This window comes from Pongo pygmaeus, chromosome 1 (genome assembly GCF_028885625.2).
Source record: "Pongo pygmaeus isolate AG05252 chromosome 1, NHGRI_mPonPyg2-v2.0_pri, whole genome shotgun sequence".
Lineage (NCBI taxonomy): Eukaryota > Metazoa > Chordata > Mammalia > Primates > Hominidae > Pongo > Pongo pygmaeus.
The window spans coordinates 174,156,410-174,228,498 of NC_072373.2; the positions used below are offsets into that span (position 1 = coordinate 174,156,410).

The window sequence follows — 72,089 nt, forward strand, 5'->3', positions numbered from 1 at the left end:
GTGCTGGGATTACAGGCGTGAGCCACTGTGCCTGGCCGACTACCTACCATATGTGAAAAACTTGGCTAGGTGCTGGGACTTTTGGAAAGTTGTAATCCTTATCCGACAGCTGATCGTCTAAAGGGATGATAGTCACATATATTAGAGATGGTAATATAATGTAAAAAATACTGAAACTGAACTCTCGATTCCCTCTTCTCCTAATGCTCTCCATCTTGGTAAATGGCATTGCTAGTTGCTCCATTGCTTAGGCAAAATACTTGAAGTGATCTTTCACTCTCTTTCACACTTTGCATCCATCCATGAACAAATCCTGTTATGCTCTATCTTCAAAATATATTCCGAATCTGACCACTTCCCACCACTCCACTACTACCACTGTCAAGCCACCATCATTTCTCTCCTCAACTATTGAAGCCATTTGTAACTGGTCTTTATGTTTCTATATTTGCCACCTTAAATTCTTAGTAGACCAGCAGAGGGATTCTGTAAAAGAGAAGTCGGGTGATTAATTCTCCACTCAAGCTCCTCCAGTGACTTCCATAAACATGTAGAATAAACTCAAAGTCCTTCCTGTGTCCATCTTAGTCTGTACATTGGTCTCTTCTGTGCCTTTGTGTCCTCCCATTCTTTGCCTTGCTCATTCCATTCCAGACACACTCAGTTACTTGCTGCTACTTGAATATATCAAGCATGTTCCCTTATAGATTTGGCATTTGGGGTTCTCTTTGCTTGGAATAATCACTCCTCCAGTCTTTTCCAGGAGTTCACTCAGATCTTCTCCAAGTGTCATCTAATCAGGAGGCCTTCCTTGGCCACTCTATAGAGAGTGTCCTTGCCCTTGCTTTTATCCTGTTCATTTGTTTTCTCTGTCATTGGAATGTAAATGCCATAAGGTCAGGTCTTTGTTTTGTTGATGTGGTGTTTACATGCTCCCGTTTTCCTGGTTTAATCACTATGCTACTTTTCTAGGTAACAATTTCATATCTCCACTTCCCTTCTCAAATTCTTCTCTCTTCTCCCTCCCCATCATTTCCTTCATGAACTTGCTTCCCATTTCATGGAGAAAGTAAAACTTCTACACATTTTCACCATAGTATCTATTAACCTATCATACTCTGCTTCTATTCCTTTAATATAGATGGATATCCACAATTTTATCAAAGGTCTGCCTCTCTTTTTGTGCACAGATCCATCTCCTTACACCTTTTCAAGGATTTGCCTGCAGCAATTGCATTCTCTCCTGAATTATTAATATATTCCCCCTTTCTACTGTATCTTCTCCATCAGGAAATAAGCACGACATATTTCATCTTCAAAAAGAATCATTTTACCCCACATACCCCTGTAGCTACTACTCCATTTCTCTGCTCCCTACATAGCAAAACTATATACTTGTTCTTTACTTTCTCTTTTTGGAAAAGCAATTTGAAAGTGAAACCAAGATATTCAGTTTTAGTGGACCTTGAGTGAGGTCAGGAAATTGCATTATATGTTTTTAAGACTCCCTTGGTGAGTGTGCTCAGGATTGAAAACTATTAATTTAAGATTTTGTGTTAGGAAATATTACTAACTGAAGAGGACCATAAATGAAAATGAAATTCTCCAATTTTACTGGAAGCCAGTATTATAAACATTTGATTTATAAGACATAGGTAATCTACCAGGAACACAGTCCTGATGGAAAAACGGGTGTCCCTTTGAATTAGTTCCTTGTTTATCTTACTGTTATGGAAATCTTGGACTAGTAACAGGAAATCTTAACGTTGTCTCTATAGGCAAAGGATTGCATTTTCCAGCCTTATTGATGTGGGAAGCAGGCAGTAGATGAGGTGAGAGGAAGAGGTGGGAAGGGTGTAGGGAAATTGTGATTTCTCTATTCAAGATGACTGTATTTTCCAGATATAGATGTGTAAGGTCTATATATAACCTTGTATGCCCTCCTTAGTATTTAACACCTTGCCTTTTATGTGGCAGTTGTTAGCAAATAATGTATTGAATAAATAAAAATAGAAAGCTGTCATCTCCTTTTTTGTAATTCCAGAAGCTCTCAGGAAATTCATAATGACTAGCCAAAGATGCCTAAAAATAACAAATCTGATGCTTTAGTTCTTTAGTAAATTCATTCACTCACTCAAAAAATAATTTTTATGTGCTAGGCCCCGGGATTTAGCAGATTTGTGGATGCAGATTTGGTGCTACTCATACAAGTTTTAATCTAGCATGATTTTAACCCATGCAAACAATCTGATGCCACCAGTTTCTGACTATGTGGTTTTGTACAGATCATTTCCAAGGTCTGTGCTTCAGCATCTCCATGTATGAGATGGGAAGATAGAGAATATTTTAATGGATTGCTATGAGTATTAAATGAGAAAATCATATAAGAATATTGTTTACCCACTATAAAACCTAGCATAAGTTTTACCTATTGCAACAGTTTATACTCTACACTTTTTAATAGTAAATTGGAAAAAGAACAAATGTAAAGGGTAAAGCTGAATTGTTTTGCTGTTGCTAGTTGTTACCTTTTTATTTTCAGAGAGGCCTTTTCAGGTTTAAAGCTGACTGCTATTAATGAAAAGCCTGCTTCCTTCTTCAACATTCAAGTGCAAGGGTAATAACCTGCTACAGATCAAGTTGACCTTGCTGTGCTTGTGATGTTGTGGGATAGCATGCTGGTTGTGGGGCTCTCACAACCTCAAGCACTCTGCTGGATGTGAATGGTTCTCATACAAAACAAGTTGGCAATCCAACATCGTCTTTAATCACAGGCTTTCTTTAGGTTAGGCCAGGCCTCTTCTTTGGTGTGTGGCTCCCATTGGCAAGCCACTTGATGAAATTTCCCCAGAAAATCAGAACCATTATGAACTGCTACCAAAAGGGATCATGCTTTTATACAACCACTCTTGTGTTGCCTTCAAAGAGGCTGATAACTTCATGAATCAAAAACCTTAGCAATCACCCAGGACTGTGGTTCCCAAAGGCCAGTCCTCAGCTCAGGTTTCGTCATGATGGCATTTTCATTGATTTCATCAGCTGAATATATTTTAAAGAATTGTCCTTTATTCTGTTCTTTCATAAAATGACAAATCCACATTGAAAAATTGCATGGTTGTCTTTTCATGCACACACGCAATCTCTGAAATCACAAATTCTAGAAACTAGTTTTACAGATGGGGAAAATGAAACAGAGAGGTGATATGAATTCCCCAAAATGACATAGTCCATTATTTAAAGTATAGGAGTAAATCCCTGATCTACTGATTAATAGTTTAGTGCCAAGTAAGGAAACAGAACCACATATAATGAGAAAAGTAATTTTCACGTTAGAAAATTTCCAGCTTCCAGAGATATTTTGCTATTGCAGAGCCAGTGTGCACCATCATTGGCTTGTATTTTGGCAGAGGGAAAGTTTATACCATCACGGCCCATGCATTTTTCATTTACTCACCTCTTTCCAAAAAAAAAAAAACATATTGCCAGGAAAGACCTCATAGCATATTGGGCAGGCAGTCATGAATAAGGTTGGTACTTGAGATATGTTAGGACTTGGGCTTAAATTCCGGCTTTGTTATTGGCAATGTCACTTAATGTCTTGAATCAGTCTCATTATCTGTAAAGTCTCTTTTTCTCTGCTAAGCTTCATACAAGGACAAAAAGGAATATACAGATAAAATTGCTTTATAAGTTGCATAATGTTCTACAGATTGAAAAAGTCATTATTGATGGCAAAAGTTAAAAGTCGCAACCTTTTATCTGTTAATAGGCCTAACTCTTAAGGGTGGTAGAGAATAGAGATTTTTGAAGTTGTGTGTGAATGTATGTTGGCGGCAGAAAAAAAAGAGACTGCACTTGCCTGAACCTCAGAGCAAGTGTCTCTTTATTTATTTATTTATTTGACAGAGTCTCGCTCTGTCACCTAGGCTGGAGTGCGGTAGCATGATCTCAGCTTACTGCAACCTCTGCCTCCTGGGTTCAAGCGATTCTACTGCCTCAGCCTCTCTAGTAGCTGGGATTACAAGCACCTGCCACCATGCTTGGCTAGTTTTTGTATTTTTAGTAAAGAAGGGGTTTCACCATGTTGGCAAGGCTGGTCTTGAACTCCTGGCCTCAAGTGATCCACCTGCCTCGGCCTCCCAAAGTGCTGAGATTACAGGCATGAGCCACCATGCTCAGCTTGTACCTCTTTAAATTTTGCATTCTAGGCAACTCTCTTCCCTCATTCTTGTCCCAACCCTGAGCGTTATCTTGATAAGGTGGCTCTCTTTACCTGAGGGTGAATCTCAGAAAGGGATTTAGTTAAGAACTGTCGGTTGCCGTTTCTAGCAGTTGAGGGAATGGGTTAGTCCTGGAAGAAGGAATCTGGGCAGCATGCTACAGTATCCACTAAACCTCTGTGGAAATGTTTGGCAGTCTTTAACAAAGCTAAGATACACTTAACTTATGATCCTATAAGTCTATTCTTAGGTATATTTCCAAGAGAAATGGAAACCAAATTGTTCATAAAAATACCTGCACAAGAATATCCAGAGCTGCCCCAAACTGGAAACAACCCTTTTGCCCAGCAAAAGGTAAATGGAGAAACAAATATATTCAAACATTTTAACGCTGCTCAATAATACTTGAATTTCATGGGTAGAGCTCTCAAACACTATGCTAAGCCCCAAAAAACTGGGTAAAAAAATACCCAGAATTCTGTATGATTCAATATGAGGTGCTAAATAAGCAAAACTAATTTATGATTGAAAACAAATTTTGGGATGACTATCTCTGACATGGAAGATTGTCTGGTAAAGGGCATGAGAAAGCTTTCTGGGCACAGGAATGCTCTATATTTCTTTAGAAGTGTCGATTACACAGATGTACACATTTGTCAAAAGTCATCATACTCTTAATATTATACATTTTACTACATGTAAATCTAACTTAAAAAAACCCATTTTTGTCTAATTGGGAAGATGCAAATTTTTAAAGCTTAGATTTGGCTAAGAGGTTAGGATTCAGATTAAAAGGATTTTATAGCATTTCTCACACATATTAGAACATATTAGTGATACTGCCCAACCAGGGAAATAGAGAAAGTTACTTTCTTTCCATTCATTAACCTGTTTTCAGGTTAGTAAGTATTAAAGACTGCCTCTGTATGGCACCTGATCTCCTAAAGTACAATTTTTACAAATTTGGAAACTAAACTTTGAGCAATTATAGATAGCCATAGAAATTCAAAGTCTGCTCAGAGTAATTAAGGCTTTGATATCAAAAAAGGACTTCTTGGTGTGATGAAGCGCCATAGAACATGGACAATGTATATAAAGAGAGCCAGAACAGGCTAGATGATAGACTTTTTTTTTTTGGCTCTAAGTCCGTTTTCTTTTCTTTTCTTTACTTTTCTGAGACAGGGTCTCACTCTGTTGCCCAGGCTGGAGTGCAGTGGAATGATCACAGCTCACTGCAGCCCCACCTCCTAGGATCAATCAGTTCTCCTACCTCAGCCTCCCAAGTAGCTGGGACCACAGGTGTATGCCACCACACCCAGCAATTTTTTTTTTTTTTTGTATTTTTTGTAGAGATGGAGTTTTGCCATGTTGCTTAGGCTTGCTAATTTCTTAAACCAATTCAACTGTCAATATCATTTGTAGGATGGTTATATATAATTGTTTTTAAATTAGCCACATAGAAAATAATAAGTACTTCTATTCCATAGTGTGGTTTGGCCACTCCGAAAAAGTCAATTTTAAGAAATATTACCAGGAACGTCACTGGTGAGTAAACTATCTTTGATTATTCTTAAAAAGGTAGCAGACAAAATCACACAAAAATCTTCTCTTACAGAATGTTATTTAATAAGATTTATTTCTGTCTGAATTCATTTGTTTGTATTGCCTTGAGTTTTAAAGAATTTTAATTTAATAAAGTAAAAACGAACCAAAATGATAATATTATATAAAATTTCCCAAATTTCACTAAATTCTCATCCCACAAATCACCCCATTTTATTTCCTGTTGTTAGTGTCACTGAGAATTCTTCTCAAAGTAACCATGACTATTTGTATTTTCTATGGCTAAATTGGGCAGCAGGAGGGAGAGGGAGATGGTTTGTCTAAAAGCTTTCTACAAAAATGTGCTCCAGCTTTAACAAGCATAGGAGTTCTCATTGGAGAGTGGTCAGCTGCATTTGAAAAAGTAACTCCTTTGTAATTTTTTTGTTAATTTTGTCAGAAAAGTTGATTTTCTTTCCATTCGTTAATTTATTCCAACTTTTTATGCTTAAAATATTTATTGAGCACCTACTATGGGCCTCTATAATACATGGTATGCATTTTACACCATATTGTATATGATATTGTATTTGCTGATACGGTATAAAGAAAAATAAGTCATCATTGACTGAATTCAAGGCACTTGCATTCTATGGGGAGAATAAATTTGAACACAGCAAATCAACACAATATTAATTTACTTTAACACATTACTGTTAGGGTTACTTTGAAAAATGATGTTAGAGCAGAAAGAACAAAATCTGAATTTTGATGAGAGTAGGGAAATGTCCTAATTTAAAGATTCATACCTATATCATTCATTCTTTCATTTCAACCCCCCAGTTAATTAGCAGCATGGATTATGTGTTAGGTTTTACCCTTCTCCTTCAACCTCCATCTTCTTTTCTTGCAGCTCTCTTGGGTATTTCTGAAAAACAGAAAATGCACTTAACCAAAAGATTGTGCTACTAAGTTTAATTAACTTGAAACACTTTTGTTTTTATGTTTGTCCCGTAGAGCTGGCAAAGTCTTCTTTATGAATGTCATGAAATCTCAGATTTAGCTGGAGTCCTCCACCTGATATTTGGAGATGACACTGAGGAGCATATTTCCATCAGTTTTTATCTATGCACAGTGATTCTCCTGACAGAGATCAAGCCCATCGTTTCTGGTGCTTCATCTTCTGTTTTTAAGGAATCCACTTTCTCTATCAGTAGCTGCTGGTCTGCCTTTTAGTGCCTGAGTGTGACTGAAATTCTCAGATTTCATACTGTGAGACTTTCCCTTACTTAACCAGGAGAGAAAAGTTTATTTCTTTAAGCTCTCAGTTTTCATTGTTCTTTCTTTCTCTTGGATTTCTCCCAGTTTCTTCCTTTACTGCCAGACATAGGGTTATTACTTGCCTCCAGTGGAGGCATTTCTCACCCCAATCTGCTGATTTATTGTCCCTTCAATTTTTTTCCATAGCACATTCGATAAAATTAATAATTGCAATCAATCAGGCTCAGGCTATGTGCCAGGAATTGGCCAGTTGTTTTTATAGACAATATATTTAATCCTAACAATGATCCTGCAAAGTAGCATATTATTACCTATGTCTAATGGTAAGAAAGCTGAGACTCAGAGAGGTTAGGTAACTTGTTACAAAGTGAGCAAACAGATAACCAAGACTGGAACCCAGATCTCTTGACTCCAAATGTTAGATTTTTCCCAGTCTACCATTTTGCTTTGTCTTGAAGCATAGTGCCAGGAACTTGTTAGGTATTTAATAGGTGTTTGTCAAATTAATGTATAACTACATATGTGGAATCTCCTATATACCTTTTTTCTATAGTGAAATTCTAAAAGTATCTGTAATTGGTAGCTGGTAATGGTCTTGCTCACTAGCTATAAACAGCTAGAAACAATGAGTAATATATATGATACATCTGTTTTCACACATTGGATGATACAGGATCATGTTCCACGAGAGAAGGTAAACAAATGGGGTGAGCCCTATAATCAACTCAATTTTCAGTCTAGGAGCACTTTCTGGAATGTGGCATAGGGAGGGGAAACCCAAGCAAAGCTTGAAAGTTTCACTGAGTTGAGAAAACAAAGAGAGGAGTTTGGGAAGGCCTAAGTGACTTGAACTGCAAGGTAGAGTATCAGAGAAAAGGGAGATAAGCCCAGAAAGAGATCCAGAAATATACATAGGAGTCCCTGTGAGCCTTTGGCTGGATATTATCCGGTGCATGCATAGAATGGGACTCTCTGAGGTCAAGTGAAGAACAAGTATCTGGCAAAGAATTCCTAATGAGGGAGTGTAAGCCAAATAATTCCTAGAGCCAACAAAGGGCTGGGAGTTCTGACCAATCAGAATACAGAAATCTTGTTGACCCTCTAGGGCATTCTGCAGAGATTCAAGAAGGTTCATGCCATGGTAGCAGAGTAAAGGACAGTCTAAATCTAGACTTACTCTAACAAGGTTTAAAAACAATATGTGAAAGCAAAAGCTGATTCACAAGCAACTTAAATGTTGAACAAAACAAGCTGTCACATTCTTTAAAGGAAGACAGCAAAATCTAGATATTTAATAATGTAAAACTTACAATGTCCAGCATCCAATAAAAAATACTAGATATGCAAAGAAACAGAAAAATGTCACCCATATCTGGAATAATAATCAGTCAGTAGAAATGAATCCAAAAGTTATAGAGATGATGTAATTAGATGACAAGAACTCTAAAATTGCTATTATAAATATTTCGAAGTATCTAAAGAATAATATAAACACAATGAGTCAAGAAATAACCAAATGGAAATTCTAGAGATGAAAAATGAAGTATCTGAAATACAATATTCATCTGATGGACTTAACAACAGAACAAAAGATTAGCAAACTTGCAACTAACCAACTGAAGACATGTAGATAAAAGAGGCATAAGACAAAAAATAAACAGAGCCTCAATTACCTTGAGAAAATATGAAATAGTATAATATGTATATAATTAGAGACCCAGAAAAAGGAGGGAAGAAAAATTATTTAAGAAATAATTGCCATTTTTTTCCCCAAGGATCTCAACAGGACAAACACAAAGAAAATATCAAGGTGCATCATAGACAAATTATTGAAAATCAGCAATAAGGAGAAAACCTTAAAAACAGCAAGATAAAAAGATGCATTATGTGTAAAATTAAAAAAGAAAACAATGATTGCTGAGTTCTCATCATACCAATGCACAAAAGACAACAGAACAATATCTTTAATGTGTGAAAAGTAAGAAAAAAATGTCAAACTAAATTTTACATTCAGGAAAAATATTCTTTGAAAATAGAAGACAATGAGATTTCTGATTTGTGGTTATCACTCCATTCTCATAATAAGAAAAAATCTGAAAAAACTGGAAATCCACAACTCTTCTTAAAATTGAGGTAACAGGGCAAGCCACTACCTTGAATCTTAGAGACAGGAGGATACAAAGAATTCAGCTTAAAGAAAGAAGGAAGCCTTGGAGGAGAAGCCTGGTGCTGGAGCCTGTACCACTTTCCACAACATCAACTGTGCTACTGTATAATAACGGGGCATTATAGCCAAAAGAACTGTAAGCCTCAGACCCTATTTAAGGAAGAGTCTCCAGGGAAATCTAAAAATAACAGGGAAGACTAAAACAAGGACACCCAGAGAAAATGTTAGCCTCTGATATGTACAGCTATAGCAACTGGCAAACACAATGTAACTCCTAGCCAGATCAACATTAAACCTCACACAAAAGGTCTATTTACTTCATTTCCTTCTAATTGATACATCCTCTCAGGCTGTCAACAAGAAACTAAAGATGTGAAAATGCAAAAACTCTGTCTGAAGAGAGAAAGCATGCATTAGACTCAGACTGGCAGAAATTTTGAATGATCAAACCAGATATTTAAAATAACTATGATTAAAATGCTAGCAGAATGGAAAAAGTAAACAACCTGCACAAATGGAAGGCAAAACAAAGACATTTTCAAATAAGCAAAAGGTGATAGAATGTGTCATCCACAGACCTGCACTATAAAAAACAGTAGAAGAAGTTCTTCAGTATGAAAATGAATGATACAAGATGGAAACTGAGATCTACAAAATGAAACATCATTGGAAATAGTAAATACATGGGTAAGTATAAAACATTTTTTTCTCATTTAAAAAGAGTATCTTTAAGGGCAAATTAATTATTTAAATAAAAATAATAACTGCATTGTACAGTTAATAACATATGCAGAGGTGAAATATATGATGAGGATCACAAACTAAGGCAGGCAGAAATGATAGTTTACTCTTTTAAGTTTCTTACATTATATATTATTTGATATTTGATGAATATTATTTGATGGTAGTCTGTGTTAAAAGAGGCATACTGTAAATCCTAACGAAACTACAAAATAAATAAAACTAAATGTTATTGTTAATAAACCACTAGAAAAGATAAAATGTAACACAGATCCTGCATAATTCATCCAAACAAAATCAGAAAAAGTAGAAAAAAGAAACCACAAAACCAGGTGGGATAAACGGAAAACTAACAAGATAGTAGATGGAAACAAAACTTATTGGTAAAATGGTAAAAATATATCCGTATTCTAAAAGAAAATAACCTAAGTGAAATTGCCAACATTTTATAAAACCATTTATTCACTGAACATCAAAAATGGAGAGCTCTTATCCAAGTCTAAATTGATTTAAATTGAGGATGCTGTCCATCATAGTCTTCTCATTTTCCAGGGTTAGTTCTGGATGGTACTGCTGCCTCCAAGCAGCATCAAGATTTAGGAGGGCTAACAGTGATCGGACATAACAATAGGTGAGCTTTGGGTCTCTTTACTGGAGTACTGGCCAAGGGCAAAGGAATGTAGATAAATATTAACTATGTAATAAATGATCCATTATAGAAACAAAAACCAAAGCAGCTATATCCATGTTCTATCTTGCATTTTATGTATATATGTGTGTGTATATATATATAACATAAACAAATTATTTTTTTCTTTTTCCCTTACTCTTAATATTTTATATGAGCAGTGTTGGTGGTAGTTGCCTTTTTAATTTAGTTTTTTTAGGTCATAGAATATCTAGGTAGAATTGTGAATCATGGAAGTGGTGGCTGACAGGGCTTTATGCTTCTCAGTTTTTGAAAATGATGAGAGAATTTTTGTATGAGGAAGAGGTACATCACGTTGTGCAGGGCCATGATTCTGTTATCAATGGAAGTTAAATATGGCTAAAAGGGTGAGAAAGAATCTGAGTAACTAAAGGGCTAGACTGCACCAACTGCTGACTGCTGTCAGCTCCTTTCCAAGTTTTCCATGCTCTGTTCTGTATCACAGGGGCTAGGCTTCTGCAAACTACACTTCCCAGACTTCCTTGATGGTGGGCTTCCCTTTCTATTTCACCGGTGGGAGGTAACAGCAGCAGATTGCAAAGCAGAGCTAGAATTGGGGCAGGGAGACAGATAGAGAGGAAGGTCATTGCTCTTCTCTTTATGCTTTTGCTGTTGCCACTGGCAGAACTGAGTGGTATGTACTCCAGCCACCTTCAGTAGATCTGGCCGCAGTAGATCTGGTGGGTGATTGCTAGTGATGGCCAGAGGTCATGGGCTTCAGTGATATCAGTAAGTCGGGCAGTTGTGATTACAGCAGCATAAGCAGTAGCTGCTGTATGACCCCGCAGCAGCAGAGTTGGCAGTTAGCATTCCTAGGCTCTGCTAACACCACGGCTCTGCTAACACCAGCCCTACGGGTGGTAGCAGCTTCCTGAAGTTACTAATCTCTGGGATTATTTACAACCCCCTTTTGGCTTCCTTTGCTTTCAAATGCTTTTGGAACCAAGTGCCTGCATCAAATCCTCCCTCTCAACCCTTGTTTGAAATAACTAGTGTAGTTTTCATTTTCCTGATCAGACTCTCCCTGATTTAGGGGACAGGAGAGATTTAAGCAAATATAAGCTCCTTCTAAAGGGTTTCCTAATATCTCCACTGCAGGATAGGCCAACTCGTGAGGTACTTACCACACCCCTGTCTCTTTGGGCATGTCAGGTCCAGCTACCCCCAACTCTCAGGTCTTTGAGTATGTTCAAACAGACAACACGTGCCTAGGATTCAAATTGAAGCTGGGACATGTTCAGTAGGTATTAAGGTGGTTTATATTAACCTTAAATGTCCCTTTTAGTTGTAATATTTTCGAATAGTGGTTTCCATCCTGTGGATCATTGTGGGATGTTAGAGATTTTTTTTGGAAGGGATTCATAAATCCATGTGGGCACAAGAATTTGTATACTGGAAAAAACGTAGTTTCTCGAAATATTATCTTTTGTAAAACAAGTGTATGAATATAGTTTTAGGATTAGTAAAATATAAATTTATGAAATACAAATTTATGTATATAAATGAATACACAGCTGTTTTTGGTAATTGCAATTTGAAAAATCAACATAGACTAATAATATTATTTTTTCTTCTTGTGATGGGGGTAAATACAAAAATTATTTTATTTTTAAAAAGAAGCACTTTTACCTGAAAGGGTTGTAAACCATTATACTAGAGCTCTGACTTTCAAATATGGCATAGTTTCAAATTCAAGTGACTCATTTTAAAAGTTCTAAAGCCTGCAGTGTTTGGAGGACAATTTTCTGGAACCAATCTTTGCTTAACAAGAGTTTACTTTTTTAAACTATGATATTACTAAGTAACTCGGATTTAATATACTTAGGTCATTTAGGAATTCCATCACAAACGGGCTTTTATTGGCAAGATAATTAATTTTATGGACATGCATAGTTTTTGTTTCCTCCTTAACAGAAAATTTTAATTATATCTTAAGAATCCAGGGAGCAAATTTTGAGAATAGCAGTAAAATACGACTTTAAGGTGAGCTTAAGTTATAGTCCCTGGTTTTCTTCCAGCTGTCAACACAAGTGCTGCCATTTTAGGATGTTAGATTAACTAACATGATTACTTCTGCCATAAAAATTACTAGTGACAATGCATCGTGGTTGAAAGAAGGGAACCTAACATTTATTGGTGGCCTCCTAAGAGCAGGATGCCAAACCAGGTTATATATATGAAACTTAACAGAAGCTCCAAAATTGCAATAATTTGTCCAGGAACATGTAGTTAATAGCTAGCCAAGGCAGAATTTAAATAGATATTTGTTTGGTTAAGAGCTAGATTTGAAACCAAATGCCTGGGTTTGACCTCAATTCCTCCAATAATGATCTATATGACCTTGGTCTAGTCATTACCTCTAGCTTCAGCTTCCTTATCTGTAAAATGGGAACAGTTACACTGCCTCTATCATAGGGTGGTTTCAGAATTCAATGTGACGGCCAGGCGCGGTGGCTCACACCTGTAATCCCAGCACTTTGGGAGGCCGAGGCGGGAGGATCACAAGGTCAGGAGATCGAGACCATCCTGGCTAACATGGTGAAACCCCGTCTCTACTAAAAATACAAAAAATTAGCCAGGCGTGGTGGCTGGCGCCCGCAGTCCCAGCTACTCTGGGGGCTGAGACAGGAGAATGGCATGAACCCGGGAGGCAGAGCTTGCAGTGAGCCCAGATTGCGCCACTGCACTCCAGCCTGGGCGACAGAGTGAGACTCCGTCTCAAAAACAAAAACACAGAATTCAATGTGACAATGCACATTAGGCACAAAGCATATTGACTGACACATAGTAACTACTCTAAATGTTAGCTCTTACTATTTTTATAATGCTCCCATTTTCCTTAAAATTAGAGTTAGTAAAATTGATGTTTAGACCTAAGTCTATCACTAACAACTAAAGTTGTGTGAGTTTCAAAAAGTCACTTTAACCTCTAAACTTCAGTTTTTTAATCTGTAAAATGGAGATAATTAATAATTATTTTCCAGCCTCTTTTGAAGGATATTATACAAGAATTAAATGAGATTAAGGAGGCAAAAAAATAAAATGCTTTGTGCACAATTGTGAGTTTATAAATATATAAATATACATTATACTAAATATATAGTTGTTTTTGAGAGGTTCACCTTGGCTTAGAGTTTATCTGATTTAAGAATAAGGTGTTGCCTCATTTAAGGTTTTGATTTATTTACATATTTTCATATATAATTTTAAATGTCTTCAGGAAAGGGTGTGCATGCTCTGTTTGAAACCCATTGCCGGTTTCAATATTTCTTCCTCTTCCCAGAGAAAGGCTCAATTTAGCAGCAGAGCAAACTGGACGTTTTCTCACCATTTGTTTCACCAGAGAAAGGAAGGGACAGCAACTTGGAGTCTGGAGCTGACGCAGAGGATGTTTCTTGATATCTTCAAATTGAACCTGTCTCACTTGACAGATTTATGCTGCCAGAGTGGTTCTTCTAGTAAGAAGCCCCTTGTCATCAGACACTGCATTTCACTTGGTGATTTTCCAGACTCCTCAAATCTTTTATGGAAAGAGGTAGATCATGGATATAAATATAAAAAATAAAAATAGCAACTTGCCTTTCAATTGAGTACAACAATTTATTCAGCATAGTAAAAATGAATTAAATTTGTGGAAGTTATCCCATTAGATTATCTTTTAAATGATTAATATAAAGCCAGAAGATGTACTTCAATTCCAAAGGCATAACCTGTTAATCTCAAAATTCTACAATTTCTCTTTATCTCTCCTTTTTTCTTGACCCCTTGGGTTCATTCACCGTCCTTGCTTTTCCAGGCTGCTGCCATTCTTCTAAATACACTTTCTCTAGTCTTCTAGCACCTTCACATTCCAGTGTCCACCTTGTTGCCTTGTTGCCAGAGAGACCTTTTTCAGATACACATCTGAGTATGTTATTCTCTTTCAATTTCTCCCCATTACCGTCAACCACAAAGTGCACACCTTTTGCATAACAGTGCTCACAAGAAATACTAGCTTCCTACATCCTTTCATTGCCTAACCTGGCTCTTAAAGCCTCCACAGTCTGTTTTCCATCTGCTCTTATATTTTTATTTTCTTCTGCCCTTTTCCACTTTACAAGTTCCCAGCTATCCAGGACATCTTTATGTTCCCCAAGGATGAGTTAAACGTTCATATTTCCATGCCTTTTTTCATTTTTTTCCTCTCTCTTCCCGGACTAGAAAGTTTGTATTCATCTTTTTAGAATCAGCCACCTTGTGCTGCATCCTTTGTGAAGACTTATTTGCCAGTCCCTGACAACCCCCCTTTCCCGCCTGTAGATTCAGCTCCCCTACCTCTGCGCTTTCATAGCATCTAGTATTTACACATCTCTAAGAGTACACTTGGATATTAGCCTGTAGCATTTGCGCACATGGCTGTCTCTCTCAATGGACTGTGAGCTCCTTGAGGGTAGAGACTGCCTGTCTTATTTTATTTTTTGAGTCATTAGTGACAAATATAGTGCCTGGTACAGGGTGCTAGTAGACTGTAATGGCTCAACAGTTAAACTACAGATTCAAAAAGACCTGAGTGGGAAGTCCAATGTTAGTACTTACCAGCTAAGTAATATTGGGAAAGTCACCTGATTCCTCTTGATTTTAACTTTTTTCATCTGTAAAATGCAGACAATAACAAAATACCTATCTTATAAGGCTGTTGCAAAAATTAAATGAGTTAGTATGTGTAGACCTTTCCTTTTTTTTTTTTTTTTTTTTTTTAGACGGAGTCTCGCTCTGTTGCCCAGGCCGGAGTGCAGGGGCGCGATCTTGGCTCACTGCAGGCTCCGCGCCCCGGGTTCATGCCATTCTCCGGCCTCAGCCTCTCGAGTAGCTGGGACTACAGGTGCCCGCCACCTCGCCTGGCTAATTTTTTTTTGTATTTTTAGTACAGACGGGGTTTCTAGGCTGGTCTCGATCTCCTGACCTCGTGATCCTCCCGCCTCGGCCTCCCAAAGTGCCGGGATTACAAGCGTGAGCCACTGCACCCAGCCCTGGTATGTGTAGAACCTTCAAAGCAATGTCTGGCATAGTAACTCTGTACTTTGTATTGGCTTTTGTTTATTATTATTATTATTGTTGTTGTTATCTCTTACAATTGTTGGGAAGATTACATAAGATTGCTCATACATGGGAAATGTTTAGCATGGCAACTGGCTTGGAGTACATGTTCAATATAGTTTAGATGTTTTAATCATTATTTTATTATTAAGAATTGTTGAAGAGATGATCTTCCTGTTTTCTTGTCTGTTGCCCTTTAGACACCATCTCTGGAAGTTCCACTAACTTCAAAACTCACTACATCCAAAATTTATCTCACAATATTCCCCTAAAACCTGTTCATGTAAAAATGCTCGGCAGAGCAGCTACATAAATATTTTCTTCCTCTCGTCCTGTCCCCTTCCCTCTCTTCTTCCTCCTTCTCCATCCCTTTCTGCTTTTCTCCCTAATTATCCCATCACCTTTATCTTGGTGTTCTAAAATTACTTTAATCTCTTGCCTCTCCTTCCCCTCAACACAATATTTCACTGATTCCCATGATATTTTTGAAAGGTGTCTGGGTTGCATGTATTTCTGTGTCATTCTTATGGCCCTTTCTTTGCAGAGTTTCACCTGCCACCTGGATCGTTTCCTATTTTTCTGCAGCCACTTCAGGGCGGGGACCCAGTATCACGAAGCTGCAAGGTAAAAAGGATCAAACCTTAACTGCCTGCATGTGCTCACAGGAACATAACTGAGTGAGGCTCACCAGCAACCAGGAAGTGAGCTGAGCCTAACATAGGGGAGAGATCCTGTCTCATCTGCAGAGAAGAGCTGCTATATAGGAAAGTATCTGCTCATTGCTGCCATGTGGGAATGCTGGTATTGCTGGACTTTCTGATATTTTAGGAGAAACTGCTGATCTGTACATGAAGTCTGATATATAAATGATGATACTATATTTATATATCTATGGATAAATAAATAATGTCAACTGGTTCCAGAAAACAACAACAACAACAACAACAACAACAAACCACTGTGTGGGCTAAACAAGCCTGCTGATTAGATTTGGCACATTGACAGAGAGGTTAAGGTGCCTAAGTGCCTGAAAAACTTTTGTGTTTTTGTTTATGAGAACAACTTCAGCAAAGTTTCAAGATACAGAATCAATTTACAAAAATCAGTAGCATTTCTATACATCAACAACATCCAAGATGAAACCCAAATCAAGAATGAGGTCCCATTCACAACAGTCTCACACACACAAAATACCTAGGAATACAGCTAGCCAAGAAGGTGAAAGATCTCTACAACAAGGTTATAAATCACTTCTCAAAGAAATCAGAGATGACATAAACAAATGGAAAAATATTACATGCTCATAGATAGTAAGAATAAATATTGTTAAAATGTCCATATTGCCCAAAGCAATTTATAGATTCAGTGCTGTTCCTAGCAAACTACCAGTGACATTTTTCACAGAATTAGAAAAAAAAAAACTATTCAAAAATCCTATGGAACCAAAAAAAAAAAAAGAGCCTGAATAGTGAAAAATATGTTAAGCAAAAAGAACAAAACTGAAGGCATCACATTACCTGACTTTAAACAATATTACAGAGTTACAGTAACCAAAACATCATAGTACTGGTACAAAAACAGACACATGGACCAATGCAACAGAATAGAGAGCCTAGATATAAAGCCACACACCCACAATCATCTGATCTTTGACATCTACAAAAATAAGCAATCGGAAAAGACATCCTGTTGAACAAATGGTGCTGAGATAACTGATTAGCCATATGCAGAATATTGAAACTGGACCCCTGCCCCCCCCCCTTTTTTTTTTTAACCGTATACAAAAACCAACTCAAGATGGATTAAAGACTTAAATTTAAAACCTAAAACTATAAAAAACCTAGAAGAAATCCTAGGAAAAACTGTTATGGACATAGGTCCTGGCAAAGATTTCATGACAAAGATGCCAAAAGCAATTGCAACAAAAAGAAAAATTGACAAATGGGACCTAATTAAATTAATGAGCTTCTGTACAGCAAAAGAAACAATCAACAGAGTAAAGAGACAACCTACAGAATGGGAGGAAATATTTTCAAACTGCATCTGACAAAGTTCTAATATCTAGAATCTATAAGGAACCTAAACAAGATAACAAGCAGAAAACAAACAATCCCATTAAAAATTGGGCAAAGGACATGAATAGATGCTTTTCAAAAGAAGACATACACACAGCCAATAAAAATGAAAAATGCTCAACATCACTAATTATTAACGAAATCCAAATCAAAACCAAAATGAAATATCATCACACACCAAACAGAATGGCTAATATTAAAAGGTTAAAAAATAACAGATGCTGGTGAGGCTGTGGAGAAAATAAAACACTTACACATTCTTGGTGGGAATGTAAGTTAGCTCAGCCATTTTAGAAAGCAGTTCAGCAATTTCTCAGATAACTTAAAATAGAACTACCATTTGACCCAGCAGTCCCATTATTGGGTATATACCCAAAGCAATGTAAATCTTCTACCATAAAGTCACATGCATGCATATGTTCATCACAGCACTATTCACAATAGCAAAAACATGGAATCAAATGCTCTTCAACAGTAGACTGGATGAAGAAAATATGGTACATATACACCATGAAATACTACACAGCTATAAAAAGAACAAGACCATGTCCTTTGCAGGGACATGGATGGAGCTGGAGGTCATTATCCTAAGCAAACTAATGCAGGAACAGAAAACTAAATACTGCATGTTCTCACTTACAAGTGAGAACTAAACACTGAGTACACATGAACACAGAGAAGGAAACAACAGACTTTGGGACCTACTTGAAGGTAGAGGGTGGGACCAGGGTTAGGATTGAAAAACTACCTACTGAGTACTATGTTTAACACCTGGGTGATGAAATAATCTGTATAACAAACCCCCATGATATGCAATTTACTTATATAATAAACCTGCACATGTTCCTCTGAGTCTAAAATAAAAGTTAAAAAAAAAAGAATCAAGATTTTAGAAAATAAAATGTTTGATGATGGCCTAATAGGAACAGCTCCGGTCTACAGCTCCCAGCATGAGTGACACAGAAGATGGGTGATTTCTGCATTTCCATCTGAGGTACTGGGTTCATCTCACTAGGGAGTGCCAAACAGTGGGTGCAGGACAGTGGGTGCAGCGCACCGTGCATGAGCCGAAGCAGGGTGAGGCATTGCCTCACTTGGGAAGTGCAAGGGGTCAGGGAGTTCCCTTTCCTAGTCAAAGAAAGGGGTGACAGACGGCACCTGGAAAATCGGGTCACTCCCACCATAATATTGTGCTTTTCCGACGGGCTTAAAAAAAGGCGCACCAGGAGATTATATCCTGCACCTGGCTCGGAGGGTCCTATGCCCACGGAGTCTCGCTGATTGCTAGCACAGCAGTCTGAGATCAAACAGCAAGGCAGCAGCGAGGCTGGGGGAGGGGTGCCCGCCATTGCCCAGGCTTACTTAGGTAAATAAAGCAGTCGGGAAGCTCGAACTGGGTGGAGCCCACCACAGCTCAAGGAGGCCTGCCTGCCTCTGTAGGCTCCACCTCTGGGGGCAGGGCACAGACAAACAAAAAGACAGCAGTAACCTCTGCAGACTTAAATGTCCATGTCTGACAGCTTTGAAGAGAGCAGTGGTTCTCCCAGCACGCAGCTGGAGATCTGAGAATGGGCAGACTGCCTCCTCAGGTGGGTCCTTGACCCCTGACCCCTGAGCAGCCTAACTGGGAGGTACCCCCCAGTAGGGGCAGACTGACACCTCACACGGCCGCGTACTCCTCTGAGACAAAAATTCCAGAGGAACGATCAGACAGCAGCATTCGCAGTTCATGAAAATCTGCTGTTCTGCAGCTACCACTGCTGATACCCAGGCAAACAGGGTCTGGAGTGGACCTCTAGCAAACTCCAACAGACCTGCAGCTGAGGGTCCTGTCTCTTAGAAGGAAAACAAACAAACAGAAGGGACATCCACACCAAAAACCCATCTGTACATCACCATCATCAAAGACCAAAAGTAGATAAAACCACAAAGATGGGGAAAAAACACAGCAGAAAAACTGGAAACTCTAAAATGCAGAGCGCCTCTCCTCCTCCAAAGGAACGCAGCTCCTCACCAGCAACGGAACAAAGCTGGATGGAGAATGACTTTGAGGAGTTGAGAGAAGAAGGCTTCAGATGATCAAACTACTCTGAGCTACAGGAGGAAATTCAAACCAAAGGCAAAGAAGTAAAAAATTTGAAAAAAATTTAGACGAATGTATAACTAGAATAACCAATATAGAGAAGTGCTTAAAGGAGCTGATGGAGCTGAAAGCCAAGGCTCGAGAACTACATGAAGAATGCAGAAGCCTCAGGAGACGATGCGATCAACTGGAAGAAAGGGTATCAGTGATGGAACATGAAATGAATGAAATGAAGCAAGAAGGGAAGTTTAGAGAAAAAAGAATAAAAAGAAACAAACAAAGCCTCCAAGAAATATGGGACTATGTGAAAAGACCAAATCTACGTCTGATTGGTGTACCTGAAAGTGACGGGGAGAATGGAATCAAGTTGGAAAACACTCTGCAGGATATTATCCAGGAGAACTTCCCCAATCTAGCAAGGCAGGCCAACATTCCGATTCAGGAAATACAGAGAACACCACAAAGATACTCCTCGAGAACAGCAACTCCAAGACACATAATTGTCGGATTCACCAAAGTTGAAATGAAGGAAAAAATGTTAAGGGCAGCCAGAGAGAAAGGTCGGGTTACCCACAAAGGGAAGCCCATCAGACTAACAGCAGATCTCTCAGTAGAAACTCTACAAGCCAGAAGAGAGTGGGGGCTGATATTCAACATTCTTAAAGAAAAGAATTTTCAACCCAGAATTTCATATCCAGCCAAACTAAGCCTCAAAAGTGAAGGAGAAATAAAATCCTTTACAGACAAGCAAATGCTGAGAGATTTTGTCACCACCACCCCTGCCCTAAAAGAGCTCCTGAAGGAAGCACTAAACATGGAAAGGAACAACTGGTACCAGCCACTGCAAAATCATGCCAAATTGTAAAGATCACCAAGGCTAGGAAGAAACTGCATCAACTAACGAGCAAAATAACCAGCTAACATCATAATGACAGGATCAAATTCACACATAACAATATTAACTTTAGATGTAAATGGACTAAATGCTCCAATTAAAAGACACAGACTGGCAAATTGGATAAAGAGTCAAGACCCATCAGTGTGCTGTATTCAGGAAACCCATCTCACATGCAGAGACACACATAGGCTCAAAATAAAAGGATGGAGGAAGATCTACCAAGCAAATGGAAAAACAAAAAAAGGCAGGGGTTGCAATCCTAGTCTGATAAAACAGACTTTGAAACAACAAAGATCAAAAGAGACAAAGAAGGCCATTACATAATGGTAAAGGGATCAATTCAACAAGAAGAGCTAACTATCCTAAATATATATGCACCCAATACAGGAGCATCCAGATTCATAAAGCAAGTCCTGACTGACCTACAAAGAGACTTAGACTCCCACACAATAATAATGGGAGACTTTAACACCCCACTGTCAACATTAGACAGATCAACGAGACAGAAAGTTAACAAGGATACCCAGGAATTGAACTCAGCTCTGCACCAAGCAGACCTAATAGACATCTACAGAACTCTCCACCCCAAATCAACAGAATATACATTCTTTTCAGCACCACACTACACTTATTCCAAAATTGACCACATAGTTGGAAGTAAAGCTCTCCTCAGCAAATGTAAAAGATCAGAAATTATAACAAACTGTCTCTCAGACCACAGTGCAATCAAACTAGAACTCAGGATTAAGAAACTCACTGAAAACCACTCAACTACATGGAAACTGAACAACCTGCTCCTGAATGACTACTGGGTACATAATGAAATGAAGGCAGAAATAAAGATGTTCTTTGAAACCAATGAGAACAAAGACACAACGTGCCAGAATCTCTGGGACACATTCAAAGCAGTGTGTAGAGGGAAATTTATAGCACTAAATGCCCACAAGAGAAAGCAGGAAAGATCCAAAATTGACACCCTAACATCACAATTAAAAGAACTAGAAAAGCAAGAGCAAACACATTCAAAAGCTAGCGGAAGGCAAGAAATAACTAAAATCAGAGCAGAACTGAAGGAAATAGAGATACAAAAAACCCTTCAAAAAATTAATGAATCCAGGAGCTGGTTTTTTTGAAAGGATCAACAAAATTGGTAGACCACTAGGAAGACTAATAAAGAAGAAAAGGGACAAGAATCAAGTAGATGCAATAAAAAATAATAAAGGGGATAGCACCACTGATCCCACAGAAATACAAACTACCATCAGAGAATACTACAAACACCTCTACGCAAATAAACTAGAAAATCTGGAAGAAATTGATAAATTCCTGGACACATACACCCTCCCAAGACTAAACCAGGAAGAAGTTGAATCTCTGAATAGACCAATAACAGGCTCTGAAATTGTGGCAATAATCAATAGCTTACCAACCAAAAAGAGTCCAGGACCAGATGGATTCACAGCCGAATTCTACCAGAGGTACAAGGAGGAACTGGTACCATTCCTTCTGAAATTATTCCGATCAATAGAAAAAGAGGGAATCCTCTCTAACTCATTTTATGAGGCCAGCATCATCCTGATACCAAAGCCAGGCAGAGACACGATCAAAAAAGAGAATTTTAGACCAATATCCTTGATGAACATTGCTGCAAAAATCCTCAATAAAATACTGGCAAACCGAATCCAGCAGCACATCAAAAAGCTTATCCACCATGATCAAGTGGGCTTCATCCCTGGGATGCAAGGCTGGTTCAACATACGCAAATAAATAAATGTAATCCAGCATATAAACAGAACCAAAGACAAAAACCACATGATTATCTCAATAGATGCAGAAAAGGCCTTTGACAAAATTCAACAACACTTCATGCTAAAAACTCTCAAGAAATTAGGTATTGATGGGACGTATATCAAAATAATAAGAGCTATCTATGACAAACCCACAGCCAATATCATACTGAATGGGCAAAAACTGGAAGCATTCCCTTTGAAAACTGGCACAAGACAGGGATGCCCTCTCTCACCACTCCTATTCAACGTAGTGTTGGAAGTTCTGGCCAGGGCAATTAGGCAGGAGAAGGAAATAAAGGGTATTCAGTTAGGAAAAGAGGAAGTCAAATTGTCCCTGTTTGCAGATGATATGATTGTATATCTAGAAAACCCCATTGTCTCAGCCCAAAATCTCCTTAAGCTGATAAGCAACTTCAGCAAAGTCTCAGGATACAAAATCAAGGTACAAAAATCACAAGCATTCTTATATACCAATAACAGACAAACAGAGAGCCAAATCATGAGTGAACTCCCATTCACAATTGCTTCAAAGAGAATAAAATACCTAGGAATCCAACTTACAAGGGATGTGAAGGACCTCTTCAAGGAGAACTACAAACCACTGCTCAAGGAAATAAAAGAGGATACAAACAAATGAAAGAACATTCCATGCTCATGGGTAGGAAGAATCAATATCGTGAAAATGGCCATACAGCCCAAGGTAATTTACAGATTCAATGCCATCCCCATCAAGCTACCAATGACTTTCTTCACAGAATTGGAAAAAACTACTTTAAAGTTCATATGGAACCAAAAAACAGCCCGCATCACCAAGTCAATGCTAAGCCAAAAGATCAAAGCTGGAGGCATCACACTACCTGACTTCAAACTATACTACAAGGCTACAGTAACCAAAACAGCATGGTACTGGTACCAAAACAGAGATATAGATCAATGGAACAGAACAGAGCCCTCAGAAATAATGCTGCATATCTACAACTATCTGATCTTTGACAAACCTGAGAAAAACAAGCAATGGGGAAAGGATTCCCTATTTAATAAATGGTGCTGGGAAAACTGGCTAGCCATAAGTAGAAAGCTGAAACTGGATCCCTTCCTTACACCTTATACAAAAATTAATTCAAGATGGATTAAAGACTTAAACTTTAGACCTAAAACCATAAAAACCCTAGAAGAAAACCTAGGCATTACCATTCAGGACATAGGCATGGGCAAGGACTTCACGTCTAAAACACCAAAAGCAATGGCCACAAAAGCCAAAATTGACAAATGGGATCTAATTAAACTAAAGAGCTTCTGCACAGCAAAAGAAATTACCATCAGAGTGAATAGGCAACCTACAAAATGGGAGAAAATTTTCGCAACCTACTCATCTGACAAAGGGCTAATATCCAGAATCTACAATGAACTCCAACAAATTTACAAGAAAAAAACAAACAACCCCATCAAAAAGTGGGTGAAGGATATGAACAGACACTTCTCAAAAGAAGACATTTATGCAGCCAAAAGACACGTGAAAAAATGCTCATCATCACTGGCCATCAGAGAAATGCAAATCAAAAGCACAATGAGATACCATCTCACACCAGTTAGAATGGCAATCATTAAAAAGTCAGGAAACAACAGGTGCTGGAGAGGATGTGGAGAAATAGGAACACTTTTACACTGTTGATGGGACTGCAAACTAGTTCAACCCTTGTGGAAGTCAGTGTGGCGATTCCTTAGGGATCTAGAACCGGAAATACCATTTGACCCAGCCATCCCATTACTGAGTATATACCCAAAGGACTATAAATCATGCTGCTATAAAGACACATGCACACGTATGTTTATTGCGGCACTATTCGCAATAGCAAAGACTTGGAACCAACCCAAATGTCCAACAATGATAGACTGGATTAAGAAAATGTGGCACATATACACCATGGAATACTATGCAGCCATAAAAAATGATGAGTTCATGTCCTTTGTAGGGACATGGATGAAATTGGAAATCATCATTCTCAGTAAACTATCACAAGAACAAAAAATCAAACACTGCATGTTCTCACTCATAGGTGGGAACTGAACAATGAGAACAGGTGGACACAGGAAGGGGAACATCACACTCTGGGGACTGTTGTGGGGTGGGGGGATGGGGGAGGGATAGCATTAGGAGATATACCTAATGCTAAATAACGAGTTAATGGGTGCAGCACACCAGCATGACACATGTATACATATGTAACTAACCTGCACATTGTGCACAGGTACCCTAAAACTGAAAGTATAATAATAATAATAAAAAAAAAGTTTATGAGAACAAATGCATCCAGGTCTTTTTACCTTCCTATCTACTTCCCAGGCCTTTATTCAATTTATTTCTTCCTCCTGGATTTTTCTCTATTATTTAATCTCATCTTCAAAGCCCTTCTTTCATAACTTTTATACCAGTTGAGAACTTTCTCTATGGTGAGAAGGTGAATTGGTAAGAAGGAAATCTAAGGAGATAACTGGTGAAGTAACAGACAAAACCTGGTAGAAAATAGAAACAACAGTTCCTCAAATATTTTGAAATATCTAGTCTTCTGTTTGGTACTATTGCACTCGGAGGAGAGTTGCAGCTAACTTTTATGTTAATTGAATTATAAAGCATTTTACATTTCATTAGTGTCTAACTAGATTGTGGGTTCCTCAATGGCAAAGAACTGGCATTAAATATGAATTATATCCAGGGCTCCTATAGATCACCAGATAACTGGATATATAAACATCAACAAATAATTAACTACAAGTCAGTTAGGACTGACCACTGGTTAGTTTTAGTTAGGAGGAGAATCATATTAATACACAATTGATATAACAATATTAGCTTTAGTTTATTAGCTTTAGTTAGGAGGGGAATCATATTAATGTGCAATTGAAAAAACAATCTTTCAATATAGGGCTAAGGCTTTTGCTTTGCCTGTAGATCTACTGACTGGAATGGCCAGTTGACTATTTCTCTCTTTTTAATTCTTTTTCTCTTTAATTTTTAAATTTTATTTTATCATGGTAAGAACCCTTAACATGGGATTTACCCTCTTAACAAAATTCTAAATGTACAATACAGTATTGCTGTATATTCCTGTATAGAGATAATGTCTTACAGCAGGTCTCTAAACTTCTTCATCTTGCATAACTGAGACTTTATGCTCATTGATTAGCAACTCACAATTTCCTGCTTCCCTTAACCCCTGACAACCACCATTCCACTCTCTGATTCTATGAGTCTATTTTAGATACCTCATATAAGTGGAATTATGCAGCCTTTGTCCTTCTGTGATGGGCTTATTTCACTTAGCTTAATATCCTCAAGGTTCATCCATGCTGTTGCATATTGCAGGGTTTCTTTTTCTGACGGCTGAATATCAGTCAGCTCTCTTGAGTGATTGTACCCATAACCTTTACAATTTTAAGGTTCTTTAAAGTGAAGCAAGCTATAAAGGCACTTGGAGGGAATTTGAATGTTTAGGCTCTTAGATTTTTATAATTTTCCTCCAATGTTTTACCATGGTCTTTTTCATGACTAATTTGACAAGTGTCTTTTACCAAGTTGACTTTAATTACTGGTCTTGATACAGTGGTATTAACTATTTGTATTGAGATAGTTGTATGAACTTTATCATATAAATACAAATGTCTTTATAAAAACTCATGTTTTATCGTTTCTCAGCCTTTTGGCTAAGATCAAGTGTAAAAACTCACATTTTATTAGCTTACATGATATTTCATTCAATCTTATTACATTAAAATATACAACAAAGGACTATGAGGACAAATACAACTGACTTTTGCTTAGCATATCACTGTACTGCTGGGAGATAAGATTCTGGCATGCTGAACACTAACCCAACAGCACTAAACACCCTCTATTCTGTAGGCATAACTTTAAATTTTTTTACAAAATGAAAGGAAGCTATTGGATATTCTATCAGATCATTAGGTGAAGGTTCAGGTAAGAGAGTATGTACACGACTATTGGTTGGATTCAAGTAGCGCTTATTGGGTTCTTTACAATAGTAATATTTTCTCACCCATGTATATGTTCAGTGCAATTTCCAAGGTGCATTTTCTTATATTATCATATAAGAATCCCTATGAATAAAACTTTTTTCCCTTTTGACAGATGAGGAATATAATTTTCTGAAAGGTTAAAGTGACATCCCTAAGATCATGCAGCTTGAAAATAACAGAGTGGAGTCTAGAAACCTGTTCTGGTCTGACCTCAAGTCCAGGGCTCTTTCTGCTCCCCTAGTACTTCCTCTCTATACCAGGCAGTTGGCTAAATGAGCCTTAAAGACCTGTTCAGTTCTAGCATGCTCTGATTCTATGATATATTAGCAATATCCTATATACATCATCCATTGTATTGCTAGGAGTTAGCTGTGCCTTCATATCTCTGTGGCCACTGGCAAGATATGGAAAAGAGGAGATTAAGTGGAGGGGCCAATTGCTTTCAGATTGGTTGGGTAAATGTTTCACAACATCTTTGGGTTTGTCCCTCTCTCCTTTGATGAATGGCTCTCGCCTCTTTTTGACATATTGATCTTGAGTGCTGGGTATTTTTCTCTTACCAGATTTGCTGCCAGTTTTCCATCCATCCCCCGGGGCTGAGATGAGGTGAGAGGTAAGTTGTTTGTAAGTATGACTTGACTGAGCAGTGCAACCAGGCTGAACGTTTAGAAAGCCCTTCTGTACTTGGAGCCTGCTTTCATGTCTTGAAAATCCTGATTTATTTCAGGACAGGGAAAATCTGAGCTGGCATGCAAAGTGGAAATTAAAATCTTAAAACTATGTATGAAAATTGAATATTCCAAATGGCCTGGTTTAAACATCACTCCGCATCGTTGATCAAATGTAAAAGTTCTTGAAATGAAACAGGGATTTATGACTAGGTATAGGACTGGAGAAAGGCTTGACGAATATTTATGGGTAACTTCAAGGAATTCCACTCACTGCACTTTAGTCTGATTTTTGTACCCTCAAGCCTCTGCTTTGGATTTCAAGCCTGCAAATGCTTATAAATTTAAAAATATTTTGGTTTGGCTGTATTCTTTTAACTTCTGAATTTTGTCAAGGAGTGGAAGAGAGACTATATATATTTATTTCCACACATTTATCACACTGCATATAAGTATATGCATATATTTTTCTTTAGATTTATGTCTGTGACTTTGAGAAGAGAAACCTTGCTTTAATTGTCTCTGCACAACCTGACCTAATATAGTGCCTGGAAAATAGGAGACCCCTATACGTGCTCTACTGACTCATATTTGTTAGTTACATTTGTTGAACACCTCCTTGTGCTAGGCCCTGTGCAAATTACCGTGGGATGTACAGAGACAAATGGAGAGAGCAGGAATTTAAAAAATGACCTTAACTTTAAAACGTAAAGGAATAAAATTTTAAAATGCAAAGCATAAAACCATCCAGCCTTACAAATCAATTCCTTTTTTGTAAGCTTCAGTCAACAGCCCTGCAGGTGAGCAAATGTTGATCATTTCATATACATATCTTAGGTTTGTAAGGAAGAGGCAGGGATGTCTATTTGAATTTTATTCTCCCTTTGGCTGGAGATGAATAAGATTTACACATACAACCTTTGTTGTTGGACAGGTTGGTGACAGTGGTGTAAGCGTCATCAACGAAATCCAAGACACGGTTTTAGGTACTTCCACATAAATTATCTCAAAAGTTCTGTAAGATTGGGAATTTTACTTATTTATTCATTTATTTATTTTTATTTTTATTTTTATTTATTTTTTTTTTTCTTTTTTTTTCTTTTATTGTAATTATTATTATTATTATTATTATTATTATACTTTAGGTTTTATGGTACATGTGCCCAATGTGCAGTAAGTTACATATGTATACATGTGCCATGCTGGTGCACTGCACCCACCAACTCGTCATCTAGCATTAGGTATATCTCCCAATGCTATCCCTCCCCCCTCCCCTCACCCCACAACAGTCCCTGAAGTGTGATGTTCCCCTTCCTGTGTCCATGTGTTCTCATTGTTCAATTCCCACCTATGAGTGAGAATATGCGGTGTTTGGTTTTTTGTTCTTGCGATAGTTTACTGAGAATGATGATTTCCAATTTCATCCATGTCCCTACAAAGGACATGAACTCATCATTTCTTATGGCTGCATAGTATTCCATGGTGTAGATGTGCCACATTTTCTTAATCCAGTCTATCATTGTTGGACATTTGGGTTGGTTCCAAGTCTTTGCTATTGTGAATAATGCCGCAATAAACATACGTGTGCATGTGTCTTTATAGCAGCATGATTTATAGTCCTTTGGGTATATACCCAGTAATGGGATGGCTGGGTCAAATGGAATTTCTAGTTCTAGATCCCTGAGGAATCGCCACACTGACTTCCACAATGGTTGAACTAGTTTACAGTCCCACCAACAGTGTAAAAGTGTTCCTATTTCTCCACATCCTCTCCAGCACCTGTTGTTTCCTGACTTTTTAATGATCGCCATTCTAACTGGTGTGAGATGGTATCTCATTGTGGTTTTTATTTGCATTTCTCTGATGGCCAGTGATGGTGAGCATTTTTTCATGTGTCTTTTGGCTGCATAAATGTCTTCTTTTGAGAAGTGTCTGTTCATGTCCTTCGCCCACTTTTTGATGGGGTTGTTTGTTTTTTTCTTGTAAATTTGTTGGAGTTCATTGTAGATTCTGGATATTAGCCCTTTGTCAGATGAGTAGGTTGCGAAAATTTTCTCCCATTTTGTAGGTTGCCTGTTCACTCTGATGGTAGTTTCCTTTGCTGTGCAGAAGCTCTTTAGTTTAATTAGATCCCATTTGTCAATTTTGGCTTTTGTTGCCATTGCTTTTGGTGTTTTAGACATGAAGTCCTTGCCCATGCCTATGTCCTGAATGATATTGCCTAGGTTTTCTTCTAGGGTTTTTATGGTTTTAGGTCTAACATTTAAGTCTTTAATCCATCTTGAATTGATTTTTGTATAAGGTGTAAGGAAGGGATCCAGTTTCAGCTTTCTACATATGGCTAGCCAGTTTTCCCAGCACCATTTATTAAATAGGGAATCCTTTCCCCATTTCTTGTTTTTCTCAGGTTTGTCAAAGATCAGATGGTTGTAGATATGTGGCATTATTTCTGACGGCTCTGTTCTGTTCCATTGATCTATATCTCTGTTTTGGTACCAGTACCATGCTGTTTTGGTTACTGTAGCCTTGTAGTATAGTTTGAAGTCAGGTAGCGTGATGCCTCCAGCTTTGTTCTTTTGGCTTAGGATTGACTTGGCGATGCGGGCTCTTTTTTGGTTCCATATGAACTTTAAAGTAGTTTTTTCCAATTCTGTGAAGAAAGTCATTGGTAGCTTGATGGGGATGGCATTGAATCTGTAAATTACCTTGGGAAGGATGGCCATTTTCATGATATTGATTCTTCCTACCCATGAGCATGGAATGTTCTTCCATTTGTTTGTATCCTCTTTTATTTCCTTGAGCAGTGGTTTGTAGTTCTCCTTGAAGAGGTCTTTCACATCCCTTGTAAGTTGGATTCCTAGGTATTTTATTCTCTTTGAAGCAATTGTGAATGGGAGTTCACTCATGATTTGGCTCTCTGTTTGTCTGTTATTGATGTATAAGAATGCTTGTGATTTTTGCACATTGATTTTGTATCCTGAGACTTTGCTGAAGTTGCTTATCAGCTTAAGGAGATTTTGGGCTGAGACAATGGGGTTTTCTAGATATACTATCATGTCATCTGCAAACAGGGACAATTTGACTTCCTCTTTTCCTAATTGAATACCCTTGATTTCCTTCTCCTGCCTAATTGCCCTGGCCAGAACTTCCAACACTATGTTGAATAGAAGTGGCGAGAGAGGGCATCCCTGTCTTGTGCCAGTTTTCAAAGGGAATGCTTTCAGTTTTTGCCCATTCAGTATGATATTGGCTGTGGGTTTGTCATAAATAGCTCTTATTATTTTGAGATACGTCCCATCAATTCCTAATTTATTGAGAGTTTTTAGCATGAAGGGTTGTTGAATTTTGTCAAAGGCCTTTTCTGCATCTATTGAGATAATCATGTGGTTTTTGTCTTTGGTTCTGTTTATATGCTGGATTACATTTATTGATTTGCGTATATTGAACCAGCCTTGCATCCCAGGGATGAAGCCCACTTGATCATGGTGGATAAGCTTTTTGATGTGCTGCTGGATTCTGTTTGCCAGTATTTTATTGAGGATTTTTGCATCAATGTTCATCAAGGATATTGGTCTAAAATTCTCTTTTTTGGTTGTGTCTCTGCCAGGCTTTGGTATCAGGATGATGCTGGCCTCATAAAATGAGTTAGGGAGGATTCCCTCTTTTTCTATTGATTGGAATAGTTTCAGAAGGAATGGTACCAGCTCCTCCTTGTACCTCTGGTAGAATTCGGCTGTGAACCCATCTGGTCCTGGACTTTTTTTGGTTGGTAAGCTATTGATTATTGCCATAATTTCAGCTCCTGTTATTGGTCTATTCAGAGATTGAACTTCTTCTTGGTTTAGTCTTGGGAGGGTGTATGTGTTGAGGAATTTATCCATTTCTTCTAGATTTTCTAGTTTATTTGCATAGAGGTGTTTGTAATATTCTCTGATGGTAGTTTGTATTTCTGTGGGATCGGTGGTGATATCCCCTTTATCATTTTTTATTGCATCTATTTGATTCTTCTCTCTTTTTTTCTTTATTAATCTTGCTAGCGGTCTATCAATTTTGTTGATCCTTTCAAAAAACCAGCTCCTGGATTCATTTATTTTTTGAAGGGTTTTTTGTGTCTCTATTTCCTTCAGTTCTGCTCTGATTTTAGTTATTTCTTGCCTTCTGCTAGCTTTTGAATGTGTTTGCTCTTGCTTTTCTAGTTCTTTTAATTGTGATGTTAGGGTGTCAATTTTGGATCTTTCCTGCTTTCTCTTGTGGGCATTTAGTGCTATAAATTTCCCTCTACACACTGCTTTGAATGCATCCCAGAGATTCTGGTATGTTGTGTCTTGGTTCTCGTTGGTTTCAAAGAACATCTTTATTTCTGCCTTCATTTCGTTATGTACCCAGTAGTCATTCAGGAGCAGGTTGTTCAGTTTCCACGTAGTTGAGCGGTTTTGAGTGAGATTCTTAATCCTGAGTTCTAGCTTGATTGCACTGTGATCTGAGAGACAGTTTGTTACAATTTCTGTTCTTTTACATTTATTGAGGAGAGCTTTACTTCCAAGGATATGGTCAATTTTGGAATAGGTGTGGTGTGGTGCTGAAAAAAATGTATATTCTGTTGATTTGGGGTGGAGAGTTCTGTAGATGTCTATTAGGTCTGCTTGGTGCAGAGCTGAGTTCAATTCCTGGGTATCCTTGCTGACTTTCTGTCTCGTTGATCTGTCTAATGTTGACAGTGGGGTGTTAAAGTCTCCCATTATTAATGTGTGGGAGTCTAAGTCTCTTTGTAGGTCACTCAGGACTTGCTTTATGAATCTGGGTGCTCCTGTATTGGGTGCATATATATTTAGGATAGTTAGCTCTTCTTGTTGAATTAATCCCTTTACCATTATGTAATGGCCTTCTTTGTCTCTTTTGATCTTTGTTGGTTTAAAGTCTGTTTTATCAGAGACTAGGATTGCAACCCCTGCCTTTTTTTGTTTTCCATTTGCTTGGTAGATCTTCCTCCATCCTTTTATTTGGAGCCTATGTGTGTCTCTGCACGTGAGATGGGTTTCCTGAATACAGCACACTGATGGGTCTTGAGTCTTTATCCAATTTGCCAGTCTGTGTCTTTTAATTGGACCATTTAGTCCATTTACATTTAAAGTTAATATTGTTATGTGTGAATTTGATCCTGTCATTATGATGTTAGCTCGATGTTTTGCTCGTTAGTTGATGCAGTCTCTTCTTAGTCTCAATGGTCTTTACATTTCGGTATGATTTTGCAGTGGCTGGTACCGGTTGTGCCTTTCCATGTTTAGCGCTTCCTTCAAGAGCTCTTTTAGGGCAGGCCTGGTGGTGACAAAATCTCTCAGCATTTGCTTGTCTGTAAAGTATTTTATTTCTCCTTCACTTATGAAGCTTAGTTTGGCAGGATATGAAATTCTGGGTTGAAAATTCTTTTCTTTAAGAATGTTGAATATTGGCCCCCACTCTCTTCTGGCTTGTAGGGTTTCTGCCGAGAGATCCGCTGTTAGTCTGATGGGCTTCCCTTTGATGGTAACCCGTCCTTTCTCTCTGGCTGCCCTTAACATTTTTTCCTTCATTTCAACTTTGGTGAATCTGACAATTATGTGTCTTGGAGTTGCTCTTCTCGAAGAATATCTTTGTGGCGTTCTCTGTATTTCCTGAATCTGAATGTTGGCCTGCCTTGCTAGATTGGGGAAGTTCTCCTGGATAATATCCTGCAGAGTGTTTTCCAACTTGTTTCCATTCTCCCCATCACTTTCAGGTACACCAATCAGACGTAGATTTGGTCTTTTCACATAGTCCCACATTTCTTGGAGGCTTTGCTCGTTTCTTTTTATTCTTTTTTCTCTAAACTTCCCTTCTCGCTTCATTTCATTCATTTCATCTTCCAGGGCTGATACCCTTTCTTCCATTTGATCGCATCGGCTCCTGAGGCTTCTGCATTCTTCACGTAGTTCTCGAGCCTTGGTTTTCAGCTCCATCAGCTCCTTTAAGCACTTCTCTGTATTGGTTATTCTAGTTATACATTCTTCTAAATTTTTTTCAAAGTTTTCAACTTCTTTGCCTTTGGATTGAATATCCTCCCGTAGCTCGGAGTAATTTGATCGTCTGAAGCCTTCTTCTCTCAGCTCGTCAAAGTCATTCTCCGTCCAGCTTTGTTCCATTGCTGGTGAGGAACTGCGTTCCTTTGGAGGAGGAGAGGTACTCTGGTTTTTAGAGTTTCCAGTTTTTCTGCTCTGTTTTTTCCCCATCTTTGTGGTTTTATCTACTTTTGGTCTTTGATGATGGTGATGTACAGATGGGTTTTTGGTGTGGATGTCCTTTCTGTTAGTTTTCCTTCTAACAGACAGAACCCTCAGCTGCAGGTCTGTTGGAGTACCTGGCCGGCCGTGTGAGGTGTCAGTCTGCCCCTGCTGGGGGGTGCCTCCCAGTTAGGCTGCTCGGGGGTCAGGGGTCAGGGACCCACTTGAGGAGGCAGTCAGCCCGTTCTCAGATCTCCAGCTGCGTGCTGGGAGAACCACTGCTCTCCTCACAGCTGTCAGACAGGGACATTTAAGTCTGCAGAGGTTACTGCTGTCTTTTTGTTTGTCTGTGCCCTGCCCCCAGAGGTGGAGCCTACAGAGGCAGGCAGGCCTCCTTGAGCTGTGGTGGGCTCCACCCAGTTCAAGCTTCCAGGCTGCTTTGTTTACCTAAGCGAGCCTGGGCAATGGCGGGCGCCCCTCCCCCAGCCTCGCTGCCGACTTGCTGTTTGATCTCAGACTGCTGTGCTAGCAATCAGCGAGACTCCGTGGGCGTAGGACCCTCTGAGCCAGGTGCGGGCTATACTCTCCTGGGGCACCGTTTCCTAAGCCCGTCGGAAAAGCACAGTATTCGGGTGGGAGTGGCCCGATTTTCCAGGTGCCGTCTGTTACCTCTGGAAGGGGAACTCCCTGACCCCTTGCGCTTCCCGAGTGAGGCAATGCCTCGCCCCTGCTTCGGCTGGCGCACGGTGCGCTCACCCACTGACCTGCGCCCACTGTCTGGCACTCCCTAGTGAGATGAACAGGGTACCTCAGATGGAAATGCAGAAATCACCCGTCTTCTGCGTCGCTCGCGCTGGGAGCTGTAGACCGGAGCTGTTCCTATTCGGCCATCTTGGCTCCTCCCCCCCTCATTTATTTATTTTTAGATGGGATCTTGCTCTGTTGGCCAGGCTGGAGTGCAGTGGCATAATCTTGGCTCACTGCAACCTCCACCTCCTGGGTTCAAGCAATTCTCTGCCTCAGCCTCCTGAGTAGCTGGGATGAGAGGCAGCTGCCACCACGCCTGGCTAAATTTTGTGTTTTTAGTAGACGGGGTTTTACTATCTTGGCCAGCCTGGTCTTGAACTCCTGACCTCGCGATTCACCCCCCCCCCACCCTTTGCCCTCCCAAAGTGCTGGAATTACAGGTGTGAGCCACTGCGCCCAGCCAGGAATTTTCTTATATATTTTTTAAATGCTGTTCCTCTTCCTGAAATACTTACCTTCTACCTTCCATCTGTTAAACACTCTGTCTTTCAGGTGACAGCTCCAGGGGTGCCCCTTGTATGATGCCTCCTCTTCTAACTGCATGCTGGTTCATAGTCTCCTTCCTTTCTACTCATGTAATGCTTTGCATATTCCTCAAGCATGGCACATATGCATCTGCATGGCAAATAGTCTTTTCTGAAGGTTGGACTGTGAGCTCCTCAAAGCAGCTTACTCGTTCACAGTAAATACCATTCTTCCATGCAAGTGCTCAAACTGGGGCTCTGGGAGCTTTTCCTGCCACCTTTCCAACCTTGCTACTACTCATGCAATGAGTCATCAGGTTCTTTGCATTTTACCCCTAAATACAAATTGAAGCCTCCAACTCTTTCCACTGTGGCCATTTAGTTCACGTCAACCTTGTGTCTCTTCAGAGAGCTCCTGGCTGGCCCCACTATTTTAACTCTCCTAAAACTCTCTCTTTTTTCCCTGCTTAAAACTCTTCTGCAAATCCCCATTACAGCTAAAATAAAATCCACAGATCTTAACATCCCCTACAGATCCCTGCATGATCTGGTTCCTTCCTGCCTATCCAGCTGTATCTTGGACCTCAGCTCCCTGACCTCCAAACGCATTGGCATCTTCTTTGTCAAGTGCATTTGTACATCACATTTCTTCTGCCTAGAATGTTCTCTGTCCCACTCTTCACATAGCTAGCTCCTGCTATCTTCAGATCTTAGCTCAAATGCCACAATCACAAGTGGGCTTTACTGGACCCGTGAGATTTTCTTCAGAGGAGTTTATTTTTTTCTTTATAGTATCTATCAGAATTTTTATTTACTTATCTATTTATTTTTGCTTAAAGTCTGTCTTCTTCCCTGGAATGTAAGACCCATTGGGAGAGAGATGCATCAGTCATTGTTTTTTTTTTTCATATATATATATACTATATATATATACACACACACATATATATATATACACATATATATAGAGTACTAACTTAGTACTCTATATATATACATATATGTGTACATATATGTATATATATATATAGTACTAAGTTAGTGCCTGAGAGTACAGGAGACATTTACTAAGTATTTATTAAAAAATTAAATAAAGCAATGGATAAAAATAAAATTCTTCAAGCATGACTATCACACCACTGCTATTGAATGGACCCCTTATTTGTATTTAGTGTGTTTCTCCCTAGTAGAGGTAATTAAAATATATATTTAGTTTTTGTTTTTTTCTCCTATAGATAGGTCATATATGAATATATCATATATATCACACATATATATGATATATATATCTCATATGTATGAGATATATATATTATATATATATGAGATATATATAATATATATATATATATACTTTCTGTATATGGGCAGACTTTTACTCTGTTGCCCAGGCTGGAGTGCAATGGCGTGATCTCGGGTCACTGGAACCTCCACTTTCTGGATTCAAGCGATTCTTCTGCCTCAGCTTCCTGAGTATCTGGAACTACAGGCGCCCACCACCATGCCCGGATAATTTTTGTATTTTTAGTAGAAATGGGGTTTCACCATATTGGCCAAGCTGGTCTCAAACTCCTGACCTCCAGTGATCCACCTGCCTTGGCCTCCCAAAGTGCTAGGATTACAGGCGTGAGCCACCGTGCCCAGCCTATATTTTTATAGGTTGTGAATATCCTTTTATTCTCACCTTTCCCTCACCTAACAGTAACTGTAAGGTGCTAATTGGCCCACCTATGAGCACCTAAAACGCTCCATCTGAAAATGCCCACCTCCTGCCCATGCACCTGTAAGTTGTCCATCCCTGCACTCTCTGGCCTCCCACCCTCTAGGGGAGGCCTGCTTCCTTCACTTTGGTGAGAGCTGCTGAGCAAGCCATTGTAGCCCCATTTTATATACAAGGAAACTGAGGCAAGCATACAGTGAAACAATTTGGCTGAGCTAGAACAGAGTCTCAGGACTACCTGTCAAAGAAGATAAATGGACTAGTCAAGGGAAGTTAGGGAGGAATTCAAACCACATGCCTGGCCTAGGCTGACAGTGAGGCTTAATGCAGGTAACCACACTTCACATCTTGTGCCAGGTTTGAAGTGCTCTGGTGATCTGCAAAGAGAGCCTCAACACAGCCAACTCACTGCCAGAAAAGAAATTCTCACTCAGAATATTTGCCAAACAACATTTTTATTTGAAAGAAACCAAGCCAAATAAAAACACATAGTATTTTCTTCTCATGCCTTTCCTTGCCTGGGATATTTATTTATTTACTTTTCTTTCATCCTCCTGACCACCTCTGACATTGTTTTTATTTTGAGGAGATTTAAAAATAACTTCCCTGTACTCATTCATCTTGCTGTCCTGAGATAGAGGGAATTTTCACATTTTCCAGCCAGTTTTAATGTAGCAGAAACAATCAGAGGTGCTGCTGTGACTTTTTGGTGTATTAGAAAAGGGGAGGGCTGGGGCAGGTGGGCTTGGCCAATAAAATACAGCTGGGGAACAGGAAACTGCAGAGAGATTTCCCAGACTTGCCCTGTGCTGGAGCCCCATTGTGCTCTCCTGTGAAGCTGCACCAGGCCTCTGGGCTGAATTCCCACCTGGGCTTGAGAGGGCCCTCCCATGTTGGTCCTTCTTGCTCCCTAGTGCAAGACTTCCTTTGCCCACAACGACACTGCCTCCCATGTATAGGACAGTGCTATCGCTGTGACTTATTTCTGCATCTTGATTGCTGAGATCACTGATCAGGCTTGTGAGAAAACAGCATCAAATCTGAAGAGTTGTGTCCTCCCCGCACCACTCCCCGCGCCCCCACCATTATTTGCTCACCTTTGAAGGTAATCCAGAATAGGAGTCCCTCTGAAGCAAACAGAACATCCATCAAAGACCCTAAAGAACATAAGGTAATTGGCCGGGTGCGGTGGGTCACATCTGTAATCCCAGCTCTTTGGGAGGCCGAGGCGGGTGGATCACGAGGTCAGGAGTTTGAGACCAGCTTGGCTAACATGGTGAAACCCCATCTCTACTAAAAATACAAAAATTAACTGGGCATGGAGGCATGCACCTGTAATCCCAGATACTCAGGAGGCTGAGGCAGGAGAGTCGCTGGAACCCAGGAGGTGGAGGTTGCAGTGAGCCGAGATTGCGCCATTGCACTCCAGCCTGGGTGACAGGGCGAGACTCCATCTCAAAAAAAAAAAAAAAAACAAAAAAAAAAACAGGAAAGAAAAAAAGGAACATAAAGTAATTTATTACAGCTTGATTTCTGTTTATTTCATTGTTCCAAGCATGATTCCCTCCACTCCATCTGCAACCTGATGTCCAGATCATCTTCCCAGTCATCCTCCCTGAAAGGCATTTCTCAGAATGTCATACAAGCTACTTCCATGGTTTTTCTGTGGGCCTTTGCTTATTGCTGTTTCCTTGCCCTTGAATGGCCTTCCCCAGGGTTTTTGTGTTACTGCCCATTCCTCTAGGCTCAATTCAAATTAAACCTCCTCCACCATAAAGCCTTCTTGGAGGAAATGAAGTGTAAAAGCCCATGCTCTAGAACTGGGATTACCTGGAGATAGTCATTATTATTATAATTATTATATACATGTTCATGGTGATGATGATGGTGGAGGTGAATTCCAAGTTATTCACTTGCTAGCTGTACAACTTAGAGGTATTTGCTTAGTCATTGTCTCAGTTGCCGTATCTGTAAAGTGGGAATAATATTTATGTCTATTTCATAGGACTTTTGAGAATCCTTACTGTGTTAAAAGATGTGAAGTAGTTAGATTAGTTAAGTGCTCAATATCATCTTCTCTATAAAATCAAGCTGATTTGGACTTCCATAATAATTCTTACAGCCTTCATGCATTTCTTAAATACATACTTTTCAAGGTTACATGTGCTAGGCACTCTGCTAGGTACTCTGTGAGGAAGATAATCACAGTGTAGGATGCCATGTTTATAGTATTGTATGTTTGACTCCTGTCCTTGTTCTCAGGCCGCAAAGACTGTCTATGAAGATAGGCAATTCCATTCATTCTGAAGTCCTCACATAGTAGTTATTCAGTGAATGTACCCTGGGTTGAGTTAAATTTTTCTATGGATTAAAGATCTTTCATAGAGATGGGCCCTGAAGGAGCCATATTTTACCAACTGATCATCCCTCATCTCATAGGAGAGGTGTATGTGTTTAATGGCATTACTTACTTTGAATAGAGACATATATCACTTAAAGATAACATCAGATATCACATGAAACTCAAAGATTCTGTAAAAGAATAGCACATCAATAACACAACTACTAACACCACTATCACCATCACTATTGCTATCACCATCACCACCATCATTGTCACCCTCACAACCATCACCAACATATACACCAACACCACCATCATTACAACACTACCACCCCCCCCACTACCATCATCACAACTATCATCATTATATATACCATTATCACCATCACCACCATCATTATCACTACCACCACCCCCACTACCATCATCACAACTACCACCATTATGTATACCATTATCACCATCACCACCATCATTATCACTACCACCACCCCCACTACCATCATCACAACTATCACCATTATATATACCATTATCACCATCACCACAATCATTATCACTACCGCCACCCCCACTACCATCATCACAACTATCACCATTATATATGCCATTATCAACATCACCACCATCATTATCACTACCACCACCCCCATTACCATCATCACAACTATCACCATTATATATGCCATTATCACCATCACCACCGTCAAGACACCACTAACAACACCCCCACTACCATCATCACAACTATCACCATTAAATATACCATTATCACCATCACCACCATCATTATCACTACGACCACCCCCACTACCATCATCACAACTATCACAATTATATATGCCATTATCACCATCACCACCGTCATTATCACTAACACCACCCCCACTACCATCATCACAACTATCACCAGTATATATAGCATTATCACCATCACCACCATCATTACACCACTACCAACACCCTCACTATCATCATCACAACTATCACCATTATATATACCATTATCACCATCACCACCATCATTATCACTACGAACACCCCCACAAACATCATCACAACTATCACAATAATATATGCCATTATCACCATCACCACCGTCATTATCACTAACACCACCCCCACTATCATCATCACAACTATCACCAGTATATATACCATTATCACCAACACCACCATCATTACACCACTACCACCACCCCCACTATCATCATCACAACTATCACCATTATATATACCATTATCACCATCACCACCATCATTATCACTAACACCACCCCCACTAACATCATCACAACTATCACCATTATATATACCATTATCACCATCACCACCATCATTATCAATAACACCACCCCCACTACCATCATCACAAGAATCACCATTATATACACGATTATCACCATCACCACCATCATAAGACCACTACCACCAACCCCACTACCGTCATCACAATTATCACCATTATATATACCATTATCACCATCACCACCATCATTATCACTAATACCACCCAACTACCATCATCACAACTATCACCATTATATATACCATTATCACCATCACCACCATCATTATCACTACCACCATCCCCAATACCATCATCACAACTATCACCATTATATATACAATTATCACCATCACCACCATCATTATCACTACCACCACCACCACTACCATCATCACAACTATCACCATTATATATACAATTATCACCATCACCACCATCATTATCACTACCACCAACCCCACTACCATCATCACAACTATCACCATTATGTATACCATGATCACCATCAACACCATCATGATCACTACCAGGACCCCCACTACCATCATCACAACTATCACCATTATATATACCATTATCACCATTACCACCATCATTATCACTACCACCAGCCCCATTACCATCATCACAACTATCACCATTAAACATACCATTATCACCATCACCACCATCATTATCACTACCACCAGCCCCACTACCATCATCACAACTATCACCATTAAACATACCATTATCACCATCACCACCATCATTATCACTACTACTACCCACACTACCATCATCGCAACTATCACCAGTATATATAACATTATCACCATCACCACCATCATTACACGACTACCACCACCCCCACTATCATCATCACAGCTATCACAATTATATATACCATTATCACCATCACCACCATCATTATCACTACCACCACCGCCACTACCATCAGAAATGTCACCATTATATATGCCATTATCACCATCACCACCATCATTACACGACTACCACCACCCCCACTACCATCATCACAACTATCGCTATTATATATACCATTATCACCATCACCACCATCATTATCACTACCACCACCCCCCACTACCATCATCACAACTACCACCATTATATATACCATTATCACCATCACCACCATCATTATGACTACCACCATCCCCACTAACATGATCACAACTATCACCATTATATATACCATTATCACCATCACCATCATTATCACTACGACCACCCCCTCTACAATTATCACAACTATCGCCATTATATATATCATTATCACCATCACCACCATCATTATCACTACCACCACCCCCACTACCATCATCACAACTATCACCATTATATATACCATTATCACCATCACCACCATCATTATCACTACCACCACCCCCACTACCATCATCACAACTATCACTATTATATATAACATTATCACCATCACCACCGTCATTACACGACTACCACCACCCAAACTACCATCATCACAACTATCACCATTATATATACCATTATCACCGTCACCACCATCATTATCACTACCACCATCCCCAATACCATCATCACAACTATCACCATCATATATAACTTTATCACCATCACCACCGTCGTTACGCCACTACCACCGCCCCCACTATCATCCTCACAACTATCACCATTATATATACCATTATCACCATCACCACCGTCATTATCACTAACACCACGTCCACTACCATCCTCACAACTATCAGCATTATTTATACCATTATCACCATCACCACCATCATTATCACTATCACCACCCCCACTTCAATCATCACAACTATCCCCATTATATATGCCATTATCACCATCACCAGCATCATTATCACTACCACCACCCCCACTACCATCATCACAACTATCACCATTACGTATACCATGATCACCATCAACACCATCATTATCACTACCAGGACCCCCACTACCATCATCACAACTATCCCCATTATATATACCGTTATCACCATCACCACCGTCATTATCACTACCACCAGCCCCACTACCATCATCACAACTATCACCATTATATATACAATTATCACCATCATCACCATCATTACACCACTACCACCACCCAAACTACCATCATCACAACTATCACCATTATATATACCATTATTACCATCACCACCATCATTATCACTACCACTACCCCCAATACCATCATCACAACTATCACCATTATATATACCATTATCACCATCACCACCGTCATTACACCACTACCACCGCCCCCACTACCATCATCACAACTATCACCATTATATATACCATTATGACCATCACCACCATCATTATCACTACCACCACCCCCACTACCATCATCAAAACTATCACCATTATATATACCATTATCACCATCACCACCATCATTATCACTACTGCCACCCCCACTACCATCATCACAAGTATCACCATTATATATGCCGTTATCACCATCACCACCATCATTATCATTATCACAACTATCACCATTATATATGCCATTATCACCATCACCACCATCATTATCACTACGACCACCCCCACTACCATCATCACAACTATCACCATGATATATACCATTATCACCATCACCACCATTATTATCACTACCACCAGCCCCACTACCATCATCACAACTATCACCATTATATATACAATTATCACCATCACCACCATCATTACACCACTACCACCACCCAAACTATCATCATCACAACTATCACCATTATATATACCATTATCACCATCACCACCATCATTATCACTACCACCACCACCAATACCATCATCACAACTATCACCATTATATATACCATTATCACCATCACCACCGTCATTACACCACTACCACCGCCCCCACTACCATCATCACAACTATCACCATTATATAGACCATTATGACCATCACCACCATCATTATCACTACCACCACCCCCACTACCATCATCAAAACTATCACCATTATATATACCATTATCACCATCACCACCATCATTATCACTACTGCCACGCCCACTACCAACATCACAAGTATCACCATTATATATGCCGTTATCACCATCACCACCATCATTACCATCATCACAAATATCACCATTATATATGCCATTATCACGATCACCACCATCATTATCACTAACACCTCCCCCACTACCATCATCACAGCTATCACCATTATATATACCGTTATCACCATCACCACCATCATTATCACTACCACCACCCCCAGTAACATTAGCACAACTATCACCATTATATATACCATTATCACCATCACCACCATCATTATCAATACCACCACCCCCACTACCATCATCACAACTATAACCATTATATATACCATTATCACCATCACCACCATCATTATCACTACCACCATCCCCACTACCATCATCACAACTATCACAATTAAACATACCATTATCACCATCACCACCATCATTATCACTACTACTACCCACACTACCATGATCGCAACTATCACCAGTATATATAACATTATCACCATCACCACCATCATTACACGACTACCACCACTCACACTATCATCATCACAACTATCACCATTATACCATTATCACCATCACCACCTTCATTATCACTAACACCACCGCCACTACCATCAGAAATGTCACCATTATATATGCCATTATCACCATCACCACCATCATTACACCACTACCACCACCGCCACTACCATCATCACAACTATCGCTATTATATATACCATGATCACCATCACCACCATCATTATCACTACCAGCAACCCCCACTACCATCATCACAACTATCACCATTATGTATACCATTATCACCATCACCACCATCAGTATCACTACCACCATCCCCACTACCATCATCACAACTATCACCATTATATATACCATTATCACCATCACCACCATCATTATCACTACGACCACCCCCAGTACAATCATCACAACTATCGCCATTATATATACCATTATCACCATCACCTCCATCATTATCACTACCACCACCCCCACTACCATCATCACAACTATCACTATTATATATACCATTATCACCATCACCACCGTCATTACACCACTACCACCACCCAAACTACCATCATCACAACTATCACCATTAAATATGCCATTATCACTGTCACCACCATCATTATCACTACCACCATCCCCAATACCATCATCACAACTATCACCATCATATATACCTTTACCACCATCACCACCGTCGTTACGCCACTACCACCGCCCCCACCATCATCATCACAACTATCACCATTATATGTACCATTATCACCACCACCACCGTCATTATCACTAACACCACCCCCACTACCATCATCACAACTATCAGCATTATATATACCATTATCACCATCACCACCATCATTATCACTATCACCACCCCCACTACCATCATCACAACTATCCCCATTATATATATCATTATCACCATCACCACCATCATTATCAATACCACCACCCACACTACCATCATCACAACTATCACCATTATATATACCATTATCACCATCACCACCATCAGTACACCACTACCACCACTCCCACTACCATTGTCACAACTATCACCATCATATATGCCATTATCACCATCAACACCGTCAAGAAACCACTACCACCACCCCCAATACCATCATCACAAATATCACCATTACGTATACCATAATCATCATCACCACCATCATTACCATCATCACAACTATAACCATTATATACACGATTATCACCACCACCACCATCATTATCACTACCACCAACCCCTCCACCATCATCACAAGTGTCACCATCATATATACCGTTATCACCATCAGCACCATCATTATCACTACCACCACCCACACTACCATCATCACAACTATCACTATTATATATACCATTATCACCATCACCACCGTCATTACACCACTACCACCACCCAAACTACCATCATCACAACTATCACCATTAAATATGCCATTATCACTGTCACCACCATCATTATCACTACCACCATCCCCAATACCATCATCACAACTATCACCATCATATATACCTTTACCACCATCACCACCGTCGTTACGCCACTACCACCGACCCCACTATCATCATCACAACTATCACCATTATATGTACCATTATCACCACCACCACCGTCATTATCACTAACACCACCCCCACTACCATCATCACAACTATCAGCATTATATATACCATTATCACCATCACCACCATCATTATCACTATCACCACCCCCACTACCATCATCACAACTATCCCCATTATATATATCATTATCACCATCACCACCATCATTATCAATACCACCACCCACACTACCATCATCACAACTATCACCATTATATATACCATTATCACCATCACCACCATCAGTACACCACTACCACCACTCCCACTACCATTGTCACAACTATCACCATCATATATGCCATTATCACCATCAACACCGTCAAGAAACCACTACCACCACCCCCAATACCATCATCACAAATATCACCATTACGTATACCATAATCATCATCACCACCATCATTACCATCATCACAACTATAACCATTATATACACGATTATCACCACCACCACCATCATTATCACTACCACCGACCCCTCCACCATCATCACAAGTGTCACCATCATATATACCGTTATCACCATCAGCACCATCATTATCACTACCACCACCCACACTACCATCATCACAACTATCACCATTACATATACCATTATCACCATCACCACCATCATTATCACTAACACCACCGCCACTACCATCAGAAATGTCACCATTATATATGCCATTATCACCATCACCACCATCATTACACCACTACCACCACCCCCACTACCATCATCACAACTATCGCTATTATATATACCATTATCACCATCACCACCATCATTATCACTACCAGCACCCCCCACTATCATCATCACAACTATCACCATTATGTATACCATTATCACCATCACCACCATCAGTATCACTACCACCATCCCCACTACCATCATCACAACTATCACCATTATATATACCATGATCACCATCACCACCATCATTATCACTACCACCACCCCCTGTACAATCATCACAACTATCGCCATTATATATACCATTATCACCATCACCACCATCATTATCACTACCACCACCTCCACTACCATCATCACAACTATCACTATTATATATACCATTATCACCATCACCACCGTCATTACACCACTACCAGCACCCAAACTATCATCATCACAACTATCACCATTATATATGCCATTATCACTGTCACCACCATCATTATCACTACCACCATCCCCAATACCATCATCACAACTATCACCATCATATATACCTTTATCACCATCACCACCGTCGTTACACCACTACCACCGCCCCCACTATCATCATCACAACTATCACCATTATATATACCATTATCACCACCACCACCGTCATTATCACTAACACCATCCCCACTACCATCATCACAACTATCAGCATTATATATACCATTATCACCATCACCACCATCATTATCACTATCACCACCCCCACTACCATCATCACAACTATCCCCATTATATATATCATTATCACCATCACCACCATCATTATCACTACCACCACCCACACTAACATCATCACAACTATCACCATTATATATACCATTATCACCATCACCACCATCAGTACACCACTACCACCACTCCCACTACCATTGTCAGAACTATCACCATCATATATGCCATTATCACCATCACCACCGTCAAGAAACCACTACCACCACCCCCAATACCATCATCACAAATATCACCATTACGTATACCATAATCATCATCACCACCATCATTAACATCATCACAACTATCACCATTATATACACCATTATCACCACCACCACCATCATTATCACTACCACCACCCCCTCTACCATCATCACAAGTGTCACCATCATATATACCGTTATCACCATCAGCACCATCATTATCACTACCACCACCCACACTACCATCATCACAACTATGACCATTACATATACCATTACCACCATCACCACCATCATAATCACTACCACCACCCGAGCTACCATCATCACAACTATCACCATTATATATAACATTATCAGCATCACCATCGTCATTACACCACCACCACCACCCAAACTACCATCATCACAACTTTCACCATTATATATACCATTATCACCATCACCACCATCATTATCACTACGAAAATCCCGAATATCCTCATGACAACGATCAGCGTTATATATGCCATTATCCCCATCACCACCATCATTATCACTAACACCACCCCCACTACCATCACCACAACAATCAGCATTATGTATACCATTATCATCATCACCACCATCATAACACCACTACCGCCACCCCCACTACCATCATCACAACTATCACCATTATATATACCATTATCACCATCATCACCATCATTATCACTACCCCCACCCCCACTACCTTCATCACAACTATTACCATTATATATACCATTATCACCGTCACCACCATCATTATCACTACCAGCACCCCCACTACCATCATCACAACTATCACCATTATATATACCATTATCACCATCATCACCATCATTATCATTACCAACACCCCCTCTACCATCATCACAACTATCGCCATTATATATAACATTATCACCATCACCACCATCATTATCACTACCACCACCCCCACTACCATCATCACAACTATCACTATTATATATACCATTATCGCCATCACCACCGTCATTACACCACTACCACCAACCAAACTGCCATCATCACAACTATCACCATTATATATACCATTATCACCATCACCACCATCATTATCAGTAACTCCACCCTCACTACCATCATCACAACAATCACCATTATGTATACCATTATCATCATCACCACCATCATAACACCACTACCACCACCCCCACTACCATCATCACAGCTATCACCATTGTATATACCATCATCACCATCACCACCATCATTATCACAACCACCACCCCCACTACCATCATCACAACTATCACCATTACATATAGCATTATCACCATCACCACCATCATTATCACTACCACCACCCCCATTATCATCATCACAACTATCACCATTATATACACCATTATCATCATCACCACCATCAGTATCACTTCCCCCAACCCCACTACCTTCATCACAACTGTCACCATTATATATACCATTATCACCATCACCACCATCATTATCACTAACACCACCCCCACTACCATCATCACAACTATCACCATTATATATGCCATTATCACTATCACCATCATTATCACTACCACCACCCCAACTACCGTCATCACAACTATCACCATTATATATAACGTTATCATCATCACCACCATCATAACACCACTAACACCACTCCCACTAAAATCATCACAACTATCACCATTATATATACCATTACCACCATCACCAGCGTCATTATCACTAACATCACCCCCTCTGCCATCATCACAACCATCACCATTATATATACCATTATCACCATCACCACCATCATTATCACTAACACCACCCCCACTACCATCATCACAACTATCACCATTATATATACCATTATCACCATCACCATCATTATCACTACCACCACCCCCACTACCATCATCACAACTATCACCATTATATATAAGATTATCACCATCACCACCATCATAACACCACTAAAACCACTCCCACTAAAATCACAACTATCACCATTATATATACCATTACCACCATCACCACCATCATTATCACTACCACCACTCCCTCTACCATCGTCACAACTATCACAATTATATATACCATTATCACCATCACCACCATCATTATCACTACCACCACCACCACTGCCATCAGAAATGTCACCATTATATATGCCATTATCACCATCACCACCATCATTATACCACTATCACCACCCCCACTACCATCATCACAACTATCACCATTATATATACCATTATCACCATCACCACCATCATTATCACTACCACCATCCCCACTACCATCATCACAACTATCACGATTATATATACCATTATCACCGTCACCACCATCATTATCACTACGACCACCCCCTCTACAATCATCACAACTATCGCCATTATATATACCATTATCACCATCACCACCATCATTATCACTACCACCACCCCCAATACCATCATCACAACTATCACCATTATATATACCATTATCACGATCACCACCATCATTATCACTACCACCACCCCCACTACCATCATCACAACTATCACTATTATATATACCATTATCAGCATCACCACCGTCATTACACCACTACCACCACCCAAACTACCATCATCACCACTATCACCATTATATATACCATTAGCACTGCCACCACCATCATTATCACTACCACCATCCCCAATACCATCATCACAACTATCACCATCATATATACCTTTATCACCATCACCACCATCATTACACCACTACCACCGCCCCCACTATCATCATCACAACTATCACCATTATATATACCATTATCACCATCACCATCATTATCACTATCACCACCCCCACTACCATCATCACAACTATCCCCATTACATATACCATTATCACCATCATCACCATCATTATCACTACCACCACCCCCACTACCATCATCACAACTATCACCATTATATATACCATTATCACCATCACCACCATCAGTACACCACTACCACCACTCCCACTACCATTATCACAACTATCACCATCATATATGCCATTATCACCACCACCACCGTCAAGAAACCACTACCACCACCCCCAATACCATCATCACAAATATCACCATTACATATACCATAATCACCATCACCACCGTCATTACCATCATCACAACTATCAGCATTATATACACCATTATCACCACCACCACCATCATTATCACTACCACCACCCTCTCTACCATCATCACAAGTATCACCATTATGTATACCATTATCACCATCAGCACCATCATTATCAGTACCACCACCCACACTACCATCATCACAACTATCACCATTACATATACCATTATCACCATCACCACCATCATTATCACTACCACCACCCGAACTACCATCATCACAACTATCACCATTATATATACCATTATCACCATCAACATCGTCATTACACCACTACCACCACCCAAACTACCATCATCACAACTATCACCATTATATATACCATTATCACCATCACCACCATCATTATCACTACGAAAATCCCGAATATCCTCATCACAATGATCACCGTTATATATACCATTATCACCATCACCACCATCATTTTCACTAACACCACCCCCACTACCATCATCACAACAATCACCATTATATATACCATTATCACCATCACTGCCATCATTATCACTAACTCCACCCTCAGTACCATCATCACAACAATCACCATTATGTATACCATTATCATCATCACCACCATCCTAACACCACTAACGCCACCCCCACTACCATCATCACAACTATCACCATTACATATACCATTATCACCATCACCACCATCATTATCACTACCACCACCCCCACTACCTTCATCACAACTATCACCATTATATATACCATGATCACCATCACCACCATCATTATCACTACAGGCACCCCCACTACCATCATCACAACTATCACCATTATATATACCATTATCACCATCACCACCATCATTATCACTACCACCACCCCCTCTACCATCATCACAACTATCGCCATCATATATACCATTATCACCATCACCACCATCATTATCACTACCACCACCCCCACTACCATCATCACAACTATCACTATTATATATACCATTATCGCCATCACAACCGTCATTACACCACTAACACCACCCAAACTACCATCATCACAACTGTCACCATTATATATACCATTATCACCATCACCACCATCATTATCACTAACTCCACCCTCAGTACCATCATCACAACAATCACCATTATGTATACCATTATCATCATCACCACCATCATAACACCACTACCGACACCCCCACTACCATCATCACAGCTATCACCATTCACCATCAGCACCATCATTATCACTACCACCACCCCCACTACCATCATCACAACTATCACCATTACATTTACCATTATTACCATCACCACCATCATTATCACTAACACCACCCCCACTACCATCATCACAACTATCACCATTATATACACCATTATCACCATCACCACCGTCATTATCACTACCCCCACCCCCACTAACTTCATCACAACTATCACCATTATATATACCATTATCACCATCAGCACCATCATTATCACTAACAGCACCCCCACTACCATCATCACAACTATCACCATTATATATACCATTACCATCATCACCACCATCATTATCACTACCACCACCCCCACTACCATCATCACAACTATCTCCATTATATATACCATTATCACCATCACCACCATCATTATCACTACCCCCACCCCCACTAACTTCATCACAACTATCACCATTATATATACCATTATCACCATCAGCACCATCATTATCACTAACAGCACCCCCACTACCATCATCACAACTATCACCATTATATATACCATTACCATCATCACCACCATCATTATCACTACCACCACCCCCACTACCATCATCACAACTGTCTCCATTATATATACCATTATCACCATCACCACCATCATTATCACTAACTCCACCCTCAGTACCATCATCACAACAATCACCATTATGTATACCATTATCATCATCACCACCATCATAACACCACTACCGACACCCCCACAACCATCATCACAGCTATCACCATTCACCATCACCACCATCATTATCACTACCACCACCCCCACTACCATCATCACAACTATCACCATTACATATACCATTATCACCATCACCACCATCATTATCACTACCACCACCCCCACTACCTTCATCACAACTATCACCATTATATATACCATTATCACCATCACCACCATCATTATCAGTACCACCACCCCCTCTACCATCATCACAACTATCGCCATCATATATACCATTATCACCATCACCACCATCATTATCACTACCACCACCCCCACTACCATCATCACAACTAGCACTATTATATATACCATTATCACCATCACCACCGTCATTACACCACTAACACCACCGAAACTACCATCATCACAACTATCACCATTATATATACCATTATCACCATCACCACCATCATTATCACTATCTCCACCCTCAGTACCATCATCACAACAATCACCATTATGTATACCATTATCATCATCACCACCATCATAACACCACTACCGCCACCCCCACTACCATCATCACAGCTATCACCATTCACCATCACCACCATCATTATCACTACCACCACCCCCACTACCATCATCACAACTATCACCATTACATATACCATTATTACCATCACCACCATCATTATCACTAAGACCACCCCCACTACCATCATCACAACTATCACCATTATATACACCATTATCACCATCACCACCATCATTATCACTACCCCCACCCCCACTAACTTCATCACAACTATCACCATTATATATACCATTATCACCATCAGCACCATCATTATCACTAACAGCACCCCCACTACCATCATCACAACTATCACCATTATATATACCATTACCATCATCACCACCATCATTATCACTACCACCACCCCCACTACCATCATCACAACTATCTCCATTATATATACCATTATCACCATCACCACCATCATTATCACTAACTCCACCCTCAGTACCATCATCACAACAATCACCATTATGTATGCCATTATCATCATCACCACCATCATAACACCACTACCGACACCCCCACAACCATCATCACAGCTATCACCATTCACCATCACCACCATCATTATCTCTACCACCACCCCCACTACCATCATCACAACTATCACCATTACATATACCATTATCACCATCACCACCATCATTATCACTAACACCACCCCCACTACCATCATCACAACTATCACCATTATATACACCATTATCACCATCACCACCATCATTATCACTACCCCCACCCCCACTAACTTCATCACAACTATCACCATTATATATACCATTATCACCATCAGCACCATCATTATCACTAACAGCACCCCCACTACCATCATCACAACTATCACCATTATATATACCATTACCATCATCACCACCATCATTATCACTACCACCACCCCCACTACCATCATCACAACTGTCTCCATTATATATACCATTATCACCATCACCACCATCATTATCACTAACTCCACCCTCAGTACCATCATCACAACAATCACCATTATGTATACCATTATCATCATCACCACCATCATAACACCACTACCGACACCCCCACAACCATCATCACAGCTATCACCATTCACCATCACCACCATCATTATCACTACCACCACCCCCACTACCATCATCACAACTATCACCATTACGTATACCATTATCACCATCACCACCATCATTATCACTAACACCACCCCCACTACCATCATCAGAACTATCACCATTATATACACCATTATCATCATCACCACCATCATTATCACTACCCCCTCCCCCACTACCTTCATCACAACTATCACCATTATATATACCATTATCACCATCACCACCATCATTATCACTAACACCACCCCCACTACCATCCTCACAACTATCACCATTATATATGCCATTATCACCATCACCATCATTATCACTACCACCACCCCCCCTACCATCAGCACAACTATCACCATTATATATACCATTATCACCATCACCATCATTATCACTACCACCACCCCCAATACCATCATCACAACTATCACCATTATATATAACATTATCACCATCATCACCATCATAACACCACTAACACCACTCCCACTAAAATCATCACAACTATCACCATTATATATACCATTACCACCATCACCACCGTCATTATCACTACCACCACCCCCTCTGCCATCATCACAACTATCACCATTATATATACCATTATCACCATCACCACCATCATTATCACTAACACCACCCCCACTACCATCATCACAACTATCACCATTATATATACCATTATCACCATCACCATCATTATCACTACCACCACCCCCACTACCATCATCACAACTATCACCATTATATATAAGATTATCACCATCACCACCATCATAACACCACTAACACCACTCCCACTAAAATCATCACAACTATCAGCATTATATATACCATTACCACCATCACCACCATCATTATCCCTCCCACCACCCCCTCTGCCATCATAACAACTATCACCATTATATATACCATTATCACCGTCACCACCATCATTACCATCATCACAACTATCACCATTTTATATACCATTATCACCATCACCACCATCATTATCACTACCACCATGGCCACCCCAACACCATCACCTCTACCACCGTCATCACAATAAACGTGTACAATAATAATAAGGACAAAAATTTAATAGACATTTTTGATTTTCAAGGTTACGCGGTAACATTATTATATAGGAATTATTTTTATTCACATTTGATGACAGACGTAAGTTTCAAATGCCATCACTTTTTAAATTTGTGTATTTTTTCTATTTTAGAAATAGTAATATCAATGATTTTGCAGGGTATATCCTGTTTGTTCCTCCAGATCCACTTTTCACCTTTCTCCTTACCTGCTTTGTGCTTCGGGAAACTGACTTCAACTGACAGCATCATCTGGGCTTCTTTACCCTGTAGTGTTCAGCTGAGTTCAGCCAATGGAATACCCTAGTAGAAGACTGGAAGGATAGAGGAGAGAAAGATTGGAATATTTATTCCCATCTCATACTACAGTTTTTGTCGTGATGGTTCTTCCTATTGGACAGCTTCCACCTATAACTACAGTTCTCTCCTGGTTCCAGAAACTGCTTTCTCTACTTCTGACCTAGGAGTAGCCACAGCTCCCAGCTGTTGTTAGACCCCAAGGTGTATTTTGTCATCTCTTGTTACTTCCTTTAACCCTGCCACAGCTCTGAAAATAGTCCAGTAATTAAATATTTTGAGCTATTTCTTCGAGTATGCCACGTGTTTGTTTTGTGCCTGGACCCTGAGTGATACAGTATAATAGATAATGTTCAATACAATATACAATGTAAAATACAACAGATAATACAATTCCTAAAAACAAAAAGGAAGAAAGGAAATAAAGAATAAAAAAAGAAACAAAGGAGGAAAACCGGATTTCTACCACCAAAATGAAATTATTATTATAATTATAGTGTATTTACTTTTAGCTTTTTAAATGCAATTTTTATGTAGTCGTTACTGTGGTATATATGTATTTATGCTTACTAAGTAGTTATTTTTAACATTGCCTGGTCTCTATCAACATCAATTTTAATGATTGGATAATGGACTATTTGGGGGTGTTTTAATTTATTTTTCAAGTTACAAATGATGCTGTTTCTATATTTTGGTTATATCTATGACAGATTTCCTGAAGCATGATTTTTAGATCAAAGGAAATGAATACTTTTTGACTCTCAATCATATTCTCAAATTTCAAATCAAAGGATTCTATTTTAGAGGGTAATATAAGTCTCATTTTTTAAAGCAAACCTATTATCCCTAAATGTCTATTTTTAAAAATTAAAAATATTTAACAAAAATGTTTTCTATTAAAAAAGGAGAGATTTAAAACATTAAGTTATTTTCATAATTGTTTTGTTTCATATGGCTTTTGCTACTAATTTTTTTTCTACATTCAGTGTAAGCTTCCTTTTACAATTAGGTTAACATTATTATTTTTTGCTCTTTTGGTGACTTTCTTAAAGTTTTTCATAGTCTAAATGCATATTTAATTAATAATCAAAGGTAAAAGCAAACAAAAGTTTTGATATTTTGTGCACCATAGGTTTTTTTGGCATTAATTTTGATTCTTTAAAAATATTGCATTACAGTCTTATTTATCTTGCTGACATCTCTTAAAATTTTGCTCTGGAGGCAAGTGCCTTGCTCGCCTCACCCTCATCTTGGCTCTAAGGCTGGTGTCTCACTCATGTTAGCACCTTCAGTCCTTAGCATAGGTTCAGCCCCTCCAAGGTATGTGATGCATCCTGACTGTTTGCTTATTGGGGCAATTTATTATGCTATGTCTTACATATAAAGTGTTTTGGAAGAGGGACTCACGAGCTGATTGACATGAATCATTTCCCTGTCCATAGAAACAGACTTTCCCATGCCCTCTGCTGCCTACTGTCTGGGTAAATGAAGCATTTCTGAGGTGACGGCTTTTGTAAATGTGCCTTAGAGCCCTCTGTTTGATTATCCATTTCATTATGATTGCCTTCCTTTACACAAATACTATCTAAATATTATGACAAGAAATAAAAACAAAACAAGATGAAAAAGGAAAACCAACCATCCATTCTTCTTTCTTCAGGATTAAGCATTGAGCAAAAGTATAAAACAATTACAATTTTACCTAATTGACTGCAGCTGTGCAAACAGACCAGAACCCTAGGAGGCTGATGTTCCCCCACCCCTTCCCAACCCTCACCCCATGAACATTTTGATAACTGGGTTTGTTTCACTTTTGCCCAAGGTAAGGTATGGATAGGAAGAATAAAACCATGTTCACTGGATGAGAAGGGAAGGGATGTATCGTTTTGTAAGAGTCAAATGGAGCTTGTGCCCATGGGATTTGATTCTTTTGTGGTTCCAATCTCCAAAACTCCCTTGTCAAGAGGAAAAGGTCATCTGGTCTCAAAATAGACTAGAGAAGGTCAGAGCAACAGTCTGTCTTTCTAGGCTTTGTCTTACATAGAGAGGAGGGAATTTTGTGATACCTGGTCAGTTTGTGTCAGTCTCTTTAAATTTGCTGCGATTGCATTATATCCTTGGAAGTATGTGTGCTTATCCTCATTTTATAGATTAAGAGATAGGAGCTTAGAATGGTGAATGGTTGAAAGTTAACTTCTCTAACTAGTTCTGGGGAATTTGGGATCTGGACTTCCATGGCTTGACTCTGAAGTCCATGATCAGACATGGTCTTTTATGACATTATGTTCCATAACCAGTATTATCTGCAGGGCTCCTTGAATCCTGGCTTCTACCTTTTTCCCCTCACTTCTGTCACCTACGTACTTGCAAAACCTCCAGCATCCTCCTCCATTCTCCTACTCTCAACTACCTCATTCTTGGATCCTTGTTATCTGCTTCTCTCAGCAGTGGCCTCCCTTGACATCTGAGGTTTTTTTTTTTTCTTTTTTTTGTATTTTTATTTATTATTATTATTATTTTTTCTTTTATTATTATTATTATTATTATTATTATTATTATACTTTAGGTTTTATGGTACATATTTTTTATTATAAAACTTCGGAGGTTTAGGCTGGGCGCGGTGGCTCACGCCTGTAATCCCAGCACTTTGGGAGGCCGAGGCAGGCGGATCACAAGATCAGGAGATTGAGACCATCCTGGTTAACACGGTGAAACCCCGTCTCTACTAAAAATACAAAAAATTAGCCAGGCGTGGTGGCTGGCGCCTGTAATCCCAGCTACTCGGGAGGCTGAGGCAGGAGAATGGCGTGAACCCGGGAGGCAGAGCTTGTAGTGAGCCAAGATTGCGCCACGGCACTCTAGCCTGGGCGACAGAGTGAGACTCCGTCTCAAAAAAAAAAAAAAAAACAAACAAAACAACAACAACAACAAAAAAACAAAACTTCGGAGGTTTAAGGCTGAAAGGGGCCACCAGCAAGAGCCTTCATAAAGGCAGAAGATAATGAATGTTGTTCGTTTTCGTAAAATTTTTAGCACTCCACATGAATACTTGGAAGACCTTAAGAAGGTGCCAAATAAATGCATGTTAGATAAACATATTTTAAAAAGACACACAAGGACCTTGCTTTCTAAAAATAATGAAATTGTTATATTGATGTCATAAATTTTTACTATAATTCTTATTAGTGATTTCTCAGATTCTACGTGATATACTTAAGATTTTCCAGTTGTACTTTAGTAACAGAATCTTGGATCTCTGACTGCAACAATGTTTATTTTTAAAATGCAAGAAAAGCAGATATGATAAATAAAGAAAACTTTCAAAAGGATTGGTTCAGAGTAAGTCAGAAAGGCTGAAGTGTGAAAATGTATCTGTGTCAGGCACTGAGTATTGTGTAAGTCCAGGGCATAAAGAGCAGAGGTCAAAGCTGCTGAATTTGGAATCACAAGTCTTGGTTCTACATGAAACTCTGATCAGCCCCTTGATCTTAGACAAATCCCTTGCTCTCTCTTAGCCTAAACTTTCTCTTATTTTAAAATGATGTGATTGAGACATCTGACAGATATCTCTGGTCTTTTGAACTCTAAAGTCATTGGTTCTCTGAAAGTGAGTGCTCATAACTATGGAGTTTATATTCTCAGAGAGGCATATGTCAGTTTTGGAGGGTAATAATGTACAATCATCTCCTGTAAACTGATTCTCTTCATATACATCACAGAGCTGCTGTGGTGGTAGCTTTTGCCATGTCTTCATCCAAGAGACGCCTTGAACAGTGCCTTGCATCCTCAGTCCTGGGGATGTGTTTGTGTGGAAATGTGACTTGCAGGCGATTGAACTGAACCCAAAGGAATGTTTCAGGTTTGCTCTTGGCAAAGTCCTCCTTTCCTTGCTCCCTAATGAAGAACTGGAGGGCCAAGAGAGGCCTCACATAGCTCTTCTTGGCTGTTGCCTCCCTCTTTAAACAATGCTGGATGCATTCTCTAGAAAGAAAAGGAAACATGGATTGAATTTCCCTCAAATGCACTGTGGTCTAGGAGTGGATTGGAGGCTGGTGGGGTGGGGGGCGGTGGGCAGAGAGGAAGGCTTTGGTGCAGCACACCAGGTAACTTAGTAAAACCTGGGTACCCTGAGAAGCGGTGGGGTGAACGTCAGGGGTCAATAACTAGCTGTGACTAGGTGTGCTCCATACTGGCCACAGTAGGACAGACCTTTATAGAGGACCCTTGGAAATGAAGGAGTGAGTAGAATGATGTTGTATTGGGAAACAGGGAAAAGATGTGGTCACTGAGTCAGGCAGAGGCTTCCAAAAGTTTTGAAGAGTCCTCAAAAGTCCGAATGTCAAGGGATGTTTTTTCTGAGGAAAGCAGGTCTGGCTCTATTTTGTGCCTTGTGCCATGGGATTGAGAGTTTGGGATTTAATTTAGTTTAATCAGAACAGCATCAAACAGTGTGTACAAATCCTACTTCTCTTGCCAAACTACTCAAGGCTCACTAAATGGAGAGTCATGATGGGGCTCTCTCCTTGGCATTGGAGAAACAATTGCATATAGCAACTTGGAGGGCAAGAAAGGGAAGATGGAGACTGTTTGAGAGTAGAAGTGCACCATTGTGCTTTTGTGCATGATGTGCTTTCCCTTACAAAGTCCTCTCATCCTTCTTTCTCTTTGTGACCAACTCCCTCTGCCCCTTCAGTGCCTGAGCTTCCTGCCATGATACCCAGGCTTGCAAGATCATGTTCCCTCAGGAGTGGCAAGCTGTACAAAGCTCTCTTGCTACATGTACGTGAGGACTTGAATTAATCTGTAATTTTATATGTGTATAGCTTCTTCTAGACACTGGCGAGCATGTGGTACTGCTGTCTCTTGATCCTGATCCTAGATACCTGTTTCTGTCCTACTGGTCCAGAGTGAAATCTTAAAAACTGAGCACTTGACTGTTGGCCTGACTCATTCCTAGTACTAATATGTCCTTTCCCTTGGGGAAACTGGTGCCTGACTTCCATCATCTCCTTTAGAATGAGTGGTTTTAGTTTACTTGAGAACCAAGAACAGCAAATGCTCTGAAGCCTGAATCACATGACGCCTCTTTCCTTTGAATCAGATTCTCCCTGGTTTTAAACTTAAGATTACACTGAATCTTGCCCATCTCCATTTGACTTGATTTTGAATTGCCAGGTCCACTGGGCGAGGGGCTGATTTTGTTGGTCACAGTCTTCTTTCCCAGTTTCTAAATTTGTTTATTCCTTTTAGTGATGGGAGCTCCCAACATGCCATGTCATAAATGAAAACATCATTTAAGACTTACTCTAATGTTACTTCTTTTGTGGAGTCTGTCCTTCCTTATTTAAGAAAAAATAGTGGCTTCCTTTCACTTGCTTCTCACGTTCATTTTGCATTTATTATGTTGTATTATAATTGTGACCTCTTCGAAGGGCAGAGACTAGACATGCTTTGTAATTGAATTGTTATAGTGATACAGTCCTATTTTCATTCCTTGATATCTCCTAGAGTGTATGGCAAGACAAGGGTGCCCAATAAAAGTTTCTGGAGCAGATGAAATATTTATTTCCGTGCCCTACTCTTACAGATGAGAAGGTGGCACTCAAAGAAGTTTGATGACTTAACCAGATCCTCAGTGAAATCCTTTAGGGCAAAACCATGTTTAATTTATCTTCATACTTCCAATGCCCATCACAGCACCTGGCATGTATTAGACAATCAATATATGTATTGTATTGAATTGTAAAGGAATTCTGAAGACCACAAATCTACTTAGTGTCAGGGCTAGGGCTATAAACACGTATTGGCATTTAAACTCTCAGGCTATAGTAAGATTAAATTGTAACCAAGATGTTCGAGGTATTAAAAAAAGAGGTGACATGACAACATCTCTTAAATTTTAGTTTTGGCAGATAGTTCTTATCTATTCTTCCTTTTTACAGGATATCCCTTTTTATTGTCCTGTCCAAATCATACAACACTTAAAATATGTGCTTGGCTTAACACTGAGCAAGCCATTTCCTTTCTTTTTGATAAATATTCCAGATTGTGAAAAAAATTTGCTCTAAGTAGCAATTCTACAATGAGATTTATTCAGGAGAGAACATCTATAAAAAGTTTTTTCATGTTTCCTGGATAACTTGGGAACCTATGTTTTCTGAAAATACTGGATATACACAGATGCTAAGAAATGTCTCAAGTGAGCAGAGTAAAATACAATGGTTATAGATGCTAGAACTGCAAGGGGCATCAGAAAGGAAAAATGAATTATCTTGCTATGTTACCTCCTGCACACGAGAGGGCTCTGCACAAACTGTAGTTGCCTGCTTTTCTACTTGGAGATCACAGGTTTAGTTAAGAGACTGGTAATCTTTCTGTAAAGGGCCAGACAATAAATATTTTAGTCTTTGCCCACCAGCTGATCTCTGTTGCAACAACTTGACTCTGCTGCTTTTACATGAAAGCAACCACGGACTACTACGTGCATATGAATACGTGGCTGTGTTCCAATAAAACTTTAGTTATGAGCCCTGACCTTTGAATTTCACATGACTTTCATGTACCATAAAATGGCATTGTTATTTTAAAATTTTTTAACCATTTAAAAATGTAAAACTTCTTAGCTCACAGGCTATTCAAAAACAGGCAGGCCAAATTCAGTTTGTGGGCTACAGTTTACTGACTCCAGGTCCAGTTAAATAATGGTAATAATAATGATAATAATAATAATAATAACAACAACAACTTCCATTTGATGAATCCCTATCTTGTGACAAGCACTATATACATTTTACCACTCATTTTTCAGGTGAGGTGGTAAACAAACATTCAGAGAGGTTAATCTGGTCAATGTCACAAAGCAAGTAAGTAGAAGCACTGAGAACCAAATGCAGATTTGTCAGTCATGGAATCCATGCTTTTCACCGTTATGCCATGCTGCCTCTTAATTTAAAATATGCAGTTTTACAAAGCTTACTGATCAAATTGTGTCTCATATTTGCAGGCTTTTGTTAATAGAGCACTCTAGAAGGAATTAAGATGAGATTCAAGTGTTGGTACCAGCAATGCCAATAACTCCCCATGTGACTTTGGGGAAAGCTCTTGAGTTTTCTGAGTTCTCTCAACCATAAGACAAAGGGATTGGAAGAGGGTATAGTGATTTTCAAGGGCAGTGGCAATTTTGTCCCTCAGGGACACTTTGTAATATCTAAAAACATTCATGCCTTCATTTGCCACTGATAACTTGCAGGAGTGTGCTATTGACTTCTAGTGGGTAGAGCCCATGGATGGTGCTAAACATCCTACAATGCACAAAACAACTCTTCCCCCTCCACCCCACCCACACACACACAACAAAGAATTATCCAATCCAAAATGTCAATAATGCTTAGATTGAGAAACCATGGACTAAGGTTTGAGGAGCTAATGTACCAATTATCTCCTCAATTTCTAAGAACTTGATTTTTTAAATTCATTTCATGAATTCATTTGGATTCATTTAATTAAAATCCAACTCATTTCTCCTCTGTGAATCATAGATTCCTTTTTTATAAAACAAGAGGATTAAACAATATAATCCCAGAGATTCTTTCCAGCTTTAAAAAGTTCAAGCGTATGATTAATAGGGTAATATTAAAAATAAATGTTGTTCTATTAATTCCAAGATAACACGAGTCATTTTTATATTTTTGTCTCATTAACTAGTGCCGCCCAACTCCCTCATCCTCATAGGGCAAAGTTTGTAAATTTGAAGTTCATGGCCTGAACTCAGCCTGCAGATGTGTTTTGTTTGGCCAATAGAGTGTATTAGAACTTTGAGAGTTAGTGGCCAATAGAGTGTATTAGAACTTTGAGAGTTAGTGGCCAACATTTAAAAGACTGGATATTTCCAATCAACATCCACATTTCCGATTTTTTTTTTTTAATCATAAGATCTAGCAACTCTGGACTTGATTCTTGCATGGCAATGGCTAGCTGAGGCTGAATGAAGCTATTTCTTTAGACGGGGCCTAGTTCTCCTTTAAACAGACTTCATAGCTCACAAATTTGAACTATACCTGGCCATCTTCATTTATTTACATGACTTCTGTCCCTACCTGCCTGGCTCCTCAAGGTAGCTGAATTTGCCCCTCCTGTCCTAGAATTCTCCATGTGCTCATGGAATGCCCAAAAATGCACATGGTGGGCACTTAGAATTGTGGAGTTTTAGAATAAATGAAATACATGTTAAGCCCTGCAATTGAGTCCAAGTAAACAAGAGGATAGGAACAGGATGAGGAGAAAAGTCTTTGCAGCAGCTTGTAAAAACATCTCAAGAGTTTTAACGGACAGTATGAGGCAATGGCGTTCTGTGCCTGCCAACTAGCTAATGTGATCCCTGGCTATATTATTAAGAGTGCAACATTCTGATGGGACATAGGGCGGTCCTGCTCTTCTCTCTGCTGCTCAGATGCATTTGACTCATCATGATTATTTCTTGGCACTACACTTGAAATGATTTTAATAAGGAGTTGAACAATGAATTGGTGAGATGGCTTGGAATCTCTTCACCGGGGCCACTGATTCTGGAGAAGAGAGGGCTCATGAGGCACAGGGTGAAACTTTTCAAATGTTAGCATAGGTGTCCCGAGGAGGAGGTACAGATAAACACCATGACCTTCAACACGCGCTTCCACCCCTCTCTTTGAGCTTCAGTTTTCTCATTTTTATAATAAGGGGATTTGATTTTTAATCCCCTGAATAAAAATTAATCTTGAATAACGCTATATAGCTACACAAAATAAATGAATTTACAGCTGCTTTGGTTGGGGGGTTTAGGAGGCCTAGAGCCTCGACTACTTAGCTCTTCTTTTCAGCCCTACAAGTTTCACAACTGAGAGACCTCTCCAGAGCCATGGAGTTTGAAAAACCCTGATCTAGATTTCTAAAATTCCTACTAATTCCAAAGTTTTATATATCACTCAGACTGTGTTTTCTGGGTGTGAAACAACAAGGAAGGCTTTTGGAATAAGCTTAGGGATGAGATGCACTATTAAAGGCAGGGGTGGGTAATAGAGAGTCCCAGTGGAAGAAACAGTAAGAGTCATGGAGAACTACACAGACTGGCTGAAACCTACTTTGCCTAAAGTGAGTCAATCCCCACTCCATGAAAACTGTCTACTAACAAATGATGATGGCAGCTTTGTCTTTGTTTCTTTAGATGCTTTTGAAGTCTGGCTGTTGTTGACAGTGTGGTTTTCTCTTTAACACCAAGTCCACCTCCCCTCCCCCTTGCATTTTGTGGTTGCTATGAAGTTTGAGGATTACCCCAGTGCAGGAGGTGGGTCCCCATTGGGTTAAGTAGTCATGGTGATCCATCTTTCTTCACAGTGATTGGTTCAGGAGCCCAGGCCCCAGTCAATCAAAGTGTTTAGAATCCCTGTAATGAGGATTGTTAAGGAATGAATGTATCACCCAGCTTGGGCAATGAAAGCTGCAAGGGGATGTTGGCTGAGGCACCCTTTAGGAAACGTTTCTTCATTTATATGAAAGAAGCAAATGAAGAGATAGTTTATGTCTTTTTCTGGATATTAGAATGTGGTCATGTGTGCACGAACGGCCTAGAGTTGCTGCAGCCATTTTAGTGATAGCCTGAATAGAAAGTTGGCCTGTGGAGAAAGACTGAGTCAAAAGAACTTCAGGATAGTGGAGCCGTCAAATCTGAAACCTGCTGACCTTCTGGACTCGTAGGCATGTAAGCCAATAACTTCCCTTCTTTCCTCATTATCTTTGCCGGTTTAATTTAGGTTTTCTGCTTCTTTAAGCTTAATGAATCTCAACTGATACACCAGCTCTTCCAAGCCAGAAAGGTTTCTTTTCGGTGACAGTGCATGGGAATAGTGAGGCATGTTGAAGAATGGATCAGACACATCTTATGTCCCACCTCAGAGTCTCTTGGCCTTACCTGCCTTTTGAATCCTAGATTGCCTATTCTACCCCAGCTGCTGCAGCTGTCTGAATCTGTGATAACTCACAGTGTTAAACTTCCTAAGGCCAACCAACACCACTCCTGAAATCAACAGTGGCTCACAACACTTTTGGACTCATACAAAGACCAAGCTGCGGGCATGAGATCTGGCTTCCTAAGCAGCTGCTATAGGAGCTAGGTGATGCAACTTAGGATTGTGAGGGAGTTAAATCTCTGGAAGGTAAACTTTGAGCAATGGAATTTAGGAGATGTGAAGGAGCTGGCCGACACATTTCCATTCCTCCATGCAATAGACTGAACCAAGGAGCATGTTCCTCCCGGAACAGCCCATGTGGAAATATCTCATATAGGTAGACTGATGCCCCTGCTGAAATGCAACACCTTGCATTTATAGTTCTGCTTCAAACTTCTCTGCCTCACTTCCCTAAGTTCAACTTTGCAGCCATAAAAACATACCTCCTAAATAAAGCATTAGCACTCAATACTTACCTCAGGCTCTGTTTCTAGGAAAGCCATTAAGCTAGAAAGGGAAAGATCAAAGAAGAAATAAATGGTGGAGAGTTTAGACTATTGCCTGGGTGTGGTTTTGGTATTTAGAAAATCAATCTTAGATTAACAATCTGGGTGGAATGCACACTGTATATTATATACTGGTTAAGAGCTCAGAATGTATAAATCCCAACTCTGCCCTTTACTAATTGTGTGATCTTGTTCAAGATACTTAAGAATCTAACTTGTCTAATAGGGCAATTGTGAAGATTAAAGAACATAATGCATATAAAAACATTTATCACAAGGTTTCTCAACCTTAGCTCTATTGACATTTTGGGCCAGATAACTTATTTTTGTGGGGGACTGTCCTGGGCATTGTAGCATGTATGTTAATATCTCTGGCCTCTGCCCACTAGATACAAGAACCTGACCCAGTTGTGGCCATAAAAAAATGTTTCTATAAATAGCCAAATGTCCCATGGAGGCATAATTTCCCCTATTTGATAAAAACTGGCCTATCCTTAGCTGACAGCCAGCACCAAATTCTGTACATGTAAGTGAGCTCACCCTCGACCTTCTAGCTCAGCCAGCAATCCTGCTGAATGCACCCGTATGAATGAACCCCTCCAAAACTACCAGAAGAACCACCTAGCCAAAACATAAAATTATGAGAAATCATGAATTACTGCTATTTTAAAGCCACTAACACTTGGTTGATTTGTTATACAGAAATAGAAAACTAAAGTGAATTGGTAACTAGAAGTATAATGCTGCCATAACAAAAATCTCAGCTATGACATTGGCTTTGGAACCAGATGGTGGATAGGGGCTGGAAAGAGAAGAGAGAAGAGAGGTTAGAGGAGCAGAAAAGAAACTGTGATTGAAGACAAAAAAGAGGTGGGGGACAACCTTGGTATAGACTGGCAGAATTATAGTAATTTGGAAGATAAAAAAAATGTACCGATTGAACTTGTTGGATTAGTCTAAAGAAAGATTCAAGCAGAAGGATAAAAATACTAAATTTTTAACTTTAACTCCATATAATACAGTATGAAAAGAGAGATTAGCTAATTAGAGAACTGTAGCATTTGCAAGCAGAATTAAGAGAAAATATAAGAGAACAAGTACTTGCTGGGTTGGAAAATAAAACTGTTTTATATTTTATGTCTCTCCAGCTGGCAAAAGATTATCAAAGTAAAAAATGGCTTCAGGGCAAAGATCAGATCAAACCAAAGGTGTAGCTATAATATCTTTTGTTAAGATCTCATAAGATTTAAGATGCCTAATCCTTTTAGCTAGAAAAATAAACTTCTAAGCATCTCAGTGGCATTGTCCCAAAAAAGCCTAACTTTTCCAAAGTGGATAGAGGTCTGTCTCAAAAAAAAGAATTGTGGATTTGGCTTTTGGGCACATGGAGTGAGTGCTGTTAAGATGAAAGGGGAGAACGACAAAGATTTTAAGAGAATTATGTTGCAATAGAATTGGTAACCTGAATTTTGGTACCTTGAACTGAAAGGGATGAAGACAGTTCACATGACAAGAGGCTTGTGAGAAGCAGAGCACACAGGCTTCTTGAGAAAGCTACTCAGATACAAGCAAGAGTCATTTCCTTTGGAAAAAGAAGGGCCTTTTAGAAAGCTAGACAAAGAGCTCAGAGAGCAAGGTGAAGATCCGAGGAGAAGAATGAGCCCACTCCAGGGGTAAAGAACCTGTTCCCAATCGAGGAACATTTTCTGCTCTCAATGCAGGAAGCCTGACAAATGCGACATCTAGATTTCAAAATTGCAGTGAGTTAGTGACTTCTATGTGTCTCCCATTATCCCATTAGGATGGGATTGTCTTTTATAGATCATTTTTCCCTAACTCAATGTTATATGTTGGGTGTGCCTGGGAAAGATACCTCGTCTTTTTAATTTACAGGGCTCTGGAGTTGCTACTGTTCAAGGTTTGCTGTGCCTGAAACCCACACTTAAGAAACTTCATTTACATACAGACCTGAAGAACATCATAAAATTCTGGACTTTGAACTTGATGCCATAATCTATGAGATAACAAACCTCCAAAATGGCCCCCTATGGAGTTTTATAGTGTCCTCCCATACTGAATAGGGCTGGCCTTGGTAGTTAATGAACTACTAGAGAAAACACTATGTCTGTCTTTCAAAGCAAGGCAACAAATGACACTTTAGATTTTCTTTGCTTTCTGTCATATCACTCACTCTGGGAAAGCCAACTTCCAACCTTACAGGGAGGTCAATGTAGAGAGGAATGGAAGTGTCTTGTCCACAACCATGTGAGTGTGCCCTCTGGATAGTGGATCCTCCAGTCCTATTCAAGCCTTCATATTACTACAGCTCTGGCTGACATTTTGACTGAAACTTTGTGGGACACCCTAAGAGAGAAGCACTCACCTCCTGAATTTTTGACTAACAACAGTGAAAGATAATACATGGTTATTGTTCAATTTTAACAAGGACAGCTACATTTTGGAATTATTTCTTATGCAGCAATAGGTAACTGAAACAATTGGGATTAGACTTTTGGAGGTCTTAGTTTGGAAGTGAGAGTATTTTACATGTGGGAGGAATATGAATAATTTGTGGCAAGAGGGCAGAATCTATAGATTGTTTAATGGCCACAAATTCCTCTCCTCCCAGTATGCATGCATGCCCCCTTTTCAATGTAACATTTCTGGCTCTCCCATCCAGAGATGGACCTTTGTTTTTAAAAAAAGCATGTTATTGAGGCTGGGTGTGGTGGCTCACACCTGTAATCCTAGCACTTTGGGAGGCCTAGGCAGATGGATCACTTGAGGTCAGGAGCTCAAGAGCAGCCTGGCCAACATGGTAAAACTCCGTCTCTACTAAAAATACAAAAATTAGGCAGGTGTGGTGGCAGGCGCCTGTAATCCCTGCTATTCAGGAGGCTGAGGTGGGAGAATCACTTGAACCCAGGAGGCAGAGATTGCAGTGAGCCGAGACTGTGCCATTGCACTCCAGCCTGGGCAACAGGGCTAGACTCTGTCTCAAAAAAAAAAAAAGAAAAAGTTATTGAATCTGGACATTCCAGTGACTAACTTTTCTTTTTTTTTTTTTATTATTATTATTATACTTTAGGTTTTATGGTACATGTGCACAATGTGCAGGTTAGTTACATATGTATACATGTGCCATGCTGGTGCGCTGCACCCACTAACTCGTCATCTAGCATTAGGTATATCTCCCAATGCTATCCCTCCCCCCTCCCCCCACCCCACCACAGTCCCCAAAGTGTGATGTTCCCCTTCCTGTGTCCATGTGTTCTCATTGTTCAATTCCCACCTATGAGTGAGAATATGCGGTGTTTGGTTTTTTGTTCTTGCGATAGTTTACTGAGAATGATGATTTCCAATTTCATCCATGTCCCTACAAAGGACATGAACTCATCATTTTTTATGGCTGCATAGTATTCCATGGTGTATATGTGCCACATTTTCTTAATCCAGTCTATCATTGTTAGACATTTGGGTTGGTTCCAAGTCTTTGCTATTGTGAATAATGCCGTAATAAACATACGTGTGCATGTGTCTTTATAGCAGCATGATTTCTAGTCCTTTGGGTATATACTCAGTCATGGGATGGCTGGGTTGAATGGAATTTCTAGTTCTAGATCCCTGAGGAATCGCCACACTGACTTCCACAAGGGTTGAACTAGTTTACAGTCCCACCAACAGTGTAAAAGTGTTCCTATTTCTCCACATCCTCTCCAGCACCTGTTGTTTCCTGACTTTTTAATGATTGCCATTCTAACTGGTGTGAGATGGTATCTCATTGTGGTTTTGATTTGTATTTCTCTGATGGCCAGTGATGGTGAGCATTTTTTCATGTGTTTTTTGGCTGCATAAATGTCTTCTTTTGAGAAGTGTCTGTTCATGTCTTTTGCCCACTTTTTGATGGGGTTGTTTGTTTTTTTCTTGTAAATTTGTTGGAGTTCATTGTAGATTCTGGATATTAGCCCTTTGTCAGATGAGTAGGTTGTGAAAATTTTCTCCCATTTTGTAGGTTGCCTGTTCACTCTGATGGTAGTTTCTTTTGCTGTGCAGAAGCTCTTTAGTTTAATTAGATCCAATTTGTCAGTTTTGGCTTTTGTTGCCATTGCTTTTGGTGTTTTAGAAATGAAGTCCTTGCCCATGCCTATGTCCTGAATGGTAATGCCTAGGTTTTCTTCTAGGGTTTTTATGGTTTTAGGTCTAACGTTTAAGTCTTTAATCCACCTTGAATTGATTTTTGTATAAGGTGTAAGGAAGGGATCCAGTTTCAGCTTTCTCCATATGGCTAGCCAGTTTTCCCAGCACCATTTATTAAATAGGGAATCCTTTCCCCATTGCTTGTTTTTCTCAGGTTTGTCAAAGATCAGATAGTTGTAGATATGTGGCATTATTTCTGACGGCTCTGTTCTGTTCCATTGATCTATATCTCTGTTTTGGTACAAGTACCATGCTGTTTTGGTTACTGTAGCCTTGTAGTATAGTTTGAAGTCAGGTAGCGTGATGCCTCCAGCTTTGTTCTTTTGGCTTAGGATTGACTTGGCGATGTGGGCTCTTTTTTGGTTCCATATGAACTTTAAAGTAGTTTTTTCCAATTCTGTGAAGAAAGTCATTGGTAGCTTGATGAGGATGGCAGTGAATCTGTAAATTACCTTGGGCTGTATGGCCATTTTCACGATATTGATTCTTCCTACCCATGAGCATGGAATGTTCTTCCATTTGTTTGTATCCTCTTTTATTTCCTTGAGCAGTGGTTTGTAGTTCTCCTTGAAGAGGTCCTTCACATCCCTTGTAAGTTGGATTCCTAGGTATTTTATTCTCTTTGAAGCAATTGTGAGTGGGAGTTCACTCATGATTTGGCTCTCTGTTTGTCTGTTATTGGTTTATAAGAATGCTTGTGATTTTTGTACATTGATTTTGTATCCTGAGACTTTGCTGAAGTTGCTTATCAGCTTAAGGAGATTTTGGGCTGAGACAATGGGGTTTTCTAGATATACAATCATGTCGTCTGTAAACAGGGACAATTTGACTTCCTCTTTTCCTAATTGAATACCCTTTATTTCCTTCTCCTGCCTAATTGCCCTGGCCAGAACTTCCAACACTATGTTGAATAGAAGTGGTGAGAGAGGGCATCCCTGTCTTGTGCCAATTTTCAAAGGGAATGCTTCCAGTTTTTGCCCATTCAGTATGATATTGGCTGTGGGTTTGTCATAGATAGCTCTTATTATTTTGAGATATGTCCCATCAATACCTAATTTCTTGAGAGTTTTTAGTATGAAGGGTTGTTGAATTTTGTCAAAGGCCTTTTCTGCATCTATTGAGATAATCATGTGGTTTTTGTCATTGGTTCTGTTTATATGCTGGATTACATTTTTTGATTTGCGTATATTGAACCAGCCTTGCATCCCAGGGATGAAGCCCACTTGATCATGGTGGATAAGCTTTTTGATGTGCTGCTGGATTCTGTTTGCCAGTATTTTATTGAGGATTTTCACATCAATGTTCATCAAGGATATTGGTCTAAAATTCTTTTTGTTGATTGTGTCTCTGCCCAGCTTTGGTATCAGGATGATGCTGGCCTCATAAAATGAGTTAGGGAGGATTCCCTCTTTTTCTATTGATTGGAATAGTTTCAGAAGGAATGGTACCAGTTCCTCCTTGTACCTCTGGTAGAATTCAGCTGTGAACCCATCTGGTCCTGGACTTTGTTTGGTTGGTAAGCTATTGATTATTGCCACAATTTCAGCTCCTGTTATTGGTCTATTCAGAGATTCAACTTCTTCCTGGTTTAGTCTTGGGAGGGTGTATGTGTTGAGGAATTTATCCTTTCTTCTAGATTTTCTAGTTTATCTGCGTAGAGGTGTTTTTAGTATTCTCTGATGGTCGTTTGTATTTCTGTGGGATCGGTGGTGATATCCCCTTTATCATTTTTTATTGCATCTATTTGATTCTTCTCTCTTTTTTTCTTTATTAATCTTGCTAGTGGTCTATCAATTTTGTTGATCCTTTCAAAAAAACCAGCTCCTGGATTCATTAATTTTTTGAAGGGTTTTTTGTGTCTCTATTTCCTTCAGTTCTGCTCTGATTTTAGTTATTTCTTGCCTTCTGCTAGCTATTGAATGTGTTTGCTCTTGCTTTTCTTGTTCTTTTAATTGTGATGTTAGGGTGTCAATTTTGGATCTTTCCTGCTTTCTCTTATGGGCATTTAGTGCTATAAATTTCCCTCTACACACTGCTTTGAATGCATCCCAGAGATTCTGGTATGTTGTGTCTTGGTTCTCATTGGTTTCAAAGAAGATCTTTATTTCTGCCTTCATTTCGTTATGTACGCAGTAGTCATTCAGGAGCAGGTTGTTCAGTTTCCATGTAGTTGAGCGGTTTTGAGTGAGATTCTTAATCCTGAGTTCTAGCTTGATTGCACTGTGAGCTGAGAGATAGTTTGTTATAATTTCTGTTTTTTTACATTTACTGAGGAGAGCTTTACTTGCAAGTATGTGGTCAATTTTGGAATAGGTGTGGTGTGGTGCTGAAAAAAATGTATATTCTGTTTATTTCCGGTGGAGAATTCTGTAGATATCTATTAGGTCCACTTGGTGCAGAGCTG

At 39.5% G+C, this 72,089-nt stretch overlaps 1 long non-coding RNA gene across 1 annotated transcript; it reads left to right on the top strand.

The window, feature by feature from the left end:
- The first annotated feature begins 8,122 nt into the window (after positions 1-8,122).
- LOC134738612 (uncharacterized) lies at positions 8,123-55,290 on the top strand. Its single transcript, XR_010124475.1, has 3 exons — positions 8,123-9,897; positions 27,181-27,230; positions 54,890-55,290. It is a non-coding gene; the product is annotated as an uncharacterized LOC134738612 (long non-coding RNA).
- The last annotated feature ends 16,799 nt before the right edge of the window (positions 55,291-72,089 follow it).